Consider the following 72,089-nt stretch of genomic DNA (forward strand, 5'->3'; position numbering starts at 1 on the left):
ATCCCACGACCCTGTGGGCGGAACGTGAGGTACATGGTGCTCTTCCCACTGCGCCACAAAAGCGACACAAAATCAAAGGCTACGAACGCGCCTTATATCCTTGACTCATTCAAACTACGTCAAGAAGCTGCTGATACACGGCAGCCGTTGCATCGATCTCGTCTTCACCAGTTGCTACAACGCACGACCACTGCTTAAAGACCCCTTAACAGTACACTTTAGCGACCACAAAGCCGTCGTTCTCAACGTCCAATACAACGACAACAGCAACAAATAAATAAATAACGACTTACAACAACCTACTCCTTGCCTTCACTTCTTGCGTCGCAAAAAAAAGAAAAATTGGGCCCATCTCTCCACGAGGGGGCACTCGAGTCGCAAAATCACGAAAGTATTAATTAATATATGAAAGAAACAATAATAATTAATAGTAATAAGCAATAATAGTTAACACATTCACTACCACCCCATCACAACCCCCCAAACACTAACGTTAACGCAAAACACCCACCCCCTACGCGACGCATTTACTCGAGTTTCCCCTCGTGGGGACATGGGCCCAATTTTTTTTTGTGTTCCATCTGTTGCTGCATTGTTTTCTCCCGTTTTGTCTTCATTCTCTTTTTTTAAGTCATTGTCACCCCATGCGGTCAAACAGCTGCTGGGATCAGTCTTTTACACGTGTTCTAATCATTTTCTTATTAGTATTCGATCTCCTTTTTCCTCCAGTTCTGTTTTTGTATCTAATAAATACATGTAAGATGGAATTCCCTTCGTTTCTCCTCATCATGGTATTGTTCTTATAATTGCTGCTTTCGGGTTTTTTCTCACTTGTTATAACCATTGGCAACCTGATGCCTCCACCCCCATTACGCAAAGCCGTGATAGGGCCTTTAGGAGCAAAACAATGATGATGATAATTATGATTATGAGATATCTCTGCCCTTCGCGTATCACATCCACGGCGCCCGGTCAGCTATGGAAGGGGTTCGGGGCGGCCCGGTAAGTCCCCGTTTATGCGTGCATCCCGTTCTCTGCCCCTCGAGCAGGTGGTGATTTCACCAAGGAGATTGACTCTCTCAATATTTCTCGTTCCGTCTCGTACTTCTCACCACATTCGCCGCTTCTCGCTGTTATAAAAACCAGCAACTTCGCAACATGCGCCTTGCGGTTTTCTTTCAACGATGCGGCTGAAAATTACAAAAAACACTACGTTGCCCCACTGTCACATATGAATTACAATTTGATGTGAGCCGAACTTGCGAAAATCCAGGGTCTTTCAAAGTATTACCTTTATTGCTTTCGCTGTAGAGCTTCTTCGTACGGAGTAAAAAGGCTGATTACAGGGAAAGAAAAAAATTCCAGTGTTGGTGCAAATAATTTCTAGTGCGCAGAACTTAAGCGCTCGGCCTTGCGGGTTCGTGGCGCCGTCGTCCCTCGTTGTGACCGAGCGAACGAAGGGGCCACCGAAGACGAACGAGATGGAGAGCGGGAGAGGAAAGTGGCGAAAGTTTGCGGAAAGTGGCGATATGCCGAGACGGCGAGAGAAATTTTCTATACCGGCGCGCTACCAGATAACCGAGAGAACAAAGAGGCCACCAAAGATAGAGCGAGCCGGAAAACGGAGGATGAAAGTATCCGAAGTTTCCGCGGCGACGTGCTACTAGACAACGTTATAGCATATCGCCCAGCTTCATGCGTTCGCTGATGCGGCGATGACTTCGTGAAACGACCTGGGTTCGCGCAGTCACCCTGAAGACTGCAGTTTGCTTGGCGCACAGTTATATTAGGGAGTATATATTAGGGAGTATCGCAATATATAAGGGAGTATTTTATATTGGGAGTATCGCAATCGTCAGTCGTTTTTTGTTTCCGCTTTAACCTACGTCTTTGCTTTTTGTGACTTTTTTAACCCTGCTGCCTCCAAAAAGTGTACTTCCACATTTTGTAATTAGTTATGCTCATTTGCCTTATATTTAGTCTTTTCAATTTGGGAATAGGTAATTTATTTACATGAACGTATCCAAGTGCTACTCTCATAGAAAATCCGGGAAAGAAAATCCATGGTTAAGTCGTCCACTTGGCACTCTGGATGCCGTCTTCATGGTTTCGCGTTACTCATGGCTTTCAGGTCTAGTTTGCAAAGAAAATGAACACATGTAATCATTTGTTTAAAGCATTTTGTAACACTGCGAAAGCTGACAATAAAGAAAACGCCAACAAAACTTACGAACTGCGAAGCTAGTTTGTTATCAATTCCGTTTTCCGACGCCATGGAGCGGCATAGCCTTATGATGTGCCGGGTCATGGTTTTTATTGCTGCATCCCAGCTGCGACATTTTTTACCTCTAAAAACGGAAGTTCCGTGATTTCTGCAGTGAAACGGGTATTTTCGGGCTAGTTTACCATACATTGCTGACTTTGAACTGTAAACAAAAACACCAATGTCAGCACAAATAAAATGTAAAGCACCAAACATCGCAGTGCCGTTATTCCAAGGGTATTTTTAACCACGTTGTTTCTATATTTACTGTAGGTTTGCGTAATACGCGGATGATTCAGGTGGCCTTTCTGGAGCTCCGACGCAGGATTTGGGTTCCACGTTAGATGTCATCGGGGTACGAGACCGGTGGGGAAGGATCGCGACTATCATTTCTCATCAAGATTCAGTTTCAACAAATTGCATTTCACCTGCACCAAAAATTTCTCTCCGTGCCAAGTCACGGTCACGTTGAAATACACAAAACGGATCCGCTGTCTCACGCGAAACTCGTGATAATTTCAGAGTAAACTTCAGATTCAACTGTCAAATTAGCGTGACGGAGCGTTGTCTACCAATGAAATGAAGATTACTAGAATTATTCCCCCAATTACATGAAGTACTGGTGACTTGCTTAAGTTCTGCTATTGTGAATTCTATTTCACCAAAGCGATACAAATAATTGTTTACAGAAGGAAAACCGGGTGAGTACGTGCAATATATATCTCCGATGGCAAACTGTTGTTTCCCGAGTACAGTTTTACAGTCTATCGTATTAAAGCGAAGCTTTACGTGCCTGACTGGTGGCGCTGAATGCAAAATCGGACTGCAGGAAAGCCAACTTTAGACAGTAGCCGGACACAAGAACAAGAAGAGGAAGAAGAAGAACCAGATGATGACAATGGCAGAACGCGAAGCATTCTTCAGAAAAGAGAAGTAAAACACTTCCTGAGGGTGGAATCGAATCATCGTCCCCCAGGTAATAAAGCCGACATCCATCCAATTCCGCCATTCTTTTCTTGTTTTTTTTTTCACGTGGCATTTATGGCACTACAAGTCAGAGAAGAAACACATATTTTCAACACTCATTTATGGATATGTACACGTACATATTAGTTGAATACAAGTTAAACAACAAAACTAAACGTAGTGAACAATTATGTACACTTGGTTTAGAACGGGAAAACAGTGAACAACTAATAAGCAGGGCATATCAGTCAGGGCGGGAATCAGTTTGGCCGTACACATCTTTAAGATTATTGATCATTTAGCAAACGAGTGATCTTGAAGAAAGCACACGTTCAGGGTTTCTATCCATATTTTTTCATAAACTTTGCAAAGTCATCAGAATAAAACGGCGAAACAGTTTGGATTTGGACTTTCACTTTGACTCAGGTTGCATGAGAAAAAGATTGGTGTTTTAACCATGTTTCTTTTAAGTAAGGGGCCGCGATACTTTTGTTTGAATGACATTGGCCACAAGTTGACTCATGTACCCGCATTTTTGATGTACTTACAATAACACTGAATCTAATAAAGGAAACAATCGGTAGTACAAGTCACGAACCCATTTTAATGCATTCGTTCTTGGTTGCTGGGAAACAGATTCTTCGAAGGGTCAGAAAAAGGGGGTGGGCATGGCAAGTAATAGTATCTCGACATTAAAGGAATCACCATGGTTTCTAGCTGAATCCCGAAACCATATTTTTTGTTCCCGTCATCTATTTGACGCCTGTGATGTGTTTTTTCGTTCTGTTGATTTCGTGTCTTCATGGCGTTTATTCCCGTCAGAAAAGTTTGTTTTCATTCTGGCGAGAACTTCCCGCGTCAACCGCACTTATGTTTGGGTCTTCGTATTCTGAAGGTTGTCTTCGCTCCGCTGAGTCGATACGGTTTCAAGTTCAAGACTGCAAAAAGCAAAAAACGGAAACAAATACACATCATTGAGTACAGCATTAGGGAAAAATTAGCAGAGCCCGTATTAATATATCCAACGAATGATACCCAAAATAAGGAGAGGAAATGAAGCATCGTTTTCCAACGGATGGAATGGCATGGTTTGCATTGTGTACCTACTAGCAGTGCACTTTCTACCGGTCCCGAAAGTACACATTTTTGGATGTACATGTATTTTGGTCGTGTCGTTTCAACCATTGCACAAATATAAACAGAGAGCTGCGAGGCATATGCTTATCAATAAAAGTGCAAGCATCAAACATTGCATGGAATTGATTCGTTCCGAAATTTTAGTGGCGGTGTTAACGTATTCACTCCTGGTTTTTCAATATGCGTAGGATTTTGTTCTAGGCTGGTTAAACTGCATTGTTTTTTAAGTGGAAAGGTATAACCTACATACCCCTGAAAAAAAGCTAATAATCACTCATTGTACTAAAAGAAGTAAATCACTTTCATAGTGAAGGAAAAAACGCACTGTTTTTGTTGAGAATGTGCCGTCGGATAACCTGTGGCGAGCGCTTTAAATATTAAACCAGAAAATCTGAGCCTGAACTCAAGGTTATTCGTGCGAATATGCAGAAAAAGTGTGCAGACATTTCCCTTCTCTACAATTTGCTCCTCTGTTTCCCGTCCTCAGAGTCAGCAGCTCAACACTTTCTTTATAGTCCATTTGTGCTTCACGTTTGCACCTAAAACTAGTTAGAAAACACGTTGTGCAGTATTCTTCAAATTATTAGCGCTGTTCCGTTAATTTTTATTTTTGTTGTTCCGTTAATTTTTACGTTGTGATTTTATGCCACAGCTTGTAAATATTCGATGCACTGAGCCATTTATTTATTTGACGTTGTTCAGGCGGAAAGTATAGATCAACCTTGAATAATGCAGGCGCCCTTTATTTTACAGGCGCAACCCACTTTGTTTACAGGCGCAACCCACTTTATTTAATGGCGCAACCCACTTTGGGGGCAGTAAAAAACGCATCAGCAGGTGCATTGCTAAACTGCTTCTTAGCTCATCGCGTGAAATTGCGGCAGAAGGGAACTAACACAGTATACAAAGATAGCGAGCGATGCGCGATTGCCAAGTGGGAATTTCGTTCAGAAAACGGCAATATATACTGCAGGAGACCCAGAAAACTGGCTGTCACAATAAATAACAAAGTATACAACTTATAAAAACGCGGAAGAGTAATCATTGGTTGGCTGCGCATATTGACCCTTTCCGATATTTAAGAAAAAATTTACCGCGATCTCCAACCTGCGACATGAAATGTATGCGGATGATCTCACACTATGGACCCCTACAGGATCCATCGGTGCCCAATAAGATGCCCTCCAAGCTGCAATAAATGTGACAAAAGAGTACCTCCAACCACGCGGTCTTGAATGTGCTCAAGAAAAATCGGCCCTTTTAACACTCAGCAAAAGAATAACCAAGAGAAACACGCAAGACATACCCTAATCGGAACTCAAGATCAACGACCATCCAGTCCCCAACGTCCCCTACCTCCGCATATTGGGACTAACCATTCCAAAGGATGGCTCAGGTTCCCACATTATCCTCTTCCTACAGCGGACCCTCAAACAGCTAATGCACCTCATACATCGCGTCTTCCATAGTCGCGCGGCCTTAAAAGGACCCTGCAACACTTACGATCGACTACTCGGAATGTATTTTAAAGTAAAGTCTATTGTCCCAGCAATCTCCCCCTGCAAGAATTATGAAAGTCCGTTCACTACCACTGAAACTACGCGCGATGAGAAATCACGCATAATTGTTCCCTCTCAACGCTCCTGCGGGCAACGCGGCGAAAGCTGCGCCTCTCTCCCGGAGAGGGTGCGGCTCGCGCCGTCGTCTCCGGCGGCCTTCGATATATGATAGCCAGGGGGGTTTTCCCCTTTTCTCCGAGACGTGGAGGGCTCTATTTCCGGTTTGGGGCCACAAAAAAGCAGGCACGGCTGCCTGCTTGCAAGCGATCGCTCAGGCTGGTAGGGCGCTTTTGAAGCAATAAACGTTTGTTGTCATGTCATCTGGTTGAAAGGGGAGTATTAAGTTCGCCACTCAAACTCCACGCGCACTCAAAACACAAAATAAACATCAAAGCTGTGCGCACAGGCTCAGGCATAGAAGAAGTTGGCACACAGCGCCGCCGACGGCGGATCGTCACAGGAAATGCGAGAAATAAGCCGCGAAGCTCACCAGCGACAGCTAATAGGCAGCCATGGCCTCAATGACGTCGTTTAGGCCATGCCAGGGGTGCATATAAAGAAAATTGAAGGGAGCGCGGTTGGTTTTTCCGCGCCTTTCACAGCGATTTGCGCGCTCGCCGCCTCACGTGCCCGTGTAATATTTGGCTCAGGTATTCCTGGTAGTGCAATTTAAACGTCGCGCAGGTTTACGTGCACTGCTCAAAGAGTGCTGCATGGTCTCTCTAAAGAAACCGACACGCTTCGCTTCATACAAGCCATCCTCATCAGCCGAATATCCCTCAAACCAGCCGAGATCATTAAGCTTAACAAAGTGATCCGCCAAGCATACACGACCGCCCTAGGTCTCCCCCAAAGACCGCAACTATACGAAACTCCTGATGCTTGGCGTCCACAACACATGAGAAGAAATCGAAGAAGCACACCACGCCTCTCAAATACAACGGCTTAAATGATCTCCAACTGGTACGGAAACCCTTTTGAAACTACAGTAAACTATAGCGCCCAACCATGACCAGAAAAATTGCATCCCTTTTGCTGTACGACAACACATTCGCGCTGCTCCGACCCTAACGAATATGCACCCCACATATAACAAAGCACGCCGAGCAGCAAGAACCCACAACATTCATAACCTGTAACCCCCCTCCCATGCATCCGAAAGGCGGACGCATCGCCCACAAATCTGCACAAATCGCCAGCGTGGTCAACGCCAAACGAACTGAGCTTACTGCAGTGACTGTTTTCACCAACTCCATAGAAACAGTTGAAGACGTTGCCATGGGCCTTGCCGCCACAACAGGCGTAGAATTTTTAACCATTACTACTGAGTGCCAAGCGGCTTACAGGAAACACCTAAAATGACGCATATCGCCACCCGGCTTGACAATTGTACGACAAGCGAAACCACTCCCAGAACTGCAAATAACGTGGACTGAGGTCGCGAATCTCTCGATTGTAACGAGGCGGCACACGTCGCTGCCCGCGCTCATTCCCACCGTGCCATTTTCCACGAGGGCCACGAGCCCCCATCTGAAGCAAGAGTTAAGCCCAGGCCACTGCAAACATATGTCGAAATACTCGCCCACTATAGGAACGATCGTCACAAATACCCATTCCCCCATTCGAACTTCTCTCGTCATGAAGCTATACTACCTTCCAGCGACTAGAGACTAACTCCTACCCACATAAAACCCTTCTACATGCCATGCATCCCACCCTATATCCTGCTGCATGGCCCCCAACCAGGCACCATGTAGCACATGGTATGGGAGTGCCAGCAATCCCCTGCCCTCACCCCTAACCCTAACCCTACCTCTGAGCAGTCAGTGGAGCTGCTGACCAGCTCCACCTCTCACACCAGTGACGATTGGTGTTGAGGGCACGGATGGCCAGCATAGTCCAAGGCATCAACGAACTAAGAAAGCCTCCCACCGGGCGGGTGCAACAACAGCAGCACCCTCGACTCATATAAAGTTCATTAATCCATATCCTACGTAAACGCCCTAATCGAGGCCTTCAATTTGATGCCTTACTTACCCTGGATGCATCATTTTGAATTTTAACCAATTCTAACTAGCCATGACTCTCATGATGCGGTAAATAATTAGGCTAAACGTGCGTCAACAGAACTTTATTTTTGAAAAAAATTTCAGTGTGTGCGTGTCATATGACATAAATCATGACAGCTTGCAAGTGGTTGCACATTTGAACGACATGGAAACATGCGTGCTGCCGGTGTGTATGCCATGACATGCGGAGTTCATTTATGCGATTTTTGCACGTGTGGCGCCGTTGACCGGTGCCAGCACGGATACATGTCCCAGGTCTATCCTCTATAGTCAAGCAAGCATGCAAACAAAAACAAAGTCACTTCCATGAACGCTTCGAGCTTCACGCACTCGTGCGAACAGTTGGCTTTGCCACGAGGCGTTTTTTAGAGATGCAGAACATAACTGGATGGGGCCCTAACCATAAACAGCTTCAATTTAAATGAACTGAGCGCACGTCACCTGGTTCAATGGCCTTTGTTTTTGCCCCGGGACTTGGCAAACGCTCCAGCCTGAATCCTCTTTGTCATGTACACGCAGTCTATATCAAGGGTTTGGTATTTAATACATACATAATTCGTTTGTAAGCGGTGTTATACCTCTTAGTCTAGCAAGTATAGCTGGATTAAATCGGCAGCGGAAATTATTTACTACCTGACCGCAGTTACGAAATCATGTCTTTTTTACCAAACGCGAGAATTGGAGCACCCGAGTTTGCGCCCTCCGTATCGTGAACCCGAGTGAATTTTCCGAACTCTGAATTCATACGGATTGTGAGTTCACATAAACCCGTCTGAGTTACGAGTCTTTTTTTGTGTTCTGAGCCAAAGTGAGAACTCAGTCCTGCTCAGAACTAAAAAATGGACTAAAGTTGATTGATTGATTAGCGCTTGGCTCTAGCGTTGCGCCGACGCAACGCAGGCGATGAGGCGCGCCGGAGTGGAGGGCTCCGGAATAATTTTGACCACCTGGGGATCTTTATCGTGCGCCGAAATCTCGTACACACGGGCGTTTTTGCTTTTCGCCTCCATCAGAAAAGCGGCCGCCGCGGCCGGGAATCGAACCCGCGACCTCGTGGACTAAAGTTCAAAATGCACTCAGAACGCATATGGTCTCAGAACTCCCCAAGGTTCAAAACTGAAAATGGACTCAGAACTTTTTAGTCCATTCGGAGTTGAGAGCCCGATTGAGTTCTGAGTCCATGTGAGTGCTGAATTCATTTTGAGTTCTGAGATCGTACGAGTTCTGAGTCCATGTGAGTTGTTATGAGGAGGAAGAGAAGAAGGAGGAAGAGGAGGAGAAAGAGGAGGAGGAGTAGCAGGAGGATAAACATCTTTATTGTGGGAAAAAAGTTGCGTTGACTCTTCCGGAGGTGCAGTCCTCAGTCAAGGACCCCTTTTGCTTTGCCAGCCGCTACAGTCCGCTCCACCAGCCGTAGCTGGTCGGACAGGCATGAGCTGGACAGGGCGCGCCTCCAGAACTCGGGATAGTTGTACGGATTCGGTTCGGGGAGAGGGTGGGAGGGGTCCATGTGAGTTCTGAGTCCACATGAGTGCTGCATAATTTTGTGCTTTAAATCCATTGATATCAAAATTCATTTCAGTTTTGAGTCCATTTTCAGTTCTGAGCCCGAGTGAGCTTGTGTCCACTTTGAGTTTTAAGTCCGAAAGAGTTTGAGTCCATTTGAGTTCTCTGTCCATTTGAGTTCTGAGTTCATTGGGATTTCGCAGTGCATTTTTAGCTCTGACCCCGAAAAAGTTCTGAGTTTTGCACTCGCTGTTAGTTTCGAGTTTGAGCGAGCGCAGATATGTTGCTCAGCACTGAGTCTAGGTTTGAGTGAGTGGTGACTCGAAGACAAATTTGTACGTGCGTTTGATGGAGCCAAGCCAACTTTGCCAAAGAAAGCTACTGATGCACATAGATGAAGTAATATGATAGGGAGGTAAGGTTTTTAGGGAGGTAAGGGGCTTTAAGAATTTTCTTGTTAATTCGTCAAGAAAAAGGGTTATGGCTTTGAAAATTTTCATCAAGAGTTGACCACGGGAGCACGCGCAGCGCACAATACAACCTAAAACGGTGACCCATGTTGTCAGAGGGGCACCTTGCCTGGTGCTTGTAACGGCTCTCTATTATGAGAAGGCGTGTCCTCAAAATAGAGAGGAAGAAAAGATCGGATTAGATTGTGGAAGTTGAGCGACAGCCGTTGCGTGGCTGAGTTCCCGAGGGCTCTGTTTGCAATTCTGAACACGTTTCTCGGGGTTTGAGTGAGGCTTTTTTCCGCAAGCCCGATATTGTTCTAGAACGAGCGCAAACGATCAAAAGCCTCTTATTTCGCGTAAAGGAGAACACGGCTTGCGGACAGTACCGGGAAAAATTGCGATGGTTATTTCAGGAAGCATTTCGTTTGTAACGGATGTCCCAAGGAGACATATGAGGCATTTGTTCTCGAAATGAGCGATATCCAGAAACTGAAAATAACAAGGACAAAATTGAAGTGAAGAGAAAAACTCGGCAACATGCCTCTAAAAAAGGGGTGGCAACAATATAGTTTAGATAACACCCTGAAAAATGCGCACGCAAATCCTAAAGCTTTTTCGTGAGTGCTTTCGCAAGTTTTTCTGTTTTTACTTTTCGGAGTTCACTTCTTATCAATTCAGACGCATATTAGGAGGTCGGCGAAAGATCTGTACCCAGATTTCAACGACGAAGTGAACGGATGAACTGAAGGAAATGAAACTGAGTAAAATTACGGCTTAATTTTGTCTCATCCGTACCTACGAAACATCTCTGGTATATTTATTTTTGTTAACGTGATATGTATTATTTTACTACTTTACTAAATAGCCATCGCTTACAAGCCCTGGCAAATGCCCCTACACCCATCCCCTTGAGAGTACGAACCACTTCACAACGTGGCGAAGATATCAGCTTTCTTGTGAAGCGTTTTGCAAATCGATGGCAAAGCAATGAAGACCTTGCTTACGTTGTGAGTGCCTTCAGGTGGGCCCAAGAAAATTATCCTCAGCAAGAATTCGAAAGACCTGCTAATAAGGCCAAGAGGACTCACCTGATCTTCATGTATAAGTGTACAGTTCTTGAAGTCCTGTTGCATATTATTAATGCCTTACCACCAAACATAAATCGCACCATGGTTGAAAGTCAATTTAGATAACGTTGTAGTAAAAATGCCGCATCAACTGGAGTGTTTCAATTCAGTAGGAGCCAAATCCACACTTATCACCGCAATATTGCTCAAACTCACGTCATAATTTTTGTTTACCTGAGGCCATAAACTTCCCCTCCCTGACATTTAAAATATATCATATATTAGCTTTCATGTGGTTGCATTTACCACCGGTACGAAATATTCCGCTTATTTCTTAAATTCGCGTTAGGTGGATTATCTCATTTCGAAAAAAAAAAATGCCTCAGATATTCGCGGGTATTATAGTTTTCCCCACTGTAAAATGGCCTTTAAGACGTATACGTTGGTGCATAATCGTTGTGGACAAACCACTTATTACATTCTGTCTCTCGTGCAGCCTTGTTAACATAGCAAACTAAGCGTACGACACGGGCTAAGTTCAGTTATTAGCGAGCGAGTGAGAAGCTAGCGGACCCGCACCAAAAGGTCTGGCCTTGTGATCCAGTGTTCGCCTGGAAGTAACCGTCCTGCAAGATGCATTTGTGCGACTTTTCTTGCAAGTTCTTTAAGCAAACCTGGGTGCTCCATCACTTGCTCTAGACAGCCCATGAAAAAAGGTGCACTTTGTGTGCGCGAGCATTTAAGAGAACAGTTCGGATATTGGTGGAATTAGAGGGTGCATTTAAGGTACAAGATGTCTCACCTCAGCAGCATTCGGCCATCCTTGATGAAGCCCTGGCCCTCCAACTCAGCTGGTGTAAAATATTTGCCGAAAATTGGAATGTCTCCATTGGCCACATTAACCGGTCTTAAAAAGTGTTCCCTATTAAACATATCTGGTCTTGTACTGTGCTCCAGTTTCTCGGAACTCTCGGGGTGAAGGATGCGGAAATTCATTCGTAGATTGAATGGCCACTGCAAAAACTCATCCAGCTTCCCTTTGTGCAGTTTAAAGCAGAAATATATAATGCCAATATCTTTATCTATAGAGATACCTACAGATACGAAGTAGCCTCGCAGGTACACCGGCTCAAGCATTTGTGTCACCAGGAACACATCTTGTTGATGTCTTTTGAGTAGAGACGCACATTGGTCAAAAGTCCACGTGTACGATGTGGCAAAAGGCATGCAGGAGAGCAGGGAAGCAAAAGTGTTCTGGAAAAGGTCTGTCATTCGATCGCAATTGCAATCAATGCCCAATGATATTCCTTCAAGCTCAGCCTTCGTGTCACGGAATCCCTCGCCTATCATTTCCCTAAATTCAGAGAACTGCACCGCCAAGTCCTTCTGATCTAGTCTTGTTTGCATCGCCTGCTTTACTGTTTGCTCCAGTGCCTCAATTTTTTCTGAGAAGCTGTGATTCACAGCTTGTTGATTAAGATTGCCTTTGGTCCCGAAATCTTCATTCGGACCGGTTTTTTCAGCCATTTGATTCTGGATTCGCCTAACAGTGTCTTGGAGTAGACTTCGTCTTGAATGTCTTTCGTCTTCAGGTGCATAATCACAAAGTGTATTTCCAGCGACGATTTTAAAAGCGCGGCTAATTTCTTTAAGCTGGGCTTGAATAGATGACATGCCAATTGAGTCGGAATTGGGCATTTGCCGGTTGAGCTTCGTGACGGCTGAGCATGTCATACTGTGATGCTGCTGTTCTTCGCAAACAGTTTGTCGCGCTTGGAATGCAGCTTCACTGGGTATCTTTGGAGAATTACAGTGGCTTTCGAGATGTGCGCACACATCGGAGGCAAGGATCTTCGCCGAGCATTTAGGACATCTTGCCATGTGGTGTTCACACTCGTGGAGAAAGTGCTTGGAAATGTCCGCAGCAGCAGTGATGACATCGCAGCCATTGGTGTGATTCCAGCACGAAACCTGCATTCGAAAAGGAGCTGGATTAGGCGATACCCCGGTGTTTTTTTTATATTAGGGCAAAGAGTGAGATAACTGTGAGACTTAGGCCTGTACAGGAAACAAAATTTGCGAACACCATGGGCGGAAGTTTTTAAACCCATCACGGAAGCCATAATGTTGACAAATATTTTTGATTTTCTGAGAAACTGGTGTGTCTCCTAAAAACTCGCAATGTATAGTTATGGTCATTCACATCTCTTGTCCTATACGTATATCTGAGGACGCTGCTTTGGGCAGGATAATTACAACGGACCCCGTTCGAGTTTAGTGAAAAGGCCGCTGCATAAATCCGCCAACACGAGAGGTGTGGCCAATCTCTCGTGCTAGGAACGTGATAAGAACCATCCATTCAATGGCAATGGTAGCTGCCTTTATACTGGCAGGAACCGGTATGAAAGAAACCCAGGGACAAGCGGTTACTTGTACGTGCCTTTACCACTACTCTAACAATACGGACCATGCCACAGGGACATCGAGTAAACTTAAACCTTCAAATTTCCTTTAAAGATTAAGTCTCCATGGCTTCGCCCAGCGACGCTTTACCGCCATATAGCGTCTCTGTCACGCTGCTTTTTCTAAAGGTACCATAATACAGATTTGTAGCGTTTCAGTAAGAAAGTTCATCATGGTCTTCGGAATAGCATCATGCCCATTCAAGAAAGTATGGGCCAACGACGGCTACAGCTGGAGTGAGAAGCTCGTGTTGGTCTCGCGATTCTCTTTTGACAGCGAAGTCCCCATAACAGGGATCATTCCTTCCTACTGACTCATGGTGATTGGACATGTGAGAACCCAGCTCCCGTCGAATACTGATTGCCGATACACCCATTCTAAATTCCATGCAGCTTTCGCATTCAAACACGCAATGATGCTTACATCAACACAATGATCTTTCTAGCTGCTGACGTTTTACAAATCGGCATAACTGGCGTGGCGAAGCAGTTGAACGGCACAAGGTTACATTCTTGGCCAACCTGCTTTGCTGTCGTGAGAGAACGTTTCCTAACCCGCTGCGGTGGCTAAGGCGTTGTGCTGCTAAGCACGAGGTCGCGGGTTCGATTTCCGGTCACCGCGGCCGCTTTTCTGATGGAGGCGAAAAACAAAAACGCCCATGTGTACGAGATTTCGCCGCGCGTTAAAGATCCCCAGGTTGTCAAAATTAATTTGTAGCCCTCCAGTATGGCGCGCCTCATCGCCTCCGTTGCGTCGGCGCGTTATAGCGTAGAATCAATCAATCGAAAACATTTTCTCGCTTTGTTTTGGACTATGTATGCTGTTCATCATCAATTTATTCAAACTCGTCATTAGTGACATTCACTTCACATTTAAACAAACTCCCAGGTGGCCCCGTTGGTGTACATATATAGCGGTAGACGAATGATTAAATCACGGCATTAAGTTTTGAGAATGTAGGTTAGAAAATAGTTTCTTTTCGATTTAAAACATTTCCTTAGATGTAAAAATTTGCACATGCACATTCTCGCCTAAATAAAAAAAGCGACTATGTTTCTTCGGTTTCGTTTGCCATTGGTAAGGGGATGCAGACTACACCAAAGCTAATAAAAAAGAATTAAATACCACGTTAAACTACGATCTCGTGTTATCTGTGTTTAGGTCCCAAATATTGCGAAAATAATGGCTTACAGCAGAAGCACGACACTAACAAAAGGTATAAAACTTAACGGGTGCGGGATGCGATAATTTATCCTCAGTACGGAAGCCCGCCCCGCGTACACTACACTATCGCAGAGAATTGCCTCTAGGTAACAAAAGACGCTTCTAGTGATGCGTCGTGGGCTTTGACCCATTGCCTGCGTTAAAGACATCTCTTGGGCCTACAGCGATGATTTCAGTATTGTAATTACAGACGAATCATATGAATTTTACTTTAGTAGCAAATCCATTGGGCTCAAATGGCCGAATAAGGAAATATAGAATAAACCACCCCCGCGTTTGTACACTCAATACAGTAAAAAAATACCAGATAATGCGAAAACAAAAAAAATGACCTCGGAGATCTTATTAAGAGGAGAGAATCGCCCGACTAGAGGCACGCAGAAGGCACTTTTCGCGTTTTTATTAGGAAAACACCAAAGCGAATTACATCTAAAAGCGTATATGCACGCCAGGGCCATGACAAAGGCTGTGAGCTACAGAATCAGAAAGAACGGGTGCAACAGAAACCGCATCACAAAGATGATACAGTCATGCCTCGTTAATATGGACTCTGTAAATTGTACATCCCGCAACATGGACAAAATATGTGGCGGCTGGGCTCTCGCCATGCAATTTTGCCCCATTAATATAGAAACGCGCAGTCAGGACTATGGACGGCTATTATGAGGACGAAATAGGTACATACAGGCATTTTTATCTCGTTATTGTGGACCCGTCTCGCGGGACCCAGCCCGTACCCGAAATTCACTGTTGCCCGAAGCATGCATTTATCTGGGAACCCTCTTCCTTCCTGTACCATTGAATTTGATCGGGAACATTCGTGATCTGCGAACAACACTCTAGCGTAGAAACGACCGGGCGACGCCATTTTATCATCAAACAAGATTGCCCGGTGCGACATACGCCGGAAAGAGCACGTGCTGAGGCTCCGGACAAGGTAACGATAACAGTTGGTGACAATATTCGATATCCACATAAGGCAAGGCTGTGCCCTTCTATGGTCAGTTCGGCGGTGGCCGTGGCGGCTGGTAAGCATTACGGCACCATGCATTCCTCTCAGCTAAAAAAGTAAATGTGTCACTTCAAAAGCGAGATGCCTCCAGCATGTGTTCCTTAGTGTTTGTGTTGTTTACCTTGATTCGTTATGGTCAATTAACATTATGGATTATTTTTCCGGGGCACGGAGGCGTCTATATTGCCACGGCATTATTATCATCATTGCCAGACAGACCCAGCGACCCACACCCAGTATTCGAAGTGAGGACGTTGAAGCCAGCAGCTGAGAAAAAGGCGAAGAGAAAGACGAAGGAGCAGTTTCGGTGGACGCTGTAGCTAGCGGTGACAGCAGACTTACGGGCACAAGTTCGCCCTCTAAATAAAGTGCTTTTCTTTATTGCTACAAACCCCAGTGCTCACTTTCACCGTTACAAGTGGTGGAGTTGCGGGGTACATGATACCCGGTCCTACCAGGACGCCGACTACAAGGCCGCCAGGTACCGAAATTACACCAGTTCACGAGCGGATCAGCCGACGCCTACGCGGATTGCCTGCGGAGTGCGGGCCCTTGGCTGACCGGAATCGGAAGATGACGGGGCGAAACACCGGCGTCGTGGATGCACCTCCTCCACCTACCCCTTCCATTCAGTACGTGATTCATCAGCCACGGACGCCGAAGATCTTCTATGGGGAGAGCTTTGAAGATGTGGAGGACTGGCTGGAGCAGTTCGAGCGCGTCGCCGCGTTCAACGAATGGAACGAGGAGCGCAAGCTACATAATGTGTACTACGCTCTGGAGGAAGGCGCACGAACGTGGTTTGAGAACTACGAGGCCAAGATGACGTCCTGGGAGGAGTTTCGCCGGCGGATACTTGCGGCTTACGTGACCGGTGACCGCAAAGAAACGGCGGAGGCTGCGCTCCAAGCCAGGAGTCAGCGTCCTAATGAGAGCGTCACGACATACGCCGAAGACATGTCTCGTCTGTTCAGGCGCGCAGACCCCGATATGGCTGAGGACAAGAAGGTGCGGCACCTCATGCGAGGGGTCAAGGAAGAAATCTTTGCCGGTCTAGTACGGAATCCGCCATTAACCGTTTCCGAATTTATTAAGGAGGCTACGGCGATCGAGAGGGCGCTTCGGCAACGGGCCCGGCAATACCACCGCGAAGGAGCCACCGTGTCAAACGTAGCTCAGCTCGGAATGCCTGGGCTCCGCGAGATCGTGAGGCAAATAGTCAGAGAGGAGCTCCACCGCCTTCAACTGGGAAACGCGTCACCTGCTTCGGTGTCCATCGCCGAAATTGTCAGAGAAGAAATCAGCCAAGCTTTGAGGACATCGGAGCAAGCAGACATGGCGCGACAGGAGCCACGCATTTCGTACGCGGCTACCTTGAGGAACCCTGCCTACTGCTCTCCGCCCGCAATCGTCCCCGTCTCGCCGCAGCCTAAGGTACATTTGGGACCCCGCGACGTGCCTTACCAGATGGATGTGACACCCCGGAAGAGCGACGTATGGCGTGCCCCCGACCGCAGGCCTCTCTGCTTCCACTGTGGGGAAGCAGGGCACGTCTACCGCACCTGTGCGTACCGTCGGGCTGGATTGCGGGGATTTTCGCCGAACGCACCGTGCCCAAAATACGGAGAACGACCCCGTGAGATCGAGGAGTACATCGCCGGACGTCAGAACATGTTTCCTCCCATACGCCGTGAGTCCCGGTCACCGTCTCCTCCCATCCGACGCAGATCCCTGAGTCCACGTGTCGCGCCAGGTTCTACCAGCCGTCGCCCTGGTAGCCCCGAGAACCGGGGAAACTGAGGGCAGCGACTTCCGGAGGTGAGGCCGCTGACGTCGCTAACCGCCAACATCCTCCACTGCGAAGACCACGACGACGACGACAAGAAAATGGTCACCTTAGTCCCAGTCGCTGTTACGCCGAACCGGTATCGTGTGACGTACGTGTGGACATCGACGGCCGCGAGACGACTGCCTTGGCTGACACTGGCGCGGACCATTCGGTTATAAGTCAAACTCTCGCCGCTACTTTAAAGAAAGTCCTGACCCCCTGGTCTGGCCTTCAAATTCGTACAGCTGGAGGCCACTTGATTACTCCCGTCGGTAGGTGCACTGCCCGAATCAAGATTCACGGCTTCACCTATGTCAATGCATTCATTGTTCTCCCGGAGTGTTCGAGAGACCTAATTCTAGGCATGGACTTCCTGTTGACCAACGGAGCAATTATCGACTTGGAGAATTCTAAAATTAGCTTTTCCACCAAAGGAGCTATTGCCAGTCATGTGGAAGACGAGCGTGACAAGGCGTTGCGCATCGTTGACGACGATGTCACGCTACCAACTCGCACTAGCGTGCTCGTGAATGTTAAAAGCGATGCATTCCACGATTGTGCTGCTATTGCCGAAGGTAACATCCGGTTGCTCATAGAGAAAGGCATCTGCATAGCAAGAGGATTAGTGAGGCTACAACGCGGACGTACGCCTGTCTTGCTCACTAATTTTGCCAACGAGCGTCGGCACCTAGCAAAAGGCACCGCCATCGGGTTCATTGAAGAGATCGCTGACGTAACGCACGTGAGCGCTCTGGAAACGACGCGATCTGATACACTGGCAGCGACTCTGTGCATACCCGTTGAGATCAACCCCGAACTCTCGACCGCCCAAAAGGAGGCCTTGAAGTCCCTCGTCCAAGAATTCTCCGACTGCTTTGCCACGCCATCTAAAGTGCGCCGGACATCCATCGCGAAGCATCGCATCTTCACGGATGAATCTGTCAGGCGAGTGCGCCAGCAACCTTACAGGGTGGCGCCAAGGGAAAGGGAAATCATCAAGAGTCAGGTGAAGCAGATGCTCGATGATGATGTTATTCAACCGTCTAAGAGCGCGTGGGCCTCTCCCGTAGTTCTAGTAAAGAAAAAAGACAATACGCTTCGGTTTTGCGTTGACTACCGCAAATTGAACAGCGTGACCAAACGAGACGTCTACCCGCTTCCTCGAATTGACGACACGCTAGACCGCCTCCGTGATGCTAAATTCTTCTCGTCCTTAGATTTGAAATCTGGTTATTGGCAAATAGAGGTAGATGAGCGAGATCGCGAAAAGACGGCGTTCGTAACACCTGACGGCCTCTACGAGTTTAAAGTCCTCCCGTTTGGCTTGTGTTCCGCCCCTGCAACCTTCCAACGGATGATGGACACTGTACTCGCGGGGCTTAAGTGGCAGACGTGTCTGGTTTACTTAGACGACGTGGTCGTTTTTTCCAGTTCATTTGAGGAGCACCTTCTGCGACTGAGATGCGTTCTGGAAGCTCTCCGCTCTGCAGATCTAACTATCAAGCCTGAAAAATGCCATCTCGGATTCAAAGAACTAAAATTTCTTGGACACGTTGTCAGCGCTGAAGGCGTCGGACCCGATCCCGACAAAACAGCTGCTGTGCGCTGCTTTCCACTGCCCACCGACAAGAAGGCGATACGGCGCTTCTTAGGCCTTTGCGCGTATTACAGACGTTTCGTGGAAGGCTTCTCCAAGATTGCCGAACCATTAACGCGCCTTACCAAAAACGATGTGCCATTCATTTGGACAGGGGAGCAGCAAGCGGCATTCGATGAGCTACGTACCCGCCTTCAGGACGCACCCATCTTGGCCCACTTCGACGACTCTAGCGAGACAGAAATCCGAACTGATGCCAGCAATGTTGGAATTGGCGCAATCCTAGTGCAATGGCAGCAGGGGACAGAAAAAGTTATCGCATACGCCAGTCGCACGCTTTCAAAAGCCGAGACGAATTACTCTGCAACGGAAAAGGAATGCCTAGCGGTGATCTGGGCCATAACCAAATTCCGCCCCTACCTGTACGGTCGCCCTTTCAGGGCGGTAAGCGATCACCACTCCTTATGTTGGCTGGCCAACTTAAAGGACCCATCTGGACGACTCGCTCGTTGGAGCCTACGCCTCCAAGAGTATGACATTACTGTCGTATACAAGTCGGGAAGGAAACATACCGATGCAGACTGTTTATCGCGGGCGCCGATTTCATCCGACACACGTGAATCAGAAGAGGACATCCCGTTTCTCGGAGTGCTCTGCACCACTGACATGGCTGACTACCAGATGCAGGACGCCGAGCTACGGCCACTCATCGAGCATCTGCGCGGCAGGAACTCCACCGTGCCGCGTCCCTTCCTTAGGAATGTAGCCGCGTACTGCCTGCGGAACAATGTGCTGTACAAACGGAGCTATGATAGCCAGGAGAAATTTCTTCTTGTCGTGCCAACTGTGCTACGGGCGGAAATCCTGCAAGCGTGTCACGATGAGCCTTCAGCCGGCCATCTCGGCGTGAGTCGCACATTTGCGCGGATCCACCAGAGGTACTTTTGGCCGAACCTTCTTCAATCGGTAAGACATTACGTAAGGACGTGCCGCGATTGCCAGCGCAGGAAGACACCTCCCGTAAAACCACCCGGAATGCTTCACCCAGTTGATCCCTCCGACGCGCCATTCAGGAAGGTTGGAATGGATCTACTCGGGCCATTTCCAACATCATCTCTGGGAAACAAATGGATTATTGTAGCCACTGACTACTTAACACGATATGCCGAAACAAAGGCTCTCTCTCGGGGAACCGCCGTAGAAGTCGCCAAATTCTTCGTAGAGAACATCGTTCTGCGACACGGCGCACCTACCACTGTAATTACGGATCGGGGCACCGCCTTCACTGCTTCCTTCACGGAAAACGTCCTTAGGCTAACTAACTGCGAGCATCGTAAAAGCACGGCATATCACCCTCAAACTAACGGGCTCACGGAGCGCCTCAACAGGACCATCACCGATATGTTGTCCATGTACGTCGATTTAGAACACAGGAATTGGGACGAAATTCTACCTTACGCTACATTCGCTTATAATACGGCTACGCACGAAACAACTCGACTCACCCCGTTTCAACTTGTTTACGGACGCCCGGTGACCACTACACTGGACGCTATGCTTCCCGTAGATCACACCGACGTTGCCGACAATGCTGTTGAAGATATCACGCAGCGCGCTGAAGAAGCTCGTCAGCTTGCCCGGCTCCGCATTCTAAGGCAACAAACAGTCGATGCCCAAAGATACAACCAGGGACGACGCAATCCTGAATATCTAGCTGGAGACCTTGTTTGGGTGTGGACACCCGTCCGTCGCCGTGGGCTTTCGGAAAAGCTTCTCCGCCGATACTTCGGCCCTTATCAAGTCCTTCGTCGCGTCTCGGATGTCAACTACGAGGTAGAACCCAAGGCAACAGCAGCGTGCTCATCGAGACGGCGGCCTACCCCAGAGATCGTACATGTGGCACGCATGAAGCCCTATTACTTTCGCTCAGACGAAGACGAAGTGGTTAGGCTGGAATAGCAAGGAACAACCATCCGGCATCGGGTCGATGCCGTTTCCGGGAGGGGGAGTAATGCCACGGCATTATTATCATCATTGCCAGACAGACCCAGCGACCCACACCCAGTATTCGAAGTGAGGACGTTGAAGCCAGCAGCTGAGAAAAAGGCGAAGAGAAAGACGAAGGAGCAGTTTCGGTGGACGCTGTAGCTAGCGGTGACAGCAGACTTACGGGCACAAGTTCGCCCTCTAAATAAAGTGCTTTTCTTTATTGCTACAAACCCCAGTGCTCACTTTCACCGTTACAATATTATCGAGACATGCTCGAAAGCATATGCTAGTAGCCAATTAAACCAGTGTTTGGAGGACTCTCAGTAACAAATATTAAACCCAAGGCCGGACGCAATGCGGGAAAGCAATTTCGACACTATAACATCGCTAAGGAGTGAAAAAGCGAGCGTCACTGTAGCCGCCGTTGCGGTGTGTTGTGTCGTCTTCTCTAAAATCGAGCAGTGGTGGACGCATGCGACAGGAACTAATACGCAACATCAGGCGAACATAAATTGCCTACAAAAATTACGCCCATCTTCTAACCCTGATGTGATGCGACGAAACGGAGGAGGGGGGGGGGTTCAATTGGCGTTTCCATTGGGTTGATTCTCTAAATTGCGTGAAACGTATTGTGAAGGCGTATGACGCCTTCCATCACACGCGAGTGTTCTCATACGCGGGAAGATGGGCGTAATTTTACTTTTCATGCACATGCATACGCGACATGAGAGAGTTGCCATCAGCGTTTGGATTGACGCTGGTACTTGAGTGCGTCAAACCACTCGCTGACGGGACTGTTGCTTCCATCGCACTACATCGGAAGAAGCAACGGAGTCGTCGTCGTCAAGCAAAGTCAAGCGCAGTCAAGCGAACGCTGTTGACTGAACCGGCGCAGCGCGCTCACCGCTTTATATTCAGCACTTGAAGGAGAGGAGACGAACGGAGGAGAGTTGCGCATGCGCAGCGAGAGCAAATGCGAGAGAGAAGCGTCAGCGAAGCGCGCGCAGCTGTTATGATAATGAGACAGAGAGAGCGCGTTGCACACAGCTGTTGGCGAGAAGAACGGATGAGAGTTTACGCATGCGCAGGTGGTGTGCGGACGCCGCAACGACGCTGGAGGGACATACCCGAGAGCAAGAGATGCGTCGCATCTAAAAAGCAGAACGGGTCGGGTCTCCGTTCCTTCCCAGCGCCGTGGTTTGTTGCCCTGCGACCGTCCGCTACAGCGTGACTGCGCCATGCGCTGGATTAAAGGCGAACGCTGCACTAGAAATTTAGTAATCTTGACAAGCACCCGCGCGAGGGCGAGGGGAAGTTTGGCCTCACTCATTTTCCCTCAGCAAGCATAGCGAGATAACAGTGCCGTGGTGCGCAGGGATGTTTTGTACGGGGATTTTTCCCTTTTTCGGGGAATTTTCGGCTGTAATTTTGCCCAAAAGGGAAAAACAGAATCTTTATTTGCTGCAGGGAATTTTAGGAGTCGTGGAGTAGAAAAGAACAAAATGTCAGTAACCGGACTTCTCATCGCTTATTACTTTTGTAAAATATGCTGTTGGGCTAGTTGGCGCGTTGCTTAGGGAAAAGGAGCGCTACAAACCAGGGGAGAAAAAACAAAGAACGACGCGACATTACTTTGTTTTCTGTTAAGATTTCCTAACCACTTCGTGGGATTTGTGTTCGAATATCCGTAGTCGTTTTTCCGCAAGGCACATATATCCCAGACCGCTTCCAATACAGTCCATAAAACAGGATTGAGCCTAGAGAGAAGAACACTCCATGAGGAGGGGCTAGTAAAGCATATAGTTTCTTATAATAGGCACTAGAGAGGAATCTGGCGCTAGTGTCTATGCGGCTAACATCAAGGTCGTCGGTGTAGTCATGGAACGCCATTACATCATGCGCTCGCCTTAGTTTCATCATTGCCTTGGATTGAAACATTTTAGTGAGCGGATATCCTAACACAGTGCCACAAAAACGCAAAGAATGGTGTGTAATTATTAACTAGAAAATTAAACAGGCTGTTTTAAACCTAAGGTAAAAGGAAGTAAAGCGTATTTTCGCGGGAATGGTAGTGGTTACTGAGAGCGGTAAAGCGAACTCTGAGACCGTACGACTCGTGGGTGCTGACATGATAAAATTCCCATTGTTGCCAGAGCAATTGCATTGAGCCCGCTGAGAGTTGTTCAGTAATTATTTAACTTATACAATGAAATAAAGCAAAATAGTTACAAATAATTGACTCGGTAAATAATACTAGCTCTTTAAAAACTTCAAGTGTAATTAAGCTCTAAGAAAGCTGTAATTAATGAACAACGAGTAAATGTGTATTTCAGTTCTGGTTTCGATCTTCTTTAAGTGCGCTTGAAAGTGGCTATGCCCTTGTGCTTGACTTGCGCAATGCGTGCGTTCAGTCTCCAGCTCAGATGTGCGTGCGTGCAAAACATGGGCAACTCGGATACACGCTGTGCACGCGCTGAGCAACTGCCTCCCCGGGCGCTTTGGAGGCCGTCATTCGTTGCTTCACGTTAAGCACCTTATCTATTTCCCTTGAACTGACGCCGAAACATCGATCCCTATCGGAACTTGACTACCGCAAGTTCACTGCAGGGTATACGCCTCGAGCGCGGCCTGTAGGGGCGCCAGTGAAATCCCCCTAGCGGCCCGTTTTGAAAGCAGGCGCGGGAGTCCCCGGCTGGGTCCCCCCTGTCGCCGTTGCTTTTGGGGCTCGTTCAAGACAGCGATTTACCGTTTGTCCGCGTTAGAAATACCGAATAACGTGGAGCAGGCACTCTGTTTGCAAGCGTGGTGTGTTCACGAGTGTATAAACGTTTATGACGCGATCTTAGTGAGATCTAATGAGCGCCGGGCGTGTGTCACAGGCTGGCGTCCCGAAGCCAGCATTTGCATGCAGCTGATTGCAATTCCGCTGCCCTGAAATTTAGTGGCAGTGTCTCCGTAAGCAGTGTTTCCTCCGATGGTCATGTTGCGGCCATACACACTATGATGTAAATCGATTTTGTGCACTTACAAAATCCAGCGGAGCACTCATGCCTGACAGCACGCAAGTTACGCCTGCCAATATCACATAGCAGATATTGATCAGTACCATGAAAAAGCCAATGCGGCATAAATTTCACAAACATTGTACCAAAGAAGTACGATGGATAATGCAAAATTACACTCCGGAGTCAGCACACGACGACAAATTTAATGCTGGGTCGTCTTGTCCCGAGGTGAGCGCTCGCAAAGATTCATCTGTTACATTTATCCTCCACGAGAAGCGCGAAGACGGGTTTATAGAGTAATCCGCGCACGCGACCAAACTCTTCTTCGAAACATCGTCATATGACACGGGGAGACTGCAGAATCTAGCATAAACCGAAATCAGAACCCTTATCAGATACGACACTCTTCCAACGAGCCCGTGTGTACGAGATTTCGGCGCACGTTAAGGATCTCCAGGTGGTCAAAATTAATCCGGAGCCCTCCACTACGGCATGACTCATCGTCTCCGTTGCGTCGGCGCGTTAAACCCTGCAATCAATCAATCAACTCTTCCAACGACAGCTCGTATCGCTTGTGAACTGCCTACCCTGTATTCTTCAAAAAATGCGTCCGCCGAGTGATCAGCCGTTCGTTGAAGGCGAAAAACAAACGAAAAGTGAACACGCAGCAATTGTGTGTGTGATTACTAAAACGTTCATTCGTTGATTTCGCTCCGCATTTGTAAACAACAATAGTTGAGCGTCCTCCTCCCCCCCCCCATGTCTAGCTATATATCACTGCATTTCGCATCTAGTTGGTCTTGCTCAAACAAACGTCTTTAGCATTTGAGAAGCTGCACTCGGTTTTTTTTTTTTTTTTCATTCCCGTACGACTATTCTATCTATTCCTGACTTGCAGACCATTCATTTTCCCGTGGTTTCATTAACATATACCTTGGTTCTTACTATAAGGCACGAGCGGGCACATATCTGACACTGCACATCCTTTGAGTGTATTAACATTTTCGCGTGGCTTATATTCCCATAAAAGGCACAAGTTTTTGTCAGCTATTGGGTTATCACATCCCCGAATCATATTGTTCTACGACGTACATAGAAGCAACGCCGCATTTGTTGTCTGCGCTGCAAAACAGTGCCGATATGAGGTCTAAACGAGGCGACAATAAATAGAATTCACTTGTGCTGACGTGTTCGAAGGTGACAGCGGTGATATGCTGCTACCGTCGCCGACGCCCGCAAGAGCGGCCAAGAAGCGCGCAGAACCGCCTCCCCGCGGGTAGCTCTTGTTGGCGTTAGAGCGCTCTACCAAGACGCAGCTGTTTTTTTTAAGTGCCCTATACGTGCAGTTAGCTTACAGACGTCACCATAACAAGTTGTTTAGTGCGGGGAAAGGCAAAGAGAAGCGAAAGAGAACCAAAACACTGCATGACCGCCTATCAGCCACGCAGCGCTAATCCCGCAAACGCCGCGGAGAAGCGGCAGCAGGCGGCGCAGCGACCGCGAATCTCGAGGCGTATAGAGTGGCAGCCAGCGGTCGTTCCCGTCGGCAAAGAAATAAAAGCATCTTTTGTAATAGTTCCATTTAAGTTGTTTCATGCATGAAATTTCGTACAGCTCTCCGTGCTTCGGGCTTTCGCGCAAACTTTGGTGAAGATACAATGAAAAAATGTGCAAAGCAAGGAAGTTTCTTTTTTTAATCAGTGACAATTAGTGAATGTTCTTTACTCGCTTTGTGCGGCAAATAACTTCGCCTGTTCAGTCCCGCAAGCATTTCCTTGGAAGTCGTGGAAAGCAGCTAGCTAGAACTTGACGAATAGCGACACGCCGAATAGAAAACGCGACACGCCGCTGACTGCACTTCGCATACTGCCCTTGGCGTGCATTCTCCCACTCCGATGGCTGCGATCAACCACGCGCTTTCGTTCCTGTGCTTCAAAGGGACCGCGACTCACCGGCAATATCAGCGTTGGCTCATGAGATAACGTTTTTTTATTTATGTTTTTGGTGTTAATAAATGTTTCACATTCAGCTAAAACCACAGTTCACTTCACGTCATTTGAAAAGCATTGAGCGCCTGGCAAAATGTCGCCGAATGGCAAATAATGCGCCACGGCGCAAAAGTGCAAGGAGATCATGACGGGGATTCATATTGCGCCTCAATACGAAACAGCCGATTTCTTGGCGTCCGCGCGCATGAGATTAGTGGCATTCAAGCTGGCGCGCAAGTGTTGTGCGAGCGTTGCAACGTCTTGCTCAAATAGTCTCACTACATACAAATCCCACGATAAACCGAAAACGTGTTGATTACCTACCCACGGGAAATAAACTACGCAATATGTAAAACTACGGAAACATATAATAGCAAGCCATATATTGAAACACCTTGAGGATACCAACTTTTTGTTGAGGATACCAACTTTTTATTGGTACTGAACGTTTTGTTGAGTAGCGACATGGATTTAGGCGCAACGTATCCACAGTAACACAACTAGTAACTGCCATTCATGACTTTGCGACCGCAATTGATAATCACCAACAAATAGATGCAGTATTTTTAGACCTGTCAAAGGCATTCGACCGGGCGCCGCACAATTTACTTCTGCCTAAAATAACTGAGATTGGTTTACCCGACATTTGTTCGACGGATAAAGGCTTACCTTGAAAACCATACCCAGTTTGTTGAATGCGACGATGTTAGGTCGGATAGTCTACGTGTCTTGTCAGGAGTGCCACAGGGTTCAGTGTTGGGACCATTGCTCTTCTTAGTGTACACTGATGATATTGCAAAAGATATTGGTGACAATACAAAGGTCAAATTGTTTGCAGATGATTGCGTTGTTTACTCTGTTATCAAGAGTGGTTCTTGTCAGGCTGTACTGAATGAAAATGTAAGCTCGTGGACTGGTGCGATAAGAGGGGAATGGAAATTAATTTTTCAAAATCAGTTTTGATGGTGTTAACAACAAAAAAGTATCCGTTTATTCGCACTTATGGTATTAAACCCGTGATCTCGAAGTTGTAACGTCTCTGAAATTTTTTGGCTTAACAATTACTAATAATCTGAAATGGAATGCGAATATTGATAATATTTGCTACAAATCCTTTCAGAAGCTAAGCTTTTCGAGAAGAAAACTGAAAGTATTGTCCCTCTAATGTTAAATTGCAAGCCTATCGCACCATGGTTCGCCCAGTCCTCGAGTACTCATCAATAGTCTACGATCCGTTTCATTCCAAGAATATTTCCAAGATTGAACGTATCCTGCGTTTTGCTGCACGCTTCATTTTGTCAGACTACAGGACATCGTCATCAGTAACAAATATGATAAGGAAACTCGCCTTGCCGCCATTTCAACTCCGCCGCCAGGTCGCTGGCCTCAAATTTTTGTATCTACTGTACGACATCAAAACCGGCCTGTTACGCGAAGGTGATGTGCTTCCCGCAGCACAAAGGTCATCGAGGATCAATCACAATAAAGCCATACGACCGTCTTTCTCCAGCACTAAAATATTTCAAAAGTCCTTTTTGTTCCTAACACCATAAAACAATAGAACTGTTTGCCCCTATCGATTATGGAACGTACTATTGTTGGTGCATTTGAACATGCATTGTATAATCACCTTCTTTAAGCCTCTCCTGCTAGGGCAGCGATGCTGCCTGTAGTATTTCTAAATAAATAAATAAATAAATAAATAAATAAATCAATAAAAATAAAATTCTTTCGACGCCGGCAGCACAAAAACCGCCCAGCCAGCGGTCCGCCATGTTACAATTATTCCCCGCATGCTTCGCTAGCCAGATGTGGAAACGCCACAGCAGCACGTTGCCAGATTAATAGCCACCACTTTCGCTGTTTTTAGGGAGCACAAACTCAGCTCGCAACCTTCAAATTGTTGTATCATGGCAGCCACAGTGTCGTACGGTTCCAGTGCATTAGCTAAGCGGCGCGCTTTCCCTCTAGAGTAAGTATAGTATATCTATGTGCCTACTATTCTGAAGGTCAAGCTGGTAGTTAAAAATGTGAATATTGGTGGGAAACTAATTAGAGACTGTTGTTGTAATATTTTACCATTATTTCAGATAATAAGTTGTTTCAAGAGTTTGGGAAGCTTTTACAGCGTGCCTATGAAAACGTCGTCTTCCTGGTGAACCAGTGCACCGACCGTCAACTACAGTTTAACCAAAATTGTTGCTGAGCGAGTTGGTTCATACTAGAAGAAAAAAGAAAACGTGTCGTTAAACAGTCGCGGACGAAGACAAGATAGTGCAGATGCAGGCCACCGTATCTGCCGTATCTTGTCTACGTCGAAGTACGTTTTGTTTCTTTTTTTCCCTCAGCTACAACTTTCGCGGCGGCATATTACCCGCTCAGTTACACGTCCTTCGTCTACGGCATAACCAACATCAGGGGCGATCCCGCACTGCCTGCCTGCCTTTTCACCGAACAAGGCTGCCCCAGAACAGAGAGGATTTCGGCTTCATCGTAGCTCGTAGATATATTAATGCATAGCAAAGGAAGCGAATCCCTGAAACCGCTTAAGAATCCAATCGTCATGCCAAGGCCCAGACAAAATGGGGGGTCTTCCCATAAACCTCCACTACGACATGGATTACCAGGTGCAGTTTTCTGTCCAGTATACTTACTAAGAAACTATGTATTAAAGCGTGAAGTGGCGGCGGCTAAAGCCTGTTCGCGTGTAATCTTGCGCACTATACAAATGGGGTACGCTTTAGTACGCGTGCTCGCAGTCAACAAGAAATGGCGCAACAGTACCAGCGCCGAGCTAAAATTACCTCGATTACCCAACAATTTCGTGCTTTTTTTTTCATGCGGGCTGTTTTTACCGAGATCTCTAGCATGAAAAGGAAGCATGCTGTTAGGTAAAAACCATAGAATGCATAGTCAAAGGGTGGTGAGCGGCAGATGTAGTGGAATTTACTTCACGCTGAAACTCGTTCTCTGAACGGCGTCTGCGTCCGGAAGGCTACGTAATGTAGACATAGGTGGCGCTGGCCAACGCCGAAAACCGAACAGAAATCTACGCAAAGATCGGTCAAATGACGAAACAGAACCCAGGAAATATTTTACGGCATTCTTCAGAAAGCGGCGGGGAAAATATGCTGAAAATAGGGAATCTCTGAACCGAAAAATGGGAATTTTTCGCCCCAGTACGGAACATCACTGGCGGTGCACCCAGCAGCCGCTCCGGCTGCCTGAACGGTGGTCGTTTACTTTTTCGGCCGATAGTACATATATCATCCAACCGGAAGATCGGTCATAGGCTTACAACAGCTGTTCTAGTTCCCAGTTCTCCCTCACCCTTCCCTGTCTCAGCCGAGCCTTGCCAAAAGGTATTTCCGTTTACTGACACTGTCGCCTGAATCAGGGAACCTTCTATATTCGGAATTCGGGAAACAAAGCAGTGCAACAACTTTGCAACTAACCCATCTGTGAATATGGCTCTTGTTTTATCTGAGCTACATAGGACTTCTTACCGTCTATCTCGCCTGGCTGTTGCGACGAATTAACTGTTTTGTCGTAAGAATGAGACCTCCTAGCTCCATTTTGAAGTGCTGACAAAAGCCGCATTTGTCTAATGATAGAAATGACAACTAAGTATATAACGGCTACACTGCCTGCCTCACCTGCTTTTCCAAGATGCTTCTGGACGGATGGTTTACCCACATGACTTCCTCGCCCGAGCAGGCGTCTCCCTCCAGAGGGCAGACAACCTTTTCACCTCGCTCACATTGCTGGTGGCACGGTTTGCAGAGGAAGTGTCCGCAAGCAAGAAGCCCAACCACTTTTGATACGAATCCACACGCGCTGCATATTTCCGCGGCAGGAAGAGGTTCGACGAAATGGAGTGGTCTCCGGTCCAATTCCTCCGAGAATCCGACTAGAGTGTAGTGGTGGCCACGCGGAGACATTCCGACCGATAGCAGCAACGGCCAACACGGAGACACGTCCACCGTCGTTTGCTGTCTCCGAATGCAGAGAGCCAGGCACTTATCTCACATACGAGTCCTCTGTGGAGCGACCTTCCCACTTTTGTAATATCAACGTTTATCAGGTCTCGATTGTGACTCACTGCCAGGTGCTAAAGGGAATCATAGGTGTTCCATTGGGCCCCGGGATTCCGCTGTCAATGCTATTCTGTATTGAGTATCGAAGTTATCGGTATTCGGTATCAAGAACCGCTTAAAAACAGCATGTTTAAATGTAGAATACGTCATTGTAACTTTCAGATTAACTGCGTTCTCTGGGCAGAAGATAACAAAAGTCAACGACGTTATCAGCAGGACTGTATAGCGCATTTCTTGGCATCGTTTAGATAAAATTGAGAGGTGGTTTTTTTGCAAGAGAAGGACTGAGGAGGAGCAAGTGTCTGAAGGATAATAGACTATGCAGGGAGAGGGCATTGGAAACTTCCAGTGAAGCTGCACCTTTGCCCCTATACGGGCGAATACACTGGTTGGAAGTACGACGCGCGCATAGTGTACCACCCCAGAGGCGCCCCTTTGTTGTTAAAAAGAAGCATCGTGCCAGTGGTGCTGTGACTTTCACCATTGGCTGAGGAAAACACTGCTTGATATTGTTTATTGTAATAACTGAGCTAAATGATATTTTTTCGTCCTTTTATTGTAGGAAATGAAATCGAGGCTTCGACGGACGCCCGTCTGGGTGGGAATGAAATTGAACTACATAATAAAGAATACACCGAACAAAAGAGAAAATAAAACAATGACGTTTTGGCACGCCAACGGGATCATTGTTCACACTAAAAGGAGAGAGAAAGGTAAGAGTTCAGGTAGGATGAAGCACGTGACCTAAACACCTTGCGTAGACGGGAGGAAGATTGCCGTCAGTACGGTTCAGAGTGTTTTTGATCATCTGTATCACAAAGATTCAAGATACAGCCTAGAGGCGAAGTCTTTCTTGGTGGCGACATCACGTGCCTTGCCCCAGTCTATCTCATGGTTAGACGATTGTGCATGTCCCGCGAGGGCATTAGTGGACGCGTTTCCTTTCTTTACGTCATTACAATGCTCTTTTCACCGTCTTTCGAAATTATCAGATTCCCCTATGTACAATCTATCACAGTTTGCGCATGGCACTTCGTATACAACACCGGGAAATCGTTCTTTTGGTAATCTATCTTCCACTTTCAAAAGAGCGTCCTTTAGCTTCTGGGTACGAACGTGGGCAACGCGCACGTCATGCGTGCGCAGGACTCGGGCCAAATTCTCGCTCACTCCCGGCCCGTGCGGAATGCTGCATCATTTTGAGCATCTTTCCGAGGCTGCAGAGGCGCAATTCAACTTCTTTTCAACCGAAGTCATGAAGGAATCCGGGTAGCCGCTTGCAGACAGGTCGCGACGTAGACGTTGGACATCAGTCGAGTTGTCGGCAGCCGTGGAGCAGATAGTGCGGGAACGTTGCATTAAAGAAGACACCACGGACCTTTTGTGCGCTGCAGCGTGCACCGACTTGAAGTTCACGTATCGTACCGTGTGCGTGCTTTTTCTAAAAACTGCGAAGGAGAGTTTAGTACCATCGCGTTTGATTATAACGTCCAGGAAGGGCAATTCGCCGTTGTTTTGTTTTTCCACTGTGAACTGAATCGAATCTTCAATGCAGTTTAAGTGATGCGCCATTGAGTCCAAATCTTCTTTCTCAATTCTGCAAAAGCAGTCGTCAACGTAGCGAAGGAAAATCTTCGGGGCTGGAGAGAAGAACGAAAGCGCTCGTAATTCTACAGACTCCATTGTAAAATTGCCGGCTATTACCGAAATTGAAGCCCCCACGGCTGTTCCGTGAACTTGTTTGTAGAAAACACCCTTAAACACGAAGTACGTGTTCGCTAAACAGGGTAGCCCGATAAATGTAGGGTAGCCTGATAGATCATTCCACAACTAAGAAATCCGCAATGTGGGTCTGAAATATTCTATTTTTTAAATGTTGAATGTATCAGTTCGTAAGCCATGCGTTTTATTTATGAAATGTACAAACACGTTTTTGTGATTCGCCCGAAATGTAGCTTCGCCTTCTTCAAAGTGGAACGTGTTAGCACCGAGGAAATCATCATGTGTGGCTCAAAGCCTTCATGTCCTTGTAGACACCTCTTGGTCATATTTATTAAAGAATGCTGAAATAATCACTTAATTGCGCGATTGGCATCTTCGGAATTCCAAATGGAGGCTTTAAATCATCTTGGGGTGCTGGTCGGGTGCGAAAACATGCTAACACAGGAACACTGTTCCTGAAACTGCTCTCTCATGTAATGGGGGGAAGCCTTTGCTTCGTAGCTTTCCTTGGTAGAGGTAGCTTGTTATTAGCTTTTGTTGTAGGTAGCTTTTTTGTTATCACCCTATTCTCTTCCTCAACCCGAATAGCATCGTCAGGGTAGGTATCGCGTGGGTATCATAGCGCACCACAGCTACTGCGTGCGTATTCAGGATGATTACCACTTGGCAAGGGGCACGTGCAGTCGGCCAACGCTTTAAGCAGCACGCGAGCTGCGACTTCTCATACTTCAGAGCTGTATGACTTAAACAAAGCTGCAAACAGATGGTCGATATTAAGTGTATGCTCAGAAGACGCGATCAGCTGGGCGCATCGTCTGCTATGCTGTTTTTTTGAAAGAGCGTCATGAGACGAAACAATCTCCGCTGTCGCACGCTATATATAAAGATTCGGCCGACTGTACGTACATACGCGAATAAGTTTGTTTCGGAGAGCACATACACCACGTTCTTCGATGAAGGGTAGTGACGTCACCTCGCGCCGACCAGCCCGTCTTCCATGAAGCTCTCCTCTTCTTAGCCGGCGACTGCATACTTCGGTTGAAGGTAACATGGGGCGCTCCACCTCATCGAACTTCTGAAGTGCAGTCATGGTGCTCCGCCCCAGAGTTTGCTTCCGCACCAGTTATGTCATGGCATAAAACCGGAGGGCCACCGTGACTTTAAAGTTTCGTCATTTGTCAGAGGCAACAAATTTTATTTCTCGGGCCCCAGTATGGCGAAATCTGTGCTTATAGTAAGTAAAACACCCCGGACTGGTGTGCTGAGTGTGACGAAGCGTTGGCTAGCCATAGAATGAGTACGGCAAGAAACATACAACCGTATAATTTACTTCTGACATTTAAAAACTGGTAGACACATTATGATTTAAAAGAAGAAACTATTATTCGTTAGCAGAGACGAGCAATTTTGTGTATATAAAAGAAACACCCGCTCCGTTGTTGTTTCAACAACACCGTTTTAGTTCTTACCGTTTCTATTGTATGACATGGGACACAAACTGAATGATGTAGTTCGCGTTTTTGAAATACGTGAAACAACACAGCTCACGAGGCAAATAATGCGGAAGGTCATGTCACCAATACATTTTGTTTTTGTTTCTAATAAATATATGTAAGCTGGCATGCCCTTCCTTTTCCTTCATCATTGTATTCTTGTTATTATTGCTGCTTTGGTGTTTTTTCGACGTTATTATGATCATTTGCAGCCTAACGCCTCCGGTCCCCCCTAACGTAAGGCCAAAAAAGGTCCTTTAAGAGTAAACAAACGATGATGATTATGCTTACAAAATATACTCAAAATGTGTTACTAGTGTAAATAAGTAAATCACTAAATACTCAGAGAGATGCCATTGCAATGTGTTCTAGTGGGATTTGTTACCTTTCAAAAACCTTTCAAGCTAGAAAATATTGTTTTGTTGTTTCGAAAAGTATTTCACCTGACGAACACAGCCCGTACTCCCTGTGTTTGCGCAGTCACCCAGAAGACTCCAGTTTGCCCTGCGCACAAATTTAGCATTAGCGAGTGCGTAATCGTCAGCATTTCTTTGATTCTCTCTCTACCTACGTCACTGTTCTCTTGCCTTTTTTAACCCTGCTGCCTCCGAAAAGAGGATTTGCTTTCCTTGTAATTAGTTATGCTGATTGAGCTGTTTTTATTCTTTCCATTTGAGAATAGGTAACTTATTCTCTTGAACATATCCAACTGGTACTATCATAGTAAAAAAAAATCCGGGAGCTATAACATGGTTGAGTCGTTCTCTTGGCCAGGTGATGCCGTCTCCATGGTCTTGCGTTACTCACGGGTTTGAATTGTAGTTTGCAAAGAAAATAACAACAAATATAAGGGTTTGTTTAGAGCATTCAGTAATACTGCGAATGGGTTTCGTTGGAGCTGACAATGAACAAAACGTCAACAAAAAGGACGAACTCCGGAGCTAGTTTATTGTCGGTACCGTTTTCCGATGCCATGGAGTGGCATTCCTTGTATGATATATCCTGTCATGGCTTTATTGAAGCATCCCAACTGCGACATTCTTACCCGCAAAAACGAAAGTTCCCTGAGATCTGCAGTCCATCAGCTGTTTTCGGACTAGTTAACCATACATTTCTGGCTTTGACCTGAAAATAAAACCACCCATGCCCGCTCAAACATAATGTAAGACACCAAACGTTGCAGCAAAGTTCTTCCAACGGTATTTTTAGCCACATTGTATCTATATTTACTGTTTGTGCAATACGCAAGTGGTATTTTTGGAGCCCCTATGAGAGATTTCGGGTCCACGTTAGACGTAATCGTGGTGCGAGGCCGGTGAGTAAAAATGACGACTACCATTTTTCATGAAGATTCAGTTTCAACCAATTGCATTTCACCCGCAACAAGAATGTCTGTCCGTGCTACGTTTCTGTGTGTGAGTGAAATTGCGACAAAATATTTGAGGGGTTAGTATTGTTGAATATTAGCGTTAACTAGTATTGTCATTTCTTCTGAAATTTTTAGTGTGTAATTATCTTGTTTATTACCTTTTTCGTTTTTTTTAAATTTTAAATCCATACGTCCATTCTCAATTTTTTAAATTACCCGTTATACCTAGGTGGAACGGGAAGGGTTTCAGTTCTTGAGCCCGTTTCAATAAAGTCCGTGCTAAGTCATGGTCACGTTATAATACACAGAACGGATTTGCTGTCGCTCGCGAAATTTGGGATGACTTTAGAGTAAACTTCAGATTCCCCTGTGAAATGAGCGTGAGCGAGCGTTGTCTACAAATGAAATGAAGAAGGCTAGAATTATTCCACCGTACACGAAGTACTGTTGACTTGTTTAAATTCTTCTATGGCGAATTCTATTTCACGAAAGCGACAAAAATAATTTTTAATAAAGAGAAAACCCGATAAGTACGTGCAAAATATCCGATGGTGAACTGTTGTTTCCAGAACACAGTTGCAGTGTACCATTTTAAAGCGAAGCTTTATGTGCCTGACTGGTGCGCTCTACGCGAAAAAGGACTGCAGGAAAGTCGCCTGTAGACAATAGCAGGGCACAAGAACAAGAAGAGGAAGGAGAACAAGATGATAATGGCAGAACGCGAAACATTCTTCAGAAAATAAAAAAAATGCTTCCTGTCTGCTGAATCAAACGTTAGTCCCCCAGGTTTTAAAACCGACGTCCATCAGATTGCACCACTCTCTTTTTGTTATGTTTTATTTTCCACGTGGCATTTACTGCACTACAAGTCAGTGAAAGAAGCCATATTTACAACAACATTTTACGACTATGTACACATACAGGTTATTTAATACAAGATAAAAAACAGAAGTAAACGTAGTGAATAATTATGTACTTTTGATTTAGAACGGGTAAAAAAAGAGTGAACAACTAATAAGCGGGGCACATTAGTCATGGCGGGAATCATTTTGGTCGTACACTACTTTAGGATTATTGATCATTTGGCCGAAGTGTCATCTTGAAGGAAGCACAGGCTCAGGGTTTCTATTCATGATGTTTGTTTTTCATAAACTCTGCAAAGTGATCAGAAGAAAACGGTCGAAGCAGTTTGAATTTTGAATTTTCGCTTTGACGCAGGTTGCATGGAGGAACGTTTCGTGTTTTAACCATGTTTCTCTTGCAAAGCTCCCGTGATTTTTTTTTGACTGACATTGAAGACAACTTACAATATTTACCCGAAAAGTTTTAAATACTTACGATAACACTGCATCCTACAAAGAAAACAATGGGCAGTACAAGTCACGGCAGCTTTTTACTACATAGTGGAGTTTCTTTTTGGTTGCTATCACACAGATATTTATCACGGTCGGAAAAAAGTCGTTGGGACAAGAAAAGTAAAAGTGTCTCCACAATTAGGAATAACCATTTTTTCTAGCTGCGCTTTAAAACTCTAGTTTTTTCCCGTCATTTACTGCACGCCTGTGATGTGTTTTTGTTCCTTTGTTTTCATGCCGTCCGGGCGTTTATTCCCGTCAGGAAAGTTTGTTTTCATTTCGGAGCGAACTTCCGGGGAGAACCACACTTGTGTTTCGGACTTCGTATTCTGGAGACCGTCTTCACTCCGCTGCGCCGTCAATAGGCTCGAGTTCAAGACTGCAGAAAAAAAGAAATGAAACAAAAACACATCATTGAGTAGATCATTACAAAAAAGTTATCACATTCTGTATTATTATATCCAAAGAATAACACCCAAAACAAGGATAGGAAACGAAGCATCGTTTTGTAACGAATGAAATAGCGTGGTTTGTATTGCGTACCAACAAGGCAATTTCTGCCTGTCATCAAAGTACACATTCTTGGACGTCCATGAAACACATGTCTCCGTTCTTTGTAACAAGCCGTTATGCATTTTGGTCGTGTAGTTCCAACCATGGCACACATATGAACAAGTATCTTATTTGCCTAAATGCAAACACGGCTTGCGGACATTATCGGTAGAAAATGCGATCCTTATTTTAGGAATTATATGATGTAGTGTTTGCCCCCTTGTCTAATTATTGCCTTGAGCGCGGCAAGCTCCCTATGAAGTTGTCTGTTTTACTGACGTTACACCAACAAGAGAGGAACCACTTTTCACTTCACCCTTCAGGAGGAAACTTCATCCTGCTGTCGGACCTGAATACTCCCACACGCATGGGTAACAGCGTCTCTAAAGACACGCCCCCTGATCTCTCCATCACTACGGGGAACGTCACTGCTATGTGGTCTCACAGCGGGGAAAACCTAGGAAGTGACCATTTCATCCTAGCAACGACAATACTTGGAGAAGAATGCCGTGTCCCTCTGGGCAGTTCGAGCCTCACGGATTGGCCTAAATTTCCTGAGCGAAGGGAACAAGCCCGACTTGACAGAGCAACCACCCCATTGCTCACTCACAGGAATGGACCATCCAACTCCGCAAAGATATGAATTGTTTCACAAGAAAAATTTGGACAACCACTACAGCCCTTTGTGTAGACCCTCACCTCCTCCACTTATGGGAAGCGGGAAGAAGCCTCATCAAACACCTCAAAGGACATCGCCTAGATCGTCGTTTGAAGAGGAGGGTAGCCCTTCTAACAGAAAAAGCAGCTCGCTATGCGGCTCACCTGTGCAAATAAAGCCGGTTATCCCTTTGCGACATTCTCCGGTGCAGACTCAGTACATCAAGAAACTGGAGACTGCTCAGATATCTTATGGATCCTTCAAAAAGCAAGACTCAGTCACATCAGACCACACAAAAAATAACTCACTCTCACCCAGGAGATTCCACTGCCCTCGTTAAGTCCCTCCTGGACAAATACCTCCTCGTCCATACGAAAACGCCACTACCGCCGCACTAGGGAAAACCAAATTACAAAATGGATGAAGAAATCTACAACCATGAAGTAAAAGCGGCACTGCAAACCATCAGACGCAACACAGCCGCAGGGGTGGACGGCATAACGAACAAGCTTCTAGCGAACTTGAATGCTGAACGATTCCAATATTGAACTCACCGCCCACCTGAACATGGTATGGAGGTGGGGCAGACTTCCAGAAGAATCAAAGGCGGCAGATGTGCGCCTAAATCCGAAGTCTAGAAGACCACAGAGCACCAAGAACCTGCGCCCTATATCAGTAACCTCGTGTTTGGGACAGCTTCTAGGGCACGCCACCCACAAAAGGCTACAGCAGTACCTCGGACAAAAGAACATGTTCCCATATACTATGTGTGGATTTCTCAATCACCTCTCCACGCAGGATATCCTTCTTTAACTGAAGGAAGAGGTTATGTTGAAATGCTGGAGGGATAGCCCGGAACCCTTCTTAGCCTTGACTTAAAAAGGTGCGTTTGACAATGTCAGTCGTACGGCCATACTTGAACAACTGAATGGCCTTAACTGCGGGGGACGCACCTACAAATTCATTTGAGACTTCATCGATTGCCGAAAGGCTATTATCAAGATGGGAGATTTTAAAGTCCAATACATTTTCTCTTGGCAACAAGGGCACACCCCAGGGTGCGGTCTTTTCCCCCTTGCCCTTAAAAATACCCCTCATAGGCCTCCCTCCGCTCCTGGATGACATACCAGGCATACGCCATGGATTATATCCGGATGACGTCACCAGATGGGCCACTCATGGGTCAATGGGGGAAATGGATACAAACCTACAACAGGTGGGCGACATTGTCTGCAAAACGCACAACAATGTATGTGGCCTAGCATGTGTGCCGCAAAGATCTCAGCTGCTTATCGCCTCACCACGCAAAATACTCCCTCCAGGGTCGCCAACCATCTGCCTAGAAGTGGATAGCCACCGTATTGTTCCAACTCAAGAGGTAAGAATCTTATTCGTGCTTCTACAAGCGGATCGCGGCAACACCAATCTGCTGGACCGACTCAAGCAACTATAGACAAAGTCTCCTACATGATCCGAAGGGTCAGCACAAACAAGAGGGGTATGCGAGAGGCGGATGTGCTAAGGCTAGTCGCAGCCTTTGTCATCTCTAGGGTTACTTACGCCCACCCCTACGCTGTGCTCTTGAAGGCTTAAACTGATTGGCAGAAACTGATTGATTGTAGGGTTTAATGCGCCGAAGCAACGCAGGCGATGAGGAGCGCCGTAGTGGAGGGCTCCAGATTAATTTTGACCACCTGGAGATCTATAACGTGCGCCGAAATCTCGTACACACGGGTGTTTTTGCTTTTTGCCTTCATCAGAAAAGCGGCCGCCGCGGCCGGGAATCGAACCCGCGAGCTTGTGCTCAGCAACACACCTTAGCGACAAGCCAGAAACTATCATACGCAAAGCATACAAGCTGGCGTTGGGACTACCTGTCACCACCTCAACAGAGAAAATCCTACACTTGGGAGTTTATAATACTTTGGATGAACTCCTCGAGGGTTATCATATGAACCAAATAAAACGCCTGAGCTCCACCTCCACCGCCAGAAAAATTCTGAAGAAGCTCTGTCTGGGCTCACCGCTTCAACACCCCCCGGCCGATACGCCGTAGCTTCAGCATGAAATTCGCCAATTTATTGATGTGGCCCCACTGTCACCGAGCATGCATCCAACACACCACCAGGATCGAAGATCCGCCAAAGCGAAAGCTATCTTCAAACAGTACGGCCAGACCTCCACTTCAGTATACAGAGACGCAGCCTCCTATCCCGGAGGCTGCGTCTGTGCCATGACCGCTATGGTGACTACAGCTCAAGCCCTCCTCACAAATGCATCAATTCCTACAACCCATGCGCTACAGGAAGAAGTGGCCATAGCCCTAGCAATTGATCAAACTCCTGCAGAGATCATTTTTTACGGACTGCCAACAAGCATGCAGAACTTTCTTGAGCGGCTTCATCTCATTCCCCGCCACACAAATTCTACTGCAGCATCCTCCACCAACATGCCCGAGCCAACAAGCTACCCACCAACATGCCCGAGATCTGACACACCAGGCTAGTAAGATGGTCGTCGAGCAGTGATGTGTCTGTCCTCTCTTATCCTACAAAGACATCACGCAGCACTACCGCCTGCACAGAACAATTTACCCTCCTACACACAAAAACCTATCAAAAGAACAAGAACGCAACTTTCAAGGCATCCAAACCAAAACCTTTCGCAACCCAACTACAGCCCACAATCTGGCCCCCACCCTGTGCTCCTCGCAATGCCGCTTCTGTGAGGCCTCTAGCACGCTTTACCATATTGCGTGGGGCTGCGATTTTAACCCCAACCTACCCTTCTTTCCTTCCCGTCCCCTGAGCACTGGCAGAGAGCCCTGTCCAGCTTGCACCCTGACGACCAGCTTTGGCTAGTGAAAAGTGACCAAGAAGCCGGATGGTCTCAAGGGTTCCTAGAATAAGGACTCTTCCCCAATGCGAACTGCGTCCTCCTCTTCCTGCTTATTTTAGGAAGCATTCCGTGTGCAAAGCATGTCGAAAGGAGACATATCAGCGGTTATTCCCGGATTTTCACTGTAAAATGGCAATTGTGACGTATGCGTTGGTACATAAAGGTTGCGGACAAACCACTCATTACATTCCGTCTCTAGCGCAGCCTTGTTAACATAGCAAACTAAGCTCACGACAAGTGCTAATTCAGTTCTGAGTGAGCCAGTGAGAGACTAGAGAACTGACTGGGACCGTAATGTTTTGCCTTGTGGGGGGACCACAACTAAAACTAATTATAACAGGCTGATTGTATTGCAAAAAAGAATTTTGCGCATATATTTAGATTATCGTGGCTGTTACGCAGATTTGAGGACAAGTCCTTTATTTACTGAATATTCAATGCTTCGAGCTGACCAAATCTATTACATGAAGGTTCTGCACACCATTTATAAGCAAAAGACCCACAATCAAGTTAACAATAAATCTTCTGGCTATCATCTCAGACATACAATACGGCACACTCCAAAAGTAAGAACGAACTATGGTGAGCAATCTTTCCTGTACCAGCCAACTGAAATATTAAATAAATTATTAGGAGAAAACTAACCTTCGACGCCAGTGAAGTTACGTTTAAAAAACAGCTCAAAGAAGTGTACTTAAGCAAACGCTCGCAATACTGATATATAATTAAGGGTTCGAAGTATATGTGTACATGTTCCCCTAAAGGTAGAAATTAAAAACAATTACAAACAAAAATATATTAATACGTAATTGTGACATAGCAGTGTAACTGATTAAAGTTCATGCGTACGAATTACGGCGTTTATGTGTACATTGTGATCCCTTTGTGAATTTGAGTCCTATCCTTTGTATAATGCATAAGAAATGTAGTAATGACTTTGCTTTGTGCTAGTTCTCTATTACGATTGCGCTATCATGTTTAAATTTGTGAACAGACGTGTTATTATGTACGCTGTAAATCGGGTGGCTGAGGCCTTTGTCAGGCCACGTTCGCCTTTAGTCTCAGCCTGCCCTTGGTTTTGCCACAAAATAAAGAATCAAATCAAATCAAATCCTGTGTTCGCCTGGACGTAAACGTTCTTCAACATGCATTTCGGCGGCTGTAAGGAAACCTTGTCTAAAGAAAGCTCGGCGCTCCATCGCATGCTCTTGGCGGCCCACAAAAATCTTCACTGTGTGCGTGAGCGCATACGGGAACAGTTCGTATATTAATAAATTAAATAGTGTATTTAATATGCAAGATGTCCTACCTGAGGAGCATTCGGCCATCCTTGACGAAGCCTTGGTTCTCCAACTCAGCAAGCGTAAAACATTTGGTCGGAATTAGAACGTCATATTGGGCTACCTTTTGCGGTCTAAAAAAGCTTTCCTTGGAAGTAATTGATGGTCTTGTACAGTGCTCCAGTTTCTCTGGACTCTCGGGGTGAAGGATACGGAACCTCATTCGTAGATTGAAAGGCCACTGCAGAAACTCATCCAGCTTTCCTTTGTGCAATTGAAAGAGGAAATACATGGTGCCTGTTTTTTCAAATATAGCGACGCCTGCTGACACGCAGTAGCCTCGCAGGTATACCGGCTCAAGCATTTGTTTCACAACGTACTTGTCTTTTTGAAGTTTTTGCAGTAGCGACGCATATCCTTCAAACGTCCACGTGTACGTTGTGGCAAAAGGCATGCAGGAGAGGGGGGAAGAAAAAGTATTCAGGATTAAATCGACTATTCGACCGCATTCGGAATCAATTGCCATTGATATTCCTTCAAGTTCAGCCTTCGTGTCACGCCGTCCGTCTCCTATCATTTCCCTTAATTCAGAGAACTGCCCCGCCAACTCGTCCTGATCTATGCTTTTTTGCATCCCCTGCTTTACTGTTTGCTCCAGTGCCTCAATTTTTTCTAAGAAACCGTGATTCAAAGCTTGCTGAATAACATTGCCTTTGTCCCCGAAGTCTTCACCCTGACCGGTTTTTTCAGCCGTTTGATACTGGCTTCGGCTAGCAGTGTCTTGGAGTAGACTTCGACTTGAGTGTCTTTCGTCCTCGGGTGCATAGTCAGAAAGTGTAGCACCAAGCAAAAATTCCTTGAACTGGGCTAGAATGCGTTTGCTGAAATTGGCAAATTCTCGGCTCAGCTTCGTGTCGTCTGAGCATGTCATACTGGGATGTTGCTGTTCTTCGCAAACAGTTTGTATCGCTTGGAATGCGGCCGCCCTGGGTATCTTTGAAGCATCACAGTGGTTTTCAAGATGTGCGCACACATCGGAGGCAAGGATTTTCGTCGAGCATTTAGGGCATCTTGCCATGTGGTGTTCACACTCGCCGTGAAAGTGCTTGGAAATGTCCGCAGCAGCAGTGATGACATTGCAGCCATTGGTGTGATTCCAGCACGAAACCTGCATTCGAAAAGGAGTTGGATTAGGTGATACCCCGTTTTTTTATATTAAAGCAAAGAGTGAGATAACTGCGAAACTTTGGCCTGTGCAGGAAACAAAATTTGCAAACACCATGGGCGGAAGTTTTTAAACCCATCAGGGAAGAAACTGGTGTGTCTCCTAAAAACTCGCAATGTATAGTTTTGTTCATTCACATCTCTTGTCCTATACGTATATCTCAGGCCGCTGTATTGGGAAGTATAATTCCTAAGGGCTCCGTTCGAGGTTTGTGAAAAGGCCGCTGCATAAATCCGTCAACAGGAGAAATGTGGCCATTCTCTCGTGCTAGGAACGTGAGAAGAACCATCCATACAATGGCGATGGAGCGGCCGTTATACTGCAGGAACCGTTATGAAACCCAAGGACAAGCGGTTACTTGTAGGTACCTTTGCAACTACTCTAACAATACGGCCCGTGCCACGGGGACGTCGAGTAAACTTAAACCTGCAAATTTCCTTTAAAGTTTAAAATGGCTTCGCCCAGCGACGCTTTACAGCCATATATCGTCTCTGTCACGCTGCTTTTTTTAAACGTACCATAATACAGATTTGTAGCTTTTCAGTAAGAAAGTTCATCATGGTCTTCGGAATGGTCCCATGCCCATTCAAGAAAGTATGGGCCAACGACGGCTACAGCTGGAGTCAGAAGCTCGCGTTGGTCTCTCGATTCTCTTGACACCTAAGTCCCTATAACAGGTACCAGTCCTTCCTACCCACTCATGGGGATTGGGAACGGAAGAACCCAGCTCCCGTCGAATGCTTATTGCCGATACACCCATTCTAAATGCCATGCAGCTTTGGCATTCAAACACGCAAGGGTGCTTACGTCAACACAATAATCTTTCTGGCTGCTGACGTTTCACAAATCGGCATAAGTGGCGGAGCAGTTGGACGGCACAGGGTTACATTTAGGCCAACCTGTTTTGCGGTCATGTGAGAACGTTTCCTCGCCCGCCGTGGTGGCTCAGTAGCTAAGGCGTTGTGCTGCTGAGCACGAGGTCGCGGGTTCGATTTCCGGTCGCGGTGCCCACTTTTCTGATGGAGGCGAAAAACAAAAACGCCCGTGTGTACGAGATTTCAGCGTACGTTAAAAGTCCCCACGTTGTCAAAATTAATCCGTAGACCTCCACTATGGCGCGCCTCATGGCCTGCGTTGCGTCGATCGGCGCGTTAAACCCTACAATCAATCAATCGAGAACGTTTCCTCGCTTTGCTTTGCACTGTCTATGCTGTTCCCCACCAATTTCTTCAAACTCGTCATTACTGATATCCCCTTTAGAATTTAACAAACTCCCACGTGGCCCCCTTGGTGTAGATATATAGTGGTAGACCAAATATTAAAGCACGGCTTTTAGTTTCGAGAATATAGGTTATAAAATAATTTTCTTTCGATTAATACATTTCCTTAGACGAAAAAAATTCCACATGCACATTCTCGCCTAAATAAAAAAAAGCGACTATGTTTTTGTGCTTTCGTTTGCCATTGGTAAGGGATGCAGACTACATCATGGCTAATGAAAAATCATTAAATGCCGCATTAGGGAAGCATCTCGTGTTATCTTTGTTTATGTCCCAAACATTGCGACAAAATGGCTTACAGCAGAAGCCGGAGACTAACAAAAGATATAAAAGTTAACGGGTGCAGGTTGCGATAATTTATCCTCAATATGTAAGCCCAGCACGCGTACCCTAAACTATCGCAGAGCCTTGCCTCTAGGTAACAAAAGACGCTTCTAGTGATGCGTCGTAGGCTTTGACCCATTACCTGTGTCAGAGATATATTGGGCCTACAGCGGTGACTTCAGTATTGTAATTACAGGCGAATCAAAGGAATTTTACTTTAGTAGGAAATACGTTGGCCTCAAATTACCGAATAAGAAAACCTAGAGAAAACCAACCCCGCGTTTGTACACTCAATACAGTAAAAAAATACCAGATAATGCGAAAAAAAAAATGACCTCGGAGATCTTATTAAGAGGAGAGAATCGCCCGACTAGAGGCACGCAGGAGGCATTTTTCGCGTTCTTATTAGGAAAACAGCAAAACGAAATACGCTAAAACCGTATATGCACTCCAAGGCGATGGCAAAGGCTGTGAGTTACATAAAGAGAAGGAGCAACCGGTGCAAAAGGAACTGCATCACAAATATGATACAGTCATGCCTCGTTAATATAGACCCATTAATATGGACAACCCGCAACATGGACAAAATTTGCGGCGGCTGGGCTCTCGCCATGCAGTTCTGCCCCGTTAATATCGAAACGCGCAGTCAGGACTATGGACGGCTATTTTGAGGACGAAATAGGTAGATACAGGCATTTTTATCTCGTTATTGTGGACCCGTTTCCACAAAGCAAAAATACAAATAAATGACTGGTGACCGCGAAAGGACCCAGCACGTACCCGAAATTCACTGTTGCCCGAAGCATGCATTTATCTGGGAACCCTCGCCCTTCCTGTACCATTGAATTAGATCGGGAACATTCGTGATCTGGGAACAACACTCTAGCCTAGAAACGACCGGGCGACACCATTTTATCACCAAACAAGATTGCCCGGTGCGACATACGCCGGAAAGAGCAAGTGCTGAGGCTCAGGACAAGGTAACGATAACAGTTGGTGCCAATATTCGATATCCACAAAAGGCAAGGCTGTGCCCTTCTATTGTCAGTTCGGCGGTGGCAGTGGCGGCTGGTAAGCAAAAAGGCACCGTGCTTTCCTCTCAGCTGAAAAAGGAAATATGTCACTTCAAAAGCGAGACGCCTCCAGCATGTGTTCCTTAGTGTTTGTGTTGTTTACCTTGATTCGTTATGGTCAATTAACATTATGGATGATTTTTCTGGGGAACGGAGGCGTCTATATTATCGAGACATGCTCGAAAGCATATGCTAGCAGCCAATTAACCCAGTGTTCGGAGGACTCGCAGTAACGAATATTAAACCCACGGCCGGACACGATGCGGGAAAGGCAATTTCGACACTATAACATCGCTACGCAATGAAAAAGCGAGCGTCACTGTAGCCGCCGTTGCGGTGTGTTGTGTCGTCTTCTCTAAAATCGAGCAGCGGGGGACGCATGCGACAGGCACTAATACGCAACCTCAGGCGAACATAAATCGCCTACAAAAAAGAAGTATATGTTTTTGAATTGCATAGGTTATGCACATTCGAATTCCCCCGCATTTCCCCGAGGGGGAGAATGTGAAAGTGCGAATGCACGGTTGTCGGCCCGCTTGCGGCGCTTGCGCTCGGCCCCCGCAGCCCACCGCCTCGCCGCCTTCTCTTCCATCTCTTCCATCGGGTTTGTAGTATCACGTGTACACCACGCAGTTATCAAGCCGCTATAACGCCGCTGAGTCGCCAACGCACGCCGCTGACGACGTAGTTTGAATGCGTTAAAGATATAAGGCGCGTCACTAACGCTGATATCACGTCGCGTCCGTGGCTTGGTCGGTAGAGCGTCGCGCTGCGGCCGCAAAGTCCGCGGATCGAAACCTGGCGCCGGATGCTGTTTCTTTATAGAGGAGCACTGCGGACGCCGCCGCCGCCGCCGACGCCGGCGGTGGATGGTTTGGGGTCGCTTATAAAGTGCATTCGCACTTAAAAGCAGAACGGGTCGGGTCTTCGTTCCTGCCCAGCGCCGTGGTTTGTTGCCCTGCGACCGTCCGCTACAGCGTCACTGCGCCGTGCGCTGGATTAACGCCGAACGCTGCTCTAGAAATTTATCAAGCTCGAAAAGCACCCGCGCGAGGGCGAAGGGATGTTTGGCCTCACTCGTTTGGCCTCAGCGAGCATAGCCAGATAACAGCGCCGTTGTGCGCAGAGATGTTTCGTGCGGGGAATTTTCCCTTTTTCGGGGAATTTTCGGCTGTAATTTTGCCCAAAAGGGAAAAACAGAATCTTTATTTGCTGCAGGGAATTTTAGGAGTCGTGGAGTAGAAAAGAACAAAATGTCAGTAACCGGACTTCTCATCGCTTATTACTTTTGTAAAATATGCTGTTGGGCTAGTTGGCGCGTTGCTTAGGGAAAAGGAGCGCTACAAACCAGGGGAGAAAAAACAAAGAACGACGCGACATTACTTTGTTTTCTGTTAAGATTTCCTAACCACTTCGTGGGATTTATGTTCCAATATCCGTAGTCGCTTGTGCACGCGCTGAGCAACTGCCTTCCCGGGCGCTTTGGAGGCCGTCATTCGTTGATTCACGTTAAGCACCTTATCTATTTCCCTTGAACTAACGCCGAAACATCGATCCCGATCTGAACTTAACTACCGCAAGTTCACTACAGGGTATAGAGTGGCAGCCAGCGGTAGTTCCCGTCGGCAAAGAAATAAAAGCAGCTTTTATAATAGTTGTGTTTAAGTTGTTTCATGCATGAAATTTTGTACAGCTGTCCGTGCTTCGGACTTTCGCGGAAACGTTCGTGAAGATACAACAAAAAAATGTACAAAGCAATGCAGTTTCTTTTTTTAATCAGTGACAATTAGTTAATGTTCTTTACTCGCTTAGTGCGGAAAATAACTTCGCCTGTTCAGTCCCGCAAGCATTTCCCTGGAAGTCGTGGAAAGCAGGTAGCTACAACTTGACGAATAACGACACGCCGAATAGAAAACGCGACACGCGGCTGACTGCACTTCGCACGCATACTGCCCTTGGCGTGCATTCTCCCACTCCGATGGCTGCGATCGACCACGCTCTTTCGTTCCTGTGCTTCAAAAGGACCGCGACTCACCGGCAATACCATGGTTGGCTCATGAGATAACGTTGTTTTTATTTATTTTGTTTTTGGTGTTAATAAAGGTTTCACATTCAGCTAAAGCCACAGTTCACTTCACGTCATTTGAAAAGCATTGAGCGCCTGGCAAAATGTCGCAGAATGGCAAATAATGCGACACGGCGCAAAAGTGCAAGGAGATCATGACGGGGATTCATATTGCGCCTCAATACGAAACAGTGGATTTCTTGGCGTCCGCGCACATGCGATTAGTCGCATTCAAGCTGGCGCGCAAGTGTTGTGCGAGCGTTGCCAAGTCTTGCTCAAATAGTCTCACTACATACAAATCCCACGATGAACCGAAAACATTTTGATTACCTGCCCACGGGAAATAAACTACGCAATATGTAAAACTAAGGAAACATATAATAGCAAGCCATATATTGAAGCACCTTGAGGATACCAACTTTTTGTTGAGGATACCAACTTTTTGTTGGTACTCAACGTTTTGTTGAGTACCAACATGGATTTAGCGCAACGTATCCACAGTAACACAACTAGTAACTGCCATTCATGACTTTGCGACCGCGATTGATAATCACCAACAAATTGATAAACACCAACTTTTTGTTGAGGATACCAACTTTTTGTTGGTACTCAACGTTTTGTTGAGTACCAACATGGATTTAGCGCAACGTATCCACAGTAACACAACTAGTAACTGCCATTCATGACTTTGCGACCGCGATTGATAATCACCAACAAATTGATAAACACCAACTTTTTGTTGAGGATACCAACTTTTTGTTGGTACTCAACGTTTTGTTGAGTACCAACATGGATTTAGCGCAACGTATCCACAGTAACACAACTAGTAACTGCCATTCATGACTTTGCGACCGCGATTGATAATCACCAACAAATTGATAAACACCAACTTTTTGTTGAGGATACCAACTTTTTGTTGGTACTCAACGTTTTGTTGAGTACCAACATGGATTTAGCGCAACGTATCCACAGTAACACAACTAGTAACTGCCATTCATGACTTTGCGACCGCGATTGATAATCACCAACAAATAGACGCAGTATTTTTAGACCTGTCAAAGGCATTTGACCGAATGCCGCACAATTTACTTCTGGCTAGAATAACTGAGATTAGTTTACCCGACATTATAGTTCGACGGATAAAGGCTTACCTTGAAAACCGCACCCAGTTTGTTGAATGTGACTATGTTAGGTCGGATAGTCTACGTGTATTGTCAGGACTGCCGCAGGTTTCAGTGTTGTGTCCATTGCTCTTCTTAGTGTACATTGATGATATTGCAAAAGATATTGGTGACGGTACAAAGGTCAAATTGTTTGCAGATGATTGCGTTCTTTAGTCTGTTATCAAGAGTGGTTCTTGTCAGGTTGTACTGAATGAAAGTCTTTGGAAGCTCGTGGACTGGTGCGATAAGAGGGGAATGGAAATTAATTTTTCAAAATCAGTTTCGATGGTGTTATTGGAATTCAGGAGATAACGCTGTGGAACTTAGCAACTACCTCATCTGGGAATATGGCTCTGGATTTATTTGAGCTATCTGGTACTTCCTACCGTCTACCTCATCTGGCTGTTGCGAAGAATTAACTGTTTTGTCGTCACAACGACAATTCCTAGCTCCGTTTCGAAGTGCTGACAAAAACCGCACTTCATACATGCTCGAAATGACAAATAGATCCTAACAGCTACATTGCCGACCTCACCTGCTTTTCCAAGATGCTTCTGGACGGATGGCTTATCCACATGACTTCCTCGCCCGAGCAGGCGTCTCCTTCCAGGGGGCAGGCAACCTTTTCACTTCGCTGACATTGCTCGTAGCATGGTTTGCAGAGGAGGTGTCCGCAAGGAAGCAGCCCAACCACCTTTGATACGAACCCACACGCGCTGCATAGTTTCGTCCCTGGAAGAGGTTCGACGAAATAGAGCGGTCGCCTGTCTACTTCCTTCGAGAAGCCCACCAGCGTATAGTGGTGGCCACGCGGAGACATTCTGACCGATAGCAGACACGTCCAACACGGAGACTCGTGCACCGTCGTTTGCCGTCTGCGAAGTCAGAGAGCCACGCTCTTATCTCGCCTCCCTTTCCGGTTTGCAGCGACGTTGCCTTATCTGTGATCTCACCATTTATCAGGCTTCGTTTGCGCCTGAGGACCTTCGTGCGCTAAAGGACAGCGTAGCAGTTGCTTTCGTACCCGGCATTTCGCAGTGAATGCTATTCTTTCGCGAGTATAAATTGTATCTGTATTAAGTATCAACAATGGTTAAAAACGGCCTGTTTAAATAAAGAATACGCCTTGTTAACTTTTTTAATTACTGCGTTCTCTGGGCAGGAGATTAACGGAAATCAACGACGCCATCAGCAGTACTCTATCGCGCTTTTGTTGGTGTCCTTTTCAACGAAATTGAGATCTTGTTTTTGTGCAAGGTTAGAACTGAGGAGGTGTAAGTACTTGTACGATAATGAACTGGAGAAGGAGAAGGCATTGTACATTAACACTGAAGCTGCTCCTCTGAGCTTATCCGGATATCAGCACAGGTTGCAAAGAAGACACATGCACAGTGTACTACTATTGCAATGCACATTTGTTAAGAAAAAAAAACATCCCAGTGGTGCTGTGACTTTCAACATTGGCTGAGGAAACATTGCTTGATATTCTTTATTAGAATGATTGATTGAAATATGTTTTTTATTGGCCCTATTACTGAAGGGTACCGTGAAAACTCATTTTGGTCCTAAAATTCCATACTGTAGTTAGGGAACATCCTCCTTTTCAACTCCAATTGGACGTACCAGTTCGTAAGCGGCGCGTTTGCTTCCTGAAAGGCATAAACACGTTTTTTTCATGGGCTAGAACTGTAGCTTCGTCTTCTTCAAGGCTGAAGATGATACCACCGAGGAAATCACCGTAGGTGGCTTAAAACTTCCGTGCCCTCGTTAGCACAGTCCCAGTCAATCTTGTCTACATTCAGCCCGATAGATTAGTAAAGGATTGAGGCGTAATCGTCAAACTGCACTTTTGACGTCTGGTTCAACTCAAAATCAGCCTTTATTCATCTTCTAATGCTGATCGAGTGCTAAAACATCTATACACAGGCACATTTTTCCTGGAACAGTGGTGTACTAGGGTAGGTGGTTATGATCGGTAGATTTTGGTATTGCGAACTGTCTGCTTATCTTATGTTATCCTATGCTCTTCGTCCCCCCGAAGAGCATCATCTTTGCAGGTATTGCGTGAGTATCATAGCATTACACAGCTAGTGAATGGGAAATCAGGATTTTGACCACGTGACATGAGCCGAGTACGCTAAGGGCACGTACGGGAGAATCATTTTGCTAGCAGGTAGCATACCTTCCCTTCTATGATGAGCGGTAGTGACTTCACCCTGAGAAAGCCGGCCCGGCTGCCATGAAGCTCAGCTCTTCCCCATCGGTAGCTGCATCCTTTTATTTCAGAACACATTTGGCCTTGCCACTCCATCGTACGATTGAGGAGGCCTTTATGGAACCCTGTGGAGAGAGTTAGGTTACGCCTCTGATGCAATCGAGGAATGAAGCTTGTGGGAGGGGGGGGCACTGTGATTGCACATTTTCGTCATTATACAGTTTCAACCAATTTCATCGATAACAGCCCAGATTAGTTGAAACACACATGACTGGTACACCGACAGTGACATAACGTTGGCTAACAAGAATTGCTCCACCGTTTCCACCGTGTTGAGTGTCAAAACTGATACAGATGAATTATTTATTACAAAAACAAAAACCAATTCTAGAAAATACGAAAGCGGATAAGTACATGAAAACATCCGGTGCTATAATGTTGTTTAGCGAACACAGTTTTACGTTTTTATAAGTTTTGATCGAATGACATTGGCCCAAAGTTGCATATGTAGCCCGCGTTTTCGATGTACCTGAAGAACGTATCTAAAAAGACGTGTTGTGGTGCCTAAGGCCCTAAAGCAGTTTAATACCCAAAGGAGTTTCTTTAATGGTTTCTGCGGTGCAGTTGCTCCACAGGGGCACAATATATGGCGATTGGCGGAAACTAATAAAGTTATTTTGACAATCGAGAAAATACCTCTTGTTTCACTCTATCCCAAAAGCAAAGTTCTTCGTCTTTTCATTGCTTGCACACTTTTGTTTATTTTTATTGCTTGTATTTCATGGCATGAAAATGTTCTTTCATTACATAAACGTTTCTTCTTATTTTTGGAAGCAAAACTTCTCGCAGCAGTGGAACTTGGTTTCTGAGTTGGCATTCTCAAAGCCATCTTCAATGCGGGGTGCCGAGCTCAAGACTGGAAAGAAAAAAATAAATGTGATACTGGTCAACTTTCCGAGGAGACCAAAGATTTAATTAGGAAACGACAAAGCATGAAAGTTTTCCCCGCTGACAAAATAGAACTAGCGGAGCTTTCGAAGTAGATCAATAAGCGTAAGGCTCAAACTCTGTCTTGTCTACCAGACACCGGCTCGAATCCTGCTTGTGCTTGTGCCTTTGGGATTTTTTTACGATTGTAAATGCTATGCGTACGGACGCGGACGGACATTGTGTGGTCGTAAGGTACTCCGCACCTAAAACAACCGGCATCTTCCCTAACCTGAAACCTGGGGAGGGGGAAGCATGCAGAGTATAAGTGTATTCAAAGATTGTAAGTCTCTCTTTTGCCACACGGCACACGCTGATTGGACGCCCGAACAGCGCCGGTGGGGGAAGCAATCGCGCGCTTGCTAAGGCCCAGGCGCCCTCTGTTGAGTTGAACCGGATTTTAGCAATTTGCATGCCCCATCTGCCCCAGTTTGGGGCAGTGGCAGGGGTCAATGCGAGCGGAGTACAATGCCCGCGCCTCGACCCGGGGGATGGTCCTCCGGGATCAGCGATGCCTCGGCACCACGTAAGTATGCCTCTTCTTGCTTCGACCGACCACCCGACCTGATCAGGCCTAGCGTCGAGAGCCGGTGGGTACTTGAGTGTAACACGAATGATAACCCGTCTTCAAACAGCTGCTGCTTGTGCTTGACGATTGCTTGGCGCGGACAGGAAGCATCATAGAAATGTTTAAATTTGTTTAGTTTACTTTGAACCGGTCTCATTCATTATAAACTGTTCTTTTAGTACGCGTTACGTTCTAGCTCGAGGCGTTGGAAAACGAGTGTACCGGTACCCCGACTACAGGAGACGATTACAGGAGACGCCGAAAGCTCGAGCCCCTAAGGTGCTTCGCCCCTAAAGCAATGAGCTCACTAAGGTGCGTCCTCTTTCGGCAGCGGTCCGATCGCGGTACACCGGCTGGCAAATTATGAATTGGTGTGTCCATCTAACGGAATCTGTCATGTCGAGAGAACGTTCTCCCAGCTGAGATACATTCAACGAGCGGGCAGATTTAGAATGAAGAGCGAAATCTTGCGCATGCAGGTGGTAATGTATGTAAAGAAGGAGGTCTAAAACATTGATCACCATCTTTTAAAGCAAAGCTTTCTACCTCTATCAGCCAGCGGTTCTTTCGTGGCGTGCGCGACAAGAAACTCCAAACGCAACTGGGGAGGCGGCGGGCGCTTTTTACTCACGGAGCGCAGTGTAGATGGCGCGGCGTTAGGGCGCTATTACCCAGCATTCCCCGTGCTAACCCAGGCGGGCGCGTCGGCAGGACCCTTCCGTCAGCTTTGTCGTCTGCTTTAGCGACGGTTTTGGGCCTGTTTTGGCGAAGCTTCTCGTCCATTGTGCGCTTACTTCGCACGGCTTAACTTGTTCGACAGCACCTCCTGGGGAACCCGGGCCCCATGGAAGTGGTCGTACGGCAAAGATACGTTAAGGATTGGTTTTCAGGGCGGGAAAACAAAATGTAGAGACCACTTACAGACATTTGGCTGCTAGAGAAACGCCTCCTTTTGCACTGTGCTTGTCACGAATGGGACTGCCTTTTCTAAATTGCTGAACACCAATTCGGTTGTTTTAACAGGTATAACAAAAGACAAATTGAAAAACTGGTTCTGATAAATAGCGATTATACAACTTCTGTCAGCTTTCTCGCAATTCTCAAACTTACGAAACTATTTAGTTGAAATCTGTGTAAATGGGAATCACTAAGTTCACATGCCGGATTGTTTCGGTGTCTGCGCTTGTGTCGCGCGGTGGTGTAACCCCGAGCTAGCACATCAGCATGGCTAGGTTCTGCTGTCTGAGCCATCGAAACACGCTCCTCTCCGTTTTCTCTCTCCCGACTCACGGCCGGGCTACAGCGGCGGCGTCCGCTGCTCGAGCTCGGCCGTGGCCGACGCTGCTGTGTTCGGGACGGTGCGCCCGCGAAGCCATGGTAACGGCTGGCAGAATATGTTCTTGCGCTCTTTCTAGAATAACTTGTGTGAATTAAAGTGACGTCGCATAAGCAATGATTTTCGGTGTCATTTACACCTTTGATTTCCACCTTTACACTTTGGTAACTTCACAGTGCGGATTGGAGCTTTGTTTTGTGAATAAAATATGCAGTTATTGTTACGCTACCAATGCTCTATAATATCAGAGGATTTGTTGGAAAACCTGATGTCTCCCTAATTTGCAGCTTGAAACAAACACCAATTTTGCCGTGTTAGAGTAACACCAATTTTACCGCGTTACAGTTAGAATGCTCGTGATACCTCCTGATAAAATAAAGTGAGTGTATTAGTATATCTGTAGATTTAACCCAAAAAACTCAAAATCTGAAATCATTAACAAAACCGGATTTCTCAACGATTATCAGTTAGAGAAATAGCCCCCGATTTTTACTCATGATTTTAAAAATACATATAAAACCAGAAAACGAACAACCGTATTCATGCTCCGCAGACATGGCCACGTAAGGCAATGTTGCTTATGGCAGCTGGCTAGTGTCGTATCAGACAATCCCAGCGCGTCGGACAGCTGTGCAGCTTTGGCAAGCACAATGCGCACATCACGCACTGGTGCTTGTATGTTTAGGCACCCATTCGTAGCATACAATGTTTACCCCACCATCGTTACTTGTGCAAAAGATCTGCACTACATTTTAGAGCAAATTGATCGTTCTGCAAGCTTATTATTCCTGTTTTATTTGCGTTTGATTCATTGCGGAAAACAAGCGTGGGTGTCACATGGGTACTCTCCGATTTCCTTATTATACACCTTTTTTCGTGAAGTTTGCGCGAAAAGTGCGGTCCGTCTTATTGTAACAAGGCAATCGTTCGTATGAACCAAACTCGCATTTTTTAAACAGCCTCTTTAAGCAATAAACATATGAGGCTCTGTTTTTGCTTAGGACTTGATGTTACCGTTGAGAAATCTATGTTGTCTACATTAGTAAGGACAGTAGTTATCACTAACCTAACGTATAAATGCCGTTTTTGCCGGAAGGTTTAAGAATCGATATATTCAAATAAGTTGTTTATGTCTATTCCTCTGGGTGCGCGAAGGAGTCGTCGTATAATCTGCAATATAGCCAGCACTTCTTTGACGAGTACTGCACCGTCGTGGATGCACAACTTGATCTGCGCTTGTCCATGAGGTATGTAGCAGACTGGAATATGGTCCTCCACCGGTCTTGAAAAGTACGTGGTGTGCCAAGTATCTACTTGGTGCTCTACTGTACGTCGCATCCTTTTGCCCGTGTTGGTGAAGGATGCTGAACTTTATTTTGAACGGGTTTTTTTTGGAAACGGACGGCCATTTAGGAAATCGTCAATTGAACAGCCATTCTACGAACTGATCAATTTTTCATTTGTTGAGTCGAATGTTGAACCGTAACCACCCACTTCTGCTTAGTTCGATGCCTACATACGCAGTAGCCGCGCATATACCCCGGATGTGTTGTCGCGATTACGTCGCCCGCATAACTTACTGTTTCCATGACCAACCCATATTTCTCAAACGTCCAAAACTGCATTGAGGCAACAGTCATGACCGAAAGGAAGCCCACCTACACCTACTGTGTGTCTTCTTAAAGGCAGGTTTTGTCTAAAACAAGTTTGCGCGCATTCAGCGCCATAGTATGTCCATGTTTTTCTGCTTCTTTGATGTACTTTTCTGCTGGCCTTCCTAACGGGACCGGGCGTTGGTAAGACGCAACAGTTCACTTATTTTGTCGTACTGGTGATCAATTGCCATTGACATTCACTCAATCCCAGCGTTCGTTTTACGGTCCCTGTCTCTCTGTGCTTCTTTGAATGCGGTGAACTAAGGAGCAAGTTTACTATGATTAATTTTCGGTTGGACGCTTTAGACTTTGCTTTAGCTCCTAGTTTTTTCCCACTAATTTGTTTTGGGAATTCTGTTGGTTAGCATTGACGTTGTGCATGAACTCGCCAAACTGATCGTTTAGTTCAGCCATGTGGCTCTTCATTTCGCTAAGGCCTTCTTAAGGCAGCCTTGTTTTCAAACTTCTGCGGTCAGCTTCCCCGTCATCGCTAGTTGTCGTAGGAGCACGATTCTTTAAAGCGTCGCTGATTTTTTTCAGCTGTCCTTGAATGGAGGATATCACCGTGTAGTTTGCGTTGGGTATTCCCTGCGCTGAGCTATTCGAAATCTCGGTCATGACAAGATCTTCGTGTTCTCTGGAAATGCTTCGTCTCAGTTGAACTTCAGCTGCTCTGAATACGTTTGCGGTGTCACAGTCAGACACCAGATGTGCGCACATGTTGGTGGCAAGAATTTCGGCGGCGCATTGAGAACATGTTGCCAAGTAGTTCCCACTTATGCTCAAAATGATTGCAAATGTCGGCAGCGGTGGTGGCGACATTCCAGCCGTTGGTGAGATTGCAGCGGAAAAAAATTCACGCGTCTCCGAGATGTGAACCATGACGAGTGGGCGAAGCACTGAGGATTGTTCTTACCGTAAATCACCCGTGGCATTGCCCACTCGCGCATGTAAATGAGTGAAAACGCGTGTGTACAGTATATAAAATTCCAATGCAATCCAGACCGATACAACTCAATTTAATTAAATACAATCAATTTCAATTCAATCCAATCCAATCAAATCCACTCCAATCCAATGCTTCTCGCGCATGCGCAACACTGCACATGGACGCCAAGCCCCGGGCAGAGCGAAGTCCTAAGGGGCTCCGCCGCTAAAATCTGCACCAGAAATAAATTTAGGTCAGGCGATGCAATGGTAGTTTTTGAAATTAAGATGCACTGCAGAAACAAACCAAAGTACTAAACGCCGGATTCAGGCTACTGAAACGGACGCGGTTTATACACGATGCGAGCGCCTACTGCAGATTGTATACAAGTGCTGAGATCTCTATTCCAGACACTCACACAATATACGGATTGTATCTCCTGCACCCCTGATAGGATGCACAAAAGCAGAATCATGAAAATCGGTGATAATTGTTTAGGAATCTATGAAATTTGTTTAGAACCCGATTGCTCAATTTTAAAGTGGCAGGTCGATATCTAGCTGCAGTCGATTCCCGATAATTAGAAGTAATTTAATTAGAATTTCCAGCAATTTGGAAGTGATTTTCTGGTCTCTACAGTATTACATGCAATTCAATAAACGAAATCGTTCCATAATTTCAAGCTAAAACCATTATATCGGTTGATTGGAAGTTATTTCAACTAAAAAGCATCGCTATGGCCGTCATCGCCACCACTGTGCTCTGCATTGTGTCAGCGCCATGCCAACTGAGGCCGCGCAACGTCGATAAACCGGCAGTTTAGTTGATACTCACGACAGCGTGCGCATTTCTCTCTTTTCAGACCGCAAACTTTCTTTGTTGCGCACAGCGTCACGAAAGAAATTTGCATGTTGGACGCTTCACGCTTCGATTTAAAGCGATGAGCCTCAACTATCAAGGTAACCCGTGTCGTATCCTCGAAGTGGCGACGACAGTCGAAATTCTGAAGAAAATCAACAAGGGAGACATGCGGCTGACTCCTAACAATGCTGTTCTTGTGCTTTTTTTTTAATTGCAAAGTTGGTTATTTGGAAAGTTTTGTGGGGAACGCAATGAACTTAGTGTTAACGGGAGTCGTCTGCTTTAAATGCATGTTGTCCCAAGGATACCTTTACCCAGCTGGTGTTGAAATACGAACCAGTAGTTCCCGTGAAATCAAAAGTAGCTACCGAATTTCCCCCAGCATTTCCTTTCCCTGACCGAGTCTTATTCCACGCGTGTCGGAGTTAGTGCCGTGCAGGGTTGAAATAGCGGACACAGTCTTGTCATCTACGTCACCTACTGCCTACTTCGCCGCCAAGCGGCACTCGAAGGGCGTCTGAGATTGTGTTTCATGTATGTCAGATTGACAACGTTGCGCCAGCTCCAAACTTGTTTCTTCCCTCATCACACCCTCCTTCACGCCGCGTACCTTTCCACATACCTCATTAAACCTGCAAACTCGGCCCCCTGCCCGGCACACTCTCCCACATAACATACAAATGGAAACATACCCCACCCCTAAATTCTAATCTCTCCCCCTCTTAGGAGCATTGGCGGGCCGGCTCTGCCCGACTCAAGCTCTCAAGGCCAGAGACTGTTTACTGAACGGGCTGAGTTGGCCCCAGAATCCATACCCCTATCCCCGGACTAGGGGCACCTTCTGTTAACAAAGTTATCTATCTATCTATCTATCTATCTATCTATCTATCTATCTATCTATCTATCTATCTATCTATCTATCTATCTATCTATCTATCTATCTATCTATCTATCTATCTATCTATCTCTCTCTCTGTGTGTGTGTGTGTGTGTGTGTGTGTGTGTGTGTGTGTGTGTGTGTGTGTGTGTGTGTGTGTGCGTGAGCATGCACGTGTACGTGTGCGTGCGTGCGTGTGTGTGCATTTCCGTCCCCCCCTTTCTCTCAGGTGAGGACCAGGCAGCCAGTGAAGCTCCGAGCTGCCTCGACTAGGAGGCCCCTCACCTGGCGGCCTCCTCAACATCAGCGCTTGCTGGAAATGGAAGTTCATGATATCTCTTTCTCAGCCGGCATCAGAAATTAGTTGCTTTTTTAATAGTAAACACAAACCAGATTAAGGTAAACCTGCTAGCTCGTGGAGAAATATATCACTTGAAAACGTCGAAAATATTTCTTGTCTCTGCGAAGTTGTAGTAGGTGACAAAGCATAAATTTATGGTTGCTCTCCTGAAGCCTCTTTTCTTCGCTCTTTTTTACGGCAGCGTCTACATCCACGACAATGTGCGATGGCGGCGTTACGAAATATATGTTAAGCACGCAGATTGTAAATGCCAATGCAGCGGTTCAGCGCTAGTTTAAAGTGACATTATTTTACGTCGCGTATTTAACTTTAGCTATTCGGCACGGATCGAGACTTCCTTCCCTGATCAGAAATGCCAATTTTTTGTCGTACCTGAGGGCGGCGAAAACCATTGTACCCGTCGATGAACACAAAAATGGCGCTGCTTGTTTCACTTGTACCACATTAAGTATATGTCTCCTTCCTTTTCACAACGCGGATTTAGCGTCAGATTCGGCTCGTAAATGTTTTCAGCGGTTAGAAATTACTGTACGAGATTTTGACTTTGTTTTAGAAGAATAAAGAGTCTTTATGTTTATTTCTATTGTCTTTGCTTACTGTTTACAGAAGGTTTTTTAGACTGCAAAATATAAGTCATTTTAAGTTTAAGCTATTTATGCAGTAAAGCAAGTGTTGGGATCTTCCATAAGCGCTAAGTCACCCTTAGCTATAAGACATGCCGTAGTCGAGGGGTCCGTATTATATTTAACCCTCTTGAAACCTGTATCGTGCGCTTAAATCTCGAACCATGGGAGTTTTTGATGCGAAGCATCTCATGGTCTGGGCTATGTCTCTCCCTTGTTGTTGCGCCGTCCACACCCCCCTGCGCATGCTCAGCTTGCTGAACGCCCGGTGGTGTCTTACCCCTTAAGGGCTCCTGGAGTGACAGTATTGCTGGTGTCTTCCTGGGCCGGCACGAGACGAGCACGCTTCACGCGCCTTCCACGTTTTATCGTCGTCGTCGACGGCGTGCGTCGGAGAGTCTCGGCGGACCGTGATTAGAAGCAGCCCACACCCATCCGGGAAACATGCATCGACCTCATCTTCAGCAACTTTAGGGTTCATCCACTGCAACAGCCCTTGCCTTTACATTTCACAGACCATATGGCAGTCATAATCAATGCGGAACGCCAACTACAGCTCTACGTCACCTACGTTGAACATGATGATGATAATGGCTAAATAAAGACAAACTCATACCACGTACAACGTCTCTCTCTCTCTCTCTTTAAATCTTCTCCACTCTAACACCCCCCCCCCCCTCCAATAAAATTACACCATCTTCCCGTAGGGGAACCCTGAGTAGTATGCGAAACAGCCACAGGGTCAACACAATTTCCCATTTCGTAGTTCCGGTAAGTGAAAATTGTGGTACTTACCATGGAAAACAAAGGGTAAATATAACGGTAGCTACGTACCTCAACCTCACGGAAACGACGAACTGAAAACTAATAGGCACTTGAATCGACCCCATGGCTGGTTCGCATACTACTCAGGGTTCCCCTACTGGAAGATGGTGTAATTTGTTTGGTTTTCGCTTCCATCGGACAAGCAGCCACCATGGGTAGGATCGAATTCGCGTCCTTGGACTCAGCAACAAAACGCCATAGCCACTCAGCCACCGCAGCAGATCCCTTGCTTAGAAGCATACCGTACCTGAGTCGCAGTCTGTAGCTGGCACAGATGGTTCACTTACCAAAAACCCTTTTTAATTTTATTGGAATAAAAATAGGCTCCCACAAAATCGTTGCCAAATGCATAGTAATCACCCTTTGAAGCAAATGCTCCATTGCGAAAGGTGATAGCGCTAAGATATCCGCAGTCGAGAAGTCGTTATCTTACGTATGTACCCCTTGGGCCACCTCACCCAGCAGTGTATACAGCTCCATTTTCATCAACAGCTCTCACCAACAGTTTTCATCAACAGCTCCGTTTGATCAGCAGCTGCAATTATCCGTACCACACGGATTCTAACTGGTAATGGTAGAAAGAAAAATGTTATCGTGGTCATGGTGGATACCACCCCTGCTTTTCCATGATGCTTCTGGCTAGATATTTTAACCGCGCGACTTATTTAGACGGTAGAGTGCTCGATTAACAGGGAAAGCAACCCGGCCGCTGCGCTCACACAGCTCGTAGCACGGTTATAGAGAAAGTGTCCGCCCGATACGAGTGCTTATACGCTTCGTACGAGTTGGCATGCGCTGCAAACTTGTGTTGAGGGAAAAGGTTCTATAAAAGAGAGGTGTAAATTCGCCATTGCAGGAAAAAGTACCCTGAAATTGCTGAGTGCTTGTGAGCGCGTGCCGGCACCACCGAGTGTGCTCGGCAAGCTCGGCGCGTGCCGAGTGTGCTCGGCGCGTGCCTAGCGGCACCACCGAGTGTGCTCGGCAAGCGAATGAACTGACAAAAGCCCAGAGGAGAGAGAAAATGCCCAGCGCTCGCGAGCGCGTGCCTTGGGGGCGACCGCTAAGGCCCCGTCTCACGCAGTGGGTTTAGAAAAAAAACTTCAGCATCGTCGTCAAGAGGTACCGCGCATGTAAAAAAAACTCAATCGCAAATTCTAAAGATGAAAGACACTCTGCATGGGAGAGGTCACCGCGGCCGGCGCATTTTCTAGAAGCCATTATGGATCATTGGAAACATGGCAACGAGTGTGCCAATCTTTCTCGAGACGACTTGCAGTCACCGTCATCGCTGACAGGAGGCGATGGCGAAGAGCTGGGAAATCTGCAATGCTGAGCATTGCGGCGACTGCATTCACCACACGCCGCAAAGAAGACGACGACCTCTCCAACGCATATGACGACGATTACTAGCACCGAAACTATGGAAATAAACAATGATACTGAAACTTAGCTATGTGTCCGGCAATGCTCGGCTACAACAGCTACGCCACTAAAGTCAGGGGCGTGAAACCAAGCTTCCCTGAATTTTATCATTGGCTGAGCGTATCATAGTTTGGTATTGTTTATTGTTATACGGAGACTGCAAGAAATAATTTTAATGGCATTTTTCTGGTGGATCTAGCTAGAAGTGGTCTAATTCATAAGGAAACTACCATATGCTTGTGAAGTCTTACTTGCCATTATGGAGCGATTATATAAGCTGTATAAAGCTGAACTGTGTAAATACTTTTTCCGGGCGTCTCTCATTGAAGCTTCATCTCCTTTAATGTGGTAGGGGTTACCACGAACGAAACAGTAGCGTGGATGAAACTCTTCATGCACTTTTTAAAGCCATCGTGGTCTAAGTTGTCTTTATCAGCGTACCAAATTCGCCAAGGATACAGGCGGATAGTGATTACATTGTGCTCTCGCCGCAATCAAAGAAAATGCAATCTTAATTCCTTTTTTGCTTCTGATCTTGGGCAAAGAATGCCAACACAGGCGTACGGCTTCGTGTGCATGCTTTTGCAGGCAAACGCAAAGTCACAATGATAGGTAGCTTTTCTTGTTGATGACCGTCCTCTTATCCTATTCTTTTCCTTACCCCTAACAGCATCGTTGTGTAAGACATCACGGGAGTGAGATAACATACCGCAGCTAGTGAGTGGTTTATCAGGATGATGACCACGTGGCATCAGCCATGTACGTACGCATGGCAATCATGTTGCTCGGTTACAGCATACATCACTTCCATGATGAACGGTAGTGACGTCACCTCGAATCAACCGACCCGGCTACCATGAAGCTGTGCTCTTCCCCACGGGTGACTGGATCCTTCTGTTCCAGACAACATTGGGTCATCACCACCTCATCGGATGATTCAAGAGGCCATAAGGCCATATTGGAACACCGTGGCCAGAGTAAGATTACGTATCAGGTGCCATCCGGGTAACTGGGGGGGGGGGGGGGGGGAGCGGGGGCACCATGACTGTAAATTCCTGTGATAATTCAGTTTCAACAAATTGTATTTCATCGGTTAAGCCCGGCAAATGTTTTTGTCCCTGACAAATTGAAACACACAGGACTGCTGTGGTGAGTGTGACGGAGTGCTGCCTAGGAAAGAAATCAATAGGGCAAGACTTATTCCACCCTATCGAGTCCTTGCGACAAGTTTAAAATATGGTACAGACGGAGTATGTCGTACAAAAAAAAATTTAATGAATTGCTAACAGAGACTAAAGCGAATATTTATGTGCATATATCCGATGCTCAAATCATGTTTCCCGAACAGTTTTACTTCTTACCATTTTGTTTGAATGACATGGGCCCCGAGTTTCATGATGTAGCCCGCGTTTTTGAAGAACTTGAAACAGCGCATCTAACAAAGAAGATAATGTGGAAGCCGAAGTCGCCAAAGCATTTTAATATCCACAGGAGATTGTTTAGTGGTTTCTCCGACAGTTTCTTCGCAGGGGCACAAAAATGACTGTTGGCGAAAACAAGTTAAAATATCTTGATATATCAGAAATTACCGCTTGTCTTGCTGTATCTCAAAAGCAAGGTTCTTTGTCTTGCAATCGCTTGCACCCTTTTGGGATTTCTTATTCCGTTTGTTCCACTACTTGAAGGAGCAAATTTACTTCATAAACATTTATTTTATTCTTCGAAGCGGGAGTACTGCCCGCAATCACACTTTCTCTCTGATTTTGCCTTCTGAAGACCGTGTTCACTGCGCTTCTTCGACTATGGGTTCGAGTTCCAGTCTGGAAAGAGAGAAATAAAAGAAATGCATAGCATTGAGTAGGGCCTGCGGAAAAATGTTTCGATAGTTAGCGTTGTGGGCTGACCAACAATTGTAACCCTAAATAAAAATACAAACAAAAACACCATTTTACTAATGCTGGAAAACCATAGTTTGTATTGTCTGCGCCATGCACTTTCTAGCTGTCCTTAAATTTGTGCATACTTCGGCGGCTACAAAACAAATTCCTAATTTTAATGTCACCAAGCTCTATGTAATTGCGAGATATTGTTATAGCCGTTGTGAAAATGTAAATGGACGACTGCTAGGCTTGCTGATCAATAATAGTTAAACCTTCAAACATCGCCTGAAACTCAAGCTGAAAAGCTGAGTAACCTTGAATTTTCCTTTGTGTTGGTATTACCCGTAGCGCCTTCACTTCAAGCCTTTTTGCGCTGTTTTTATTTCCTTTGGTATTACGATTAAACCATGAACTTCTAACAAAAACAACGCTGTAATGTTTTACTCGTGGTCTGGCTCAAAGGTGCCTAACATTTGCTGTGAGCTGATCAATGCTGTTATCTTGGGGCCATCACAAGCTTTGCATTCTTGAAAGGTACTAGCTATATGTAGCTGGTGTTTATGCTCACTGTTAAGGGGAAATGCTTTTGAATAGACGTTTCAAACAGTTCCTAAGAAAAGGCGAGACGTCAAAAAGCAGCCGCGGATTAAACGACGCAATAAAACCGGCAGGAAACTTCAATATGATTGCGCTCAGCAGATGAAATGGATCATTTAGATACGTAAATATGAAATTATTTGGGGACCGCAAGGGGTTTTGAGAATTCGATTGGGGAAAACGTAACGACAAGGAGTTAGTTTCAAAATTCAGCCCACACGAGATTACCGCGTGAGCGACTGCAGCGCATTGTGGAACTTGGAAACGGGCTTGGAACTTGGCATGGTGGAAGGTGTGTCGGCAGTTGCTCCGACAGATTTGTGCCTGCTTAAATCTATTCGCGACTTATGACAAAAGTCACGCGAGTTTGCCCCATTTGAATACTGAAAGACCATGAGGAAGGTGTCTGGCCTAGGGATCCAGTGTCAGTTTTGTAACAAACGTGCTTCAAAGAGGCTAGCAGGGCTACTTTCTTACGTTTTAAGAAAAGCTGTGCGCTTCCTCGCATGCTCTATTGGTAGTCAATAAAAAATAGGCAGTTTTAGCATACCGTTTCCGTGTTTGCGTTATCGTTCACCGTTTTACCGGAAGCCGGAGTTTCCGTTTACCGCTGAAAACGGTAGGACACGTTTTAGCGTACCGTTTAGTGATTGCGTATTCCGGCCGCCATGGCGCAGGTAGCGACATCTGATGAATTCGACTCAAAGCAAATCACGCATAATTTTGCTGCTCATATCTATTTGGTTTCGTTTAAAGTAGTTTGAATATTTCACTTTTCGGGTGAACCATTCACACTACCTGTAGTGGTTTTGAGAATACTGTATCCATCCCCTCTAGAGCTTTAAAAAGAAAGCGTGTTAGTGGCGCCATCTACGGAGTAGAGTTAAAGTCAAGGTAAAATAGAATTTGCCCCCGCGCTAAATATTTAAGGATGAAATGAGTAAAATATGTCGTAGTAATTACTCAACAACGTACACTACCTTGCCCAGCACAATTTTGGAAGCCTAAAAGCACTCTGCGAGCTCAGAAACTTATCTGAACTATTTCAGGAGGGGAAGGCTTAGCACAAGTAGGGACAGCCATTTTGCCCGCCTATCTGAGAAAAAATGGTCGTTTGTCGCTTTCCTGAGCAATATTTAACAAGAAACACGTAAGAAACAGCATCAAGTACGATTACTTTCATCGTCTGTACAAAGCACAAAGCGCCGATCGCACTGCATTTTCTGTAATCAATACGCGACAGCACACTTCGTCTGCACAGGAAGTTCGCTGGCGACGGTAAAGCCTGTGCCGGTAAGTTACCGTTCACGGTAACTCCCGCGCATGCGCAGTCGACTCCCGCAAACAAGGTAAACGGTAACGTAAACACGGTAACGCTATGCCAAAAACACTCTAATGACTACTTTTTTATGCGAGCCCATAAGATCGTGCATTGCGAAAATTGGAGACAGCATTTACGGTGGCAGATTCCTTACCTTAGGAGAACTCGGCCGTCCTCGACGAAGCCCTGACTCTCCAACTCTAATGGCATGAAATATTTGCCATTAAGTGAAATAGGATAATTAGACCCGTTAACCGGTCTTGAAAAGGCTTCCGTACACATAAACCATGGTGTTGTACACACCTCCAGCTTCTCGGAACTTTGTGGGTGAACGATGCTCAATTTCATTCTGAGATTGAACGGCCACTTCAGAAACGGATCCATTTTTCCTTTGTGCAGTTGAAACCGGAAACGAATCATGCGATGCGTTTTAAGTGAAATTAATCCTGCAGACACGTAGTAGCCTCGCAGGTATACCGGCTCTGCCATTTCCTCCGCTATGTATTGACGTTCCACCCGTTGCTCCAGTGACGCATATTTCTCGAACGTCCACGTGTGCGTTGTGGCATCAGGATCGATGGCCAGGAAGAGGGCAGCTGTGTGAAACAAAAGCACTCGCAATTTAATGCATTGGCAATCAACCGCTGTTGATATTCCTTCCAGCTCAACCTTCGTTTCATCGTGGCCGTCGCGAATAGCCTCTTTAAATGCGGAGAACTGTGCAGTAAGTTCAGTCTTTGCTTCACTATTTCCATCTGTCATCACTTCCTTGATTGCAGTGAACTGTTCGACCAGCTCCGCCTTCATTTCACGGTGCCCGTCTCCCATTGCTTCTTTGAACGACGTAAACTGCGCAGCAAGTTCAGCCTTTGCTTCACTATTTCCATCTCCCATGGCTTTAATGATTCCGGCGAACTGCGATGCCAGCTCCGCCGTCGTTTCACGGTGTCCGTCTCCCATTGCTTCTTTGAACGACGTGAACTGCGCAGCAAGTTCAGCCTTTGCTTCACTATTTCCATCTCCCATGGCTTTAATGATTCTAGCGAACTCCGCTGTCAGCTCCGCCTTCGTGTCACGGTGTCTGTCTCGCATTGCTTCTCTGAACGACGTGAACTGCGCAGCAAGTTCAGCCTTTGCTTCACTATTTCCATCCGCCATTACTTCCATGAATTCGGCGAAATGCGCAGAAAGCTCTGCCTTTGTGTCACGGTGCCCATCTCCCATTGCTTCTCTGAACGACGCGAGCTGCGCTGCAAGCTCATTCTTTGTTTCATTATTTTCGTCTGCCATCTCTCCCCTGAATACGGCGAACTGAGTCGCCAGCTCCGCCTTTGTTTCACGCTGTCCATCTAATATTGCCTCCCTCAATAGGGCAAATTGCTCAACTAATGCCCTCCTATCAATTCTTGTTTGAGCAGCATTATTTAAGCTTTGCTTGAGCCCCTCAAGTGTTTCTAGGAGGCTGAAATTCAATACCTCTTGCCTAGCAATGCCGCTGGGCTTAAAATAATCCAGTTGATGGTTTTGTTCAGCCAATTGATTTTGGATTCGGCTTAGACTGTCTTTGAGTAGCCTCTGCCTTGAGTTTCTTTCGTCCGCGTGTGCGTCGTCAGAATCTGTTGCGGCAAGTGCGATCTGAAAAGCCCAGCTAATTTCCTTAAGCTGCGATTGAATCGATGACAGGACCGTTGAATTGGGCTTGCCTATCGGCCGACTGGACGTTATTACGTCTGAGCATGTACTACTCAGAGGTTCCTGTTTTTTGAAAACCATTGGCCTCGCTTGGACCTCAGCTGTACTTGGTATTCTGGAAGCGCCAGAGTGACTTTTAAGATGTGCGCACACGTCGGAGACCAGGATTGCAGCACGACATTGAGGACATGTCGTGAAGTGGTGCTCACACTCATTGTGAAAGTGCTTGGAAATGTCCGCAGCAGGTGTGATGACATTGCAGCCATTGGTGTTATTCCAGCATAAAACCTGCACCAGAAGAAGAAGTTGCGTTGGGTGACATAGCGGCTTTTACTGGATATTAGGGCATTGTTTGAGACCACTGCGAGTTTTTTTCTGTAAAGCATACCAAAATCGTGAACAAGATTTGCAGACAATTTACAGAGACAACACTAAACCCTAATTGGTCTATTTATTTTATAATCTATGAAGCCTTAAGGAGTAATCCACAATCGTGGAGTTTGTAGCTTGGGTGATTCTAGTCACTTGTCCCCAAGCAACATTCTACGAAGCTTTGTGGGCGGAATGGCGGCCGCCAGCCCCTTCATGCTGAGCCCGCAATGGACACTCTACCAGGGAGTGCTGAATTGCGTGTGCTAACAATAGAGCTCGGAAACGACGAACTGAAAACTAATGGGAACTTCAGTCGACCACATGGCTGCTTCGCATACTACTCAGGGTTCCCCTACGGGAAGATGGTGTAATTTGTTCGTAAAATGTGTTTGTAAATGTTTTTGATGTGTCCTAAACAAGAGCTGGCTTTCCAGCTCCTGTGACGCACTCACTGATTTACTAAGGCCTTTTTTTTATTTTAATACTGTTAACTATTCTCCCACTGCTGCATTTCTACTGATGCTTTTTGTGCTAATTTCAGTACTTTTTTATTTTTGGATGTAATGTAATTTTTATTGTCTGCATTTAATGTTTGTAGTTTTGGTGTTTTCAGTTGCTTTGCTGCATTTTTAGTTGTGATTTTTTCCCGAGTGTGGACTAAATAGGAAATACGTCTCCTTCTGTGTAGATATGGAGTAGTAACCGTTTTTTATGCTGGGATATTTTATTTCAAATAAATTGCTTTTTGAGTGACATTGCAAAATGAACCGATTGTTGTGATATTTTCTTGGAAAATAATGTCTGAGCTTGTTTTTTCATTTTTTCATGTTTCAAAACAGCTTGTTCTTTTCTGTTTGCTTGTAACTGTATACAACACTATACAGTGGGGGTATACAGTGTATACAGGGGGGGTAGTAGCAGGCGGAGCGAAAACACGCTGCCTCGGGGGGAATAGCAGAACCCTCTTGGGGCGTAACGGGTTGCTTTCGAAGAGAGAAGTAGTACCCTTCTGCAGTATCCGGTAACGCCGCAGCCAATACAGCTTATTCACACCTAAAGGGAGTGACGGAACGCTGCCTTGGAGATGGCATTGCAATTCACATACAGAATTCAAGTACTCCACCTCAAAAGCAGCAAGTAAATCCCACTAGGAGTATTTCACCTCTCATTTTGACGGCCACTTGCCACTCCCGGGAAGAGTAGCCGAATGCTTCAAATGGGAGTGAAATATGGAACATAAGTTTTTACTCCTAGACCACAACTCCTCGACTTCTTAGAGTGCGTGAATGCTGTTCTTACTCCACGCGGCCTCTCCCGCCTCTGAAGGAGCCCACCTGTTTCTGTTCGAACTGTCCGCCGTCAACATGCCTGAGGCACAATCCTCATTCTACTACGACTTCCTTCACTTGTTCTAGAGTCTTCCTGCCAAAATAAAGTTTCTCTCTCTCTCTCTCCCCTTTCTTCGTCCTGAATAGGCGCTAGGGGGACCAGCCTGAAATCGGGAACTATGGCGACGACGTGCCATCTTCCCAAAATATTAATACTATGAATTTGAAACACCAAAGCTATAGGAAAATGCTTGCTCGTGACACACGAACGTCATGGCAGGTTGCGCACCAGCTGCGCATAACCCTGATTTCGGGGGAGCAGTCACGTGTGTCAGTCTGCTTGCCGACGTAACTCGCACGGCTAGACGAAGAAACCAAAGCGAAGGAAAAGAGGCATACGCGTTGTACCAGAAAAAGTGCGGTTGAGGTGACTCGCGTCGAAGACAAAGAAACTACAGCCATAACGCCATCCTGCCCCCCTCCCCCCATCCCCAGGGACTCAGCCGGACGGAGGCCATGTTACTACGGCAGCTCCAAACCGGATCCATTCTCGCACCGGCAACGCTGCACATGTCTTGTAGCGGCAACGTTTTGGACTGTGTTAAGCAGGTTGTTTGGTCTCACACTTCGAATGAGCACACATTCAAATGACGTGTTGGTGAACTTCCTGATGTGTGCTGGTGCTTTTGTATTGTGCCCAAATCGCAGTACCGCGTGTCCTCGTGCCCGACCACAAGGGGCTATGTTTCTACTGCTGTGGCGTGTACGGTCGATCCTTGTGAGTCATTTTGAAAATGAGTTGGCAGTTCTAGGCGAAGAAGCCTTTCTGTTACGGTGGTCCACGCGATTCATAGTAGTCAGGAACAACATCCTGAGCATACGTATTGTACCGTATTGAGTTTTAGCTAGTTTCTGAGCTCTCTCTAGACACCTGTGAACTTTCTCTGGACTGATTTTGCAGTAGCTTGTTTCACCACCACAGACATTTGTTGTGCAAAATGTTGAATGCACCGAGGAATTTTAAATTGAACGGGTTTTTTTTTGTTTTTACGGCAGCGCGGTTACCACTAGTCGTTGCGGCTTGATATGTGGATTGTAATAAATTCTCTTTCCACACATGTTACATCCCGGACTTTATTTGAGTGGTGTTTGCAAATTGTGTGAAGTGGGTCTGGCAGACTAGTGACACATCCTGTGGGGCTGTGTCCGGTTTCCAGACGAAGCGAAGTCAAGGACTTATCCGCCGAAACCCCAAGAAGCAGTGCGCAGTAGCGACGAGGACGTTCAATTTTGGACCGCTCAGCAAGCCCGGGGTGCGCTCGAAAAACACAGACATGGCGACCAGGCAACGGGATCCGCTGGCACTGTGCAGAGTAGCTGCAAACCCTGAGTCGACGCCAGGCCCGTGTCGCCGCGCGTAAAAACCACCGATTTGCACGCATAAATAAAGTTATACCTAAACTAACCTAAGCGAAAAAGCTAATGCAAACGCTATGTTGAATAAAACATGTCATAATTAAGTATTGCCAGGTTTTCGAATTCGGAGCACGTATGCAGAGTGGGATGCCCCAAAGAATTTATTATTTATTTTGTCTTTACTGCGGACAACCAGAACAAGAAGGGTGCTTTTTCGCAGAAATGGGCACTTATGGCTTCTGCCCAAATGAATGACTTCGTTGTTTTGTGCGACCTTCCGTGTCCCCTTGTCCGCCTTCGAAGAGGAGAATAGCTGTGAAGTTTATGACAACCCTCTTGATATTGTCAAAAAAAAATTAAAGCCGTTCCACTCAATGTGAAAGCTGTCGGAAGCGCAGAGCAGTGATTCGCCACAATGGGCTGACCGCCGTTATCTCTTTGCTGCTGCCACCCCATGCAATTCGGATTTCCCGCCTTAGCAGTCCTGCCTGAAACTGCGCCAGCGGGAGTTCTGTTCTCTTTGTACTTTTCTCCCCGCACGTGCCCGGGCTGCACTGCCACATTTTGCGTTTGCTATCGTAAAAACCAACCCAACGGACGTCCTTAACTAAAGAAACGCGGGCGCTGGCGGTTAATTACGTATATTTTTCCTCGAATGTAACGATGGTTTTTTTTTTTGCGCTAAACAACGGGAAGATGCATGACAAGCGCCAGCGTTTCATGAGTTTCGAACGCTTATGGCTATATAAACCGCTTGGCTTTCGAATCCTCTGGGGTGCGCCGCGAACAGCGTTACCCAGGGGCGCAGCCTTGGTGCTCGAACGAGCGAGCTACGACAACAAGGTGAGCGCCTAAAGTGCTCTGCACTTAAGACGTTTTTTGTCTGCCGACTGGGACAAGGAGGCGCCATTGAATGGTTTACTCATCATTGCCAATAGTCGCTTACGCTTAAAGTTAAACATACTCACCGTTGGGCTTTTTGGCTCGAGGTATAATTGTTGGACGCGAAACGTTCACGCCTGAGAAATTCCTAAATTTTATTCGTACTAGTAATATACTTACACGCAAAGGTGTGCTCATGCGAATGACTTCATAAACGGAAGCAGGTAGTTATTTTTCAAGTTGCTTCTGGTTCCGGAATGCCGACAGTCATATCGTTTCATGAGCTTTGCGCGCTGTGCAGGAAACACAAACTTCGTATTTTCCATTCTATGGCCAAAAATATCTTGCCAACAAAAGCTAACGGTCGCAATAATTTTATTTGCACCGCTGCCAAGCGAACGAGGTTCCCCATTATCCTCGTGCAATAGTGTCCTAATAGCCATGGTGTTGTTCTTAACTAACCGTCATTTAGTATATTTGTCTGATTAAAAATTGGAATGGTACAAATTCTTAGGAGCAGTTTTCATCCTGTGATGAAAAAGCACAAGATCATAGTAGTAATGTATATAGCTTACTAATAAAGATATAAGAGGTATGACACATGGAAAATGCTGACGAATTCAATACAAGATGTGTTGGAATACGCATTCGTGTGAATGAGTCGTATTGTGTAAGCTTCCGCAGCAGCCTTTGTTGGACGGGAATATAATGTATGTATACTGGTGTGCGTTGGGAACTTGGAATAACCCCAAGGCAACGAGAATAGCAGCTATCTACCTACGTAGGAAGATGGCACCACTTGGAACCGTGTAGTCCATACCTCCCTATATTTCTTCTATTACCTTTAGCGACCTCACTTGGGCGTCCAGGTGAGTATTCGACATTTTAAGTCTGCTTTTAAGGTTACGAAACAGCATATTTCTGCATGTGACTGTTCGCCAAGTTACCTGCGATTATCAAATAGTTAAAAGCGTCCCAGCGATAACATTGTCCGCCTCACCTGCTTTTCCAAGACGCTTTTGGCGGCATGACTTATCCAGGAGACGTCTTCTTCCGAGCAGCAGTCTCCGTCCAGAGGACAAGAGACCTTGTCGCTCAGCCGACATTGTTCGTGGCACCGTTTGCACACAAAGTGCCCGCAAGTGAAAAGCCCGACCAACTTCGATACGAAGCCGCACGCGTCGCATATTTTCGCTGCAGGAAGAGGTTCCACAAAAGAGAGCGGTCTTCGGTCCACCTCTTCGGAGAAGCCGACCAGTGTGTA

At 46.2% G+C, this 72,089-nt stretch overlaps 1 protein-coding gene and 2 long non-coding RNA genes across 3 annotated transcripts; all 3 read right to left on the reverse strand.

Annotated features, from left to right (window-relative positions):
• Positions 1-3,813: 3,813 nt before the first annotated feature.
• Positions 3,814-30,273, reverse strand: LOC144142874 (uncharacterized). The gene is made up of 3 exons (XR_013317061.1): positions 29,782-30,273; positions 11,822-12,990; positions 3,814-4,167 (listed from the first exon to the last, which is right to left on the reverse strand). It is a non-coding gene; the product is annotated as an uncharacterized LOC144142874 (long non-coding RNA).
• Positions 30,274-35,627: 5,354 nt separating this feature from the next.
• Positions 35,628-49,562, reverse strand: LOC144142875 (uncharacterized). The gene is made up of 3 exons (XR_013317062.1): positions 49,215-49,562; positions 41,579-42,717; positions 35,628-36,540 (listed from the first exon to the last, which is right to left on the reverse strand). It is a non-coding gene; the product is annotated as an uncharacterized LOC144142875 (long non-coding RNA).
• A 13,418-nt stretch (positions 49,563-62,980) lies between these two features.
• Positions 62,981-72,077, reverse strand: LOC144141623 (uncharacterized). The gene is made up of 3 exons (XM_077673165.1): positions 71,826-72,077; positions 65,290-67,115; positions 62,981-63,157 (listed from the first exon to the last, which is right to left on the reverse strand). Exons 2-3 carry the CDS (start codon positions 66,906-66,908, stop codon positions 63,121-63,123), a joined length of 1,656 nt encoding a protein of 551 aa, XP_077529291.1. The 5' UTR covers positions 66,909-67,115; positions 71,826-72,077; the 3' UTR covers positions 62,981-63,120.
• Between the last annotated feature and the right edge of the window lie 12 nt (positions 72,078-72,089).

This window comes from Haemaphysalis longicornis, unplaced genomic scaffold (genome assembly GCF_048455015.1).
Source record: "Haemaphysalis longicornis isolate Haplotype H1 unplaced genomic scaffold, Haemaphysalis longicornis Haplotype H1 scaffold_6, whole genome shotgun sequence".
Lineage (NCBI taxonomy): Eukaryota > Metazoa > Arthropoda > Arachnida > Ixodida > Ixodidae > Haemaphysalis > Haemaphysalis longicornis.

Bases quoted from the DNA above. Each gene is read 5' to 3' on its own strand.
- LOC144141623 (XM_077673165.1), bottom strand. From the start codon at position 66,908: ATGGTTTTCAAAAAACAGGAACCTCTGAGTAGTACATGCTCAGACGTA. The intron at 63,158-65,289 runs GTAAGGAATCTG...CTCTCTTTCCAG, and splicing joins GACGGCCGAGTTCTCCTAAG to ACTGGAACTCGAACCCATAG.